Source organism: Epargyreus clarus, unplaced genomic scaffold (assembly GCF_041222505.1).
Source record: "Epargyreus clarus isolate Ecla_fem2 unplaced genomic scaffold, WU_Ecla_fem_2.2 ptg000010l, whole genome shotgun sequence".
NCBI classification, from domain to species: Eukaryota; Metazoa; Arthropoda; class Insecta; order Lepidoptera; family Hesperiidae; genus Epargyreus; species Epargyreus clarus.
The window spans coordinates 11,056,374-11,128,462 of record NW_027332218.1 but is presented as its reverse complement, the minus strand read 5'-3'; the positions used below and the strand labels follow the sequence as shown (position 1 = coordinate 11,128,462).

The 72,089-nt window shown below is 33.3% G+C and overlaps 2 protein-coding genes across 2 annotated transcripts; one reads left to right on the top strand and one right to left on the bottom strand.

Moving 5' to 3' along the window:
• Positions 1–23,439: 23,439 nt before the first annotated feature.
• LOC140745221 (uncharacterized) lies at positions 23,440–25,458 on the bottom strand. The gene is made up of 4 exons (XM_073076957.1): positions 25,220–25,458; positions 24,586–24,778; positions 24,114–24,235; positions 23,440–23,659 (listed from the first exon to the last, which is right to left on the bottom strand). The coding sequence occupies exons 1-4, from the start codon at positions 25,427–25,429 to the stop codon at positions 23,519–23,521; spliced, it is 666 nt and encodes a 221-aa protein (XP_072933058.1). The 5' UTR covers positions 25,430–25,458; the 3' UTR covers positions 23,440–23,518.
• A 36,157-nt stretch (positions 25,459–61,615) lies between these two features.
• On the top strand, positions 61,616–63,427 carry LOC140745220 (uncharacterized). The gene is made up of 4 exons (XM_073076955.1): positions 61,616–62,317; positions 62,529–62,606; positions 62,693–62,840; positions 63,255–63,427. The coding sequence occupies exons 1-4, from the start codon at positions 61,616–61,618 to the stop codon at positions 63,425–63,427; spliced, it is 1,101 nt and encodes a 366-aa protein (XP_072933056.1).
• Positions 63,428–72,089: the final 8,662 nt, after the last annotated feature.

The window sequence follows — 72,089 nt, the reverse complement described above, 5'->3', positions numbered from 1 at the left end:
CGAATGGTATTACGCTGAACCTTTATTCTTTTTACTGACTGACTGTGGAGGGATTATTTTTCGAGCATATGTTTATAGATATGTCTTATTTACAAAACTACAAAAATATGTCACAAAAGTATTTCAACGTAGCCTTAGACTATCAAAGCTATTTAACATAAAAAGCTATTAAATATTTATCGTATTATAAAATTCATAATTAAATTATTTATTCACGAATTCATCTTTTAATCATTATTCAGAATATTCAAATTACGAATGATTAAATTGATCATCATCTTATTAAATTTTCAAATATTAATTTTTTTTTCGTTTTATACAAAATAGGTTCTTTACAGAGCACTTTTTGAATTTCCATACAACTTATGCCAACATAGCGTGTTTTAGTTCTATTAAATAATTCGATTTTGCAGCTATATTTATCGAACAAGTCACATCCAGTACGTATATATCTGTAGCTGCATTCGTAATTGCAGCGATTTGCGTGTGTATCAAAATTAGATTTCACGCGGTTTCGGGTCTTAAATCTTCACGGGAAAGGATTTAATTCTGTCCCGCTATTGGGCACCGGCTAGGTTTAGCTCAGTACAATCGTTATGTCGTTTGTCACTAGTTGGAACAAACAGGGATTTGTAAGGTTTTGCTGGTGGGATTCGATTTCGGAATGTATTGCAGTGAAAAAGTTATATCGTGTTGTGTGGATTTATACTGGGTTACAGGTTTGAGGGGTTTTATAAAAAGCAACTACATGTTTTATATATGTTATGATACGGATCTTAATATTACAATTTGAGGTATTTAATTGAAATAAATTTATTTGTAATAGGAAGTTTATATGTAGTTTATTGATTATGATTTATTACAGAAGTCCATGGGCGGTAGTACCTAGTCATTTACTATAAGGTGGACTGTATGCTCGTATTTTACTTGTATATTGTAAAAAATACAATACAACGAAAGCGTGTTATTTTTTGTCAAATTAAATCCTAAAACATCTGTTTATATCTAGAAATGATATGGTATCGAATAAACCATATCTTAAATCTTCACGGGAAAGGATTTGATTCTGTCCCGCTATTGGGCACAGGCTAGGTTTAGCTCAGTACAATCGTTATGTCGTTTGCCACTAGTTGGAACAAACGGGGATTTGTAAGGTTTTGCTGGTGGGATTCGATTTCGGAATGTATTCGAGTGAAAAAGTTACAGCGTGTTGTGTGGATTTATACTGGGTTAAAGGATTTCAGTGTTTTTTACAAAAGGAATAGGTACATGTTTTATTAATAACAATATGTTTTATTAATTGTAATACTTATATGTTCTCAGAACGTAATATGTATTACATCTCGACGTATTTTATTTGAAATATTATTTTTAAAAGAAAGTTTGATCTTATGTAACTAGAATACTAGAATTTTTATTGCAATAGTATGAAAGCTTGATAATCGCTGTGTTTATATTTAGAAACAAATTTATATTCATATTGAAAGTGACGTGTTAGTATTATTAACGTTTATAAGTCTGCATAAATTCATGATGTAATTTTTGAAACACTTTATAACTATCTTTCTTTCATTAGGTTGAATCAAAACAAAAAAACATAACCTATTTTCTATTTGTTTTTTCAGTAAACCATTTAACTTAACTCTTACGTTCACTCAAAAATATATATGGAAATGTAGATTAAGACATAATTTAATATTAAGCTAATATTGTGCAAAATTCAATAACTAAAATATTATTATGTATCTGATCTCACGATAAACTGAATAAAACTAGAAAATTCACTTTGATGGATCGCGCACACGCGTTAAGACCGATCTCTTCCGATGACGCAAAAGAATGAATGATAACTGAATGAATACAAATATCTCGGCCTTATGTCAAAAGACCTTTTATTGAACCAAAATAGTCTTTATCATAAGAACATAAGGGATTTTACGAGGGTCTTGTTACACTGGTTGATTATTGGGTTATGTTTGATCAATCATTTAGTGAAAGATTCGATTGACTGCACATGATTGTTGAGAGAAATGTTTTTTGAATTTGTTTCTTGTTAGTTACGGAAGTCTGGGATGAAGGATGAGGCATGACATGAAAAGCTACTTTTAGTTTCTGTAGCATTGTTTTGTGTTGATTTTTATTATTTTATTCAACCGCGGAGGGTAATGTTTTCAAGCGTACGAATGTCTCATTCTTTGTGTACATTTGCAGAACAAACGATTTTGCGAATTAGGATTATGAAGGTGGACCCTTTGTGGTTCGACTCCAGCGCACCACCGCCACACCTATTTCTGCCTATTAACCTTCTGCGACTGAGGTGACTTTTTTGGTAATACTTGACTGAGGCGTAGTCTGACAGACGTCAAAATAAAATACGCCTATTTTTTATATACATAACGAAAGCCAAAAAATATATCAAAATAGACATAAACATACTTAGTTAATTTACAATATCAAATATAAAGCTAAATATTTATTTTGTATTTTTTACTTAAAATATGACGTTTTAACAATTTTTTACACTAGGTATATGTAACAACACGTATTTTTTAAATAGTCAAAGTAAATTAACATTTTCGTTTATTATTTTAGTTATGACATTATTTAAGACTTACAAAAGAAAATGAATTGAAATCACACGGTTCATTTAGGCACAATTTATCCTCAAGTTTTACCCTTTTTAAAAAATAAAATTTATAATCTTCGCAAAGTTGCGAGGCACACTCAAGGTAGATTGGCTTTTCAAATGCCAGAAGAAGAATCTTGTTTGTCTTTGAGCCTGCAGTAGTCTACTGGTCCAAATGCTCCATAATTTTCTTCTTGGTGGCATCTCAAGTTAAGACAGACTAGGTGGTAAATCGTTTTCAGATTCCTCTATCACTCCCTGGTTTGGTTTGGTTTTCCCTTTCATCTTGAACTATTTCTCACCTTCCAACTATAGCCATTCTTCAATTTCTTCGTGTCTAAGAACTTTAATATTAAACTTTCCCCTACAGTCTCATTTAGCAAGTCTACAGTGCTCTTTTTGGTTGAACATCTCCAAAACGAAAAAAATAAAATAAATGTTCGATCACTTATACACACCTCCAACTAGCCCAAAACTTAGTACATCCAACACGGATACACATACAATTTTTTTTTAACATAACATACATAAGACTTATAGAATATTAACTTATAAACAAACATTGTAATTTTTTCATGTTTGTTCCTGCCGGGAATCATTCCCGAATCCCTTGAAATGGTAAACAAATGTGATGAAAATGACGTTACGTCTAAGATACTTAGGAAATTTTGTTGATCTACGGTGGACACGTATTATAGACACAAGGGAATAAACATGGTCTTGCTGATGTGGCGTCTATTAGAATCCAGTATTTATTGCTGTACTTACGTCTGTGAGACACTAATACCTCGTAACGAAACAATAGAGATCAAGAAACATCCTAGGAACTTCAACAGAGAAGATGGTTTTAAGTTAGCCCAAACGTGGAATCCAGTGGTTACTTTATGCAAGTCACAGATAGTGCAAAGTACGGTGCGTAAGGATATTGTTAGTGTTGTGTGTCGTGATAGAAAAGAAAAACTAACTAGACGTAGGGTAGATAGATTAATCTACCACTAGTACTTGTCAACGGTTTCTCCCCTCCACCTCAGTTTCACCGTGACCACGATCCATGCAACTGGGTCGAAATATCGGCAATAGCGGCGCATCTGTGTCCGACCTCAGGTAGAAATATCTAATCCTATCTGGGGTTGACTTCAGATGCCCATGGGTGGCAGTAGCCACTTACCATCAGGTGGACTACATGCTCGTCTACTAGGAGTATTATAAAAAAGGTGTCGTTGGCATCTTCTTAATTTTCTAATTGTAGGTGTGGCGGTGTCGCGTCCGTTCCACTAAGGGTTCTACCATCTTCAAAATGTCTTCACAATGTAACCAATTTAATTCTCCTCATCTTCACGTAATAACATACATCACTTCAAACACTTCCAACCCGAACTATAACACCTAGAACCACAAGATTAGCATCCGAGGGCCTGGACCCTCATCAGGCTCTTATCAAAACAATACTGGCTCTATCAAACTGTCAAACGTTTAAAACATCTCAACTGGCAATACATATGTAAATATCCAAGGGTTCAAGGGTTTATTGTTATGGCGTAACGGCTAAGACTTTGAATTTGTAAGACGCTCGTGACATACGGCTGTTACGCTTGTGCAATACAATGAATATAATCGCACTTTACAATATTATACTTGCTTACATGAACATGGAGAACAATGGAAACACTTATTGCTGTTTACGCGAATTTTATAGAGATTTAATAAGAAAATATTATTTATCTAGACAGAATTTCTTTTTGCTCTTTTTATATAAAGTTGCAGACTAATAGTAAGGTCTTATTTATTTATTTATTTATTTATTTTATTTAATCTTTAATCTTTGTCTGTGAATCCACATGAATTTATTTTGAAAAGAATTAAACAACAAGGCGATTTTCACCAGCGGGGGATTTCGTCTTTAACAAGACGAAATCCCCTTAAGATGCTTGACCGGAAATTGAACTTGGACCCTCCATGAGTGATAAATGTAGTAGCTTTATAACGCGGATAACAAACATCATTGCTACTTAAGACATGATTTTTAATATTAATTACAGTATCGCATATAATAAATGTATATAATAATTTCCTTCAAAATCTTCTTGTCTGTATGTAAGTAACGTAGCCAACCGTGTCTAAGTGCTTCTGATCTCGATTTCAAATGTTCGCGAAATTCAAAATAGGCTGTTTGTGCGTCGATGAGCGTCGCTCGATTTATTGAAGTGATTTTAGAGTGAATTCTGCGTTTTATGACCATGTCGGATGGTGTCGTGTTATTACATGCTATATCGTTCCCTTGATGGGAGAGGAAAAACAAATATTCTAAGTGAAATACAAGATTCTTAAACAATTGATAAATAAACGTGGTCGAGTCCTTAGTAGTTCAATAGCAAAACGCCTTCTCACAATGTTAATGTGTTCTGTGTTGTGACAATGGCACAAACATTGGGTTTAAACTTAGTTTTTAGAGGGACATCTGTGGGAGACCTGAGGTAAGAAGAGGCAAAGACATTGCTCATTCGGTAAAAAAAACGGTTTTAAGTAATTGCAGTTACTAAATCACCACACATATTTCGGGCTTTTCGTAGTCTTTGCATTTATTTACTTTGATTTACAATTATAGTCAACTTAAAGATTTGTCTTAAAGATTTTGACGGACAACTCAAGCACACACTAATAAAATAAACTGATATAAAATACTCATATAGTAAGTAACTAAAGGAAACTTTTCAACAGTATCATTTGATCTTGACATGTCCTGCAGTTTGTTGTGGTAGACCACGTAGAAGTAGAATCTAGCAACGACGTCTTGTCCTGAAGGCGAATTTCAATTAACAAGATCAAAACAATACCTTTCCATGGTCACGGAGACGAATATCCTTTAATCAACTAAAATAGCAATGCCATCTCGAGACCTGAGTGCGCGATCAATCCTCCAGCAAAAGCCATTGTGACAAATATCAACGTTAGGGAGTTCCTAAATATAACAGCCAATTATCGTATTTAGGCTATGATATATTATTTTATACTGAGCAGTCATAGCACTACTTTAAGATTATTTATGTTGTGAGTATTATATACTCACAGTAAGAGAAATCACCCAAAGCCATGACAAAACAAGAATACGTCAATAACATGTCTGGTCATAGCTGTCATAGCAACCCTGTGTTTTGTCGACTCGGTACGGTAATGAAATACTCTATGAAATCTTATTATAACAAAGAATATTAAAAATCAAATTAAGGTAATTGTTAATCTCGTACCTATTATTTTAAGACTTTTTCCATATGTCAAAAGTCCAGAAATATTCCCCAGCATTTAGACTTAGTACAGAAATTAGAATTAGGGGATCCGTTCTTTTTTAAGGCAAGAATTTGACATGAGGAACAAATTTTTGAACTAACTGCTAATTACATTATAGTTATATTACTTACATTATCTGTACGTGTTATAATATAACCGGCGATCAAGCGCGGTTAAATATGAAGACTCCCTTTTGTAACAAACTGTCCCATTAGTCAAATTAATTATTTACCATCTCGCAAGCAGAACGTTTGTCCCTTTGACCATATCTTGAGTAGGGTTGAATAATCGCCAATTCGGTAAGAGCCAAGTTGTCGATAGAATGTCGCTATTAATTCTCGCCAAGTTTGGATTGAAGCTTTGTAATAGTTTGAAAGTTTAATGCACGTTTACGGAGTAATTTATGGAATAGAAGTTATGACTATAGTTATGTTAATGTTAATGTTAATGGATGGAATAATAATGGATATTAAAATATCCTACTGAGTAATTTTTTGTCAACGTTGATAAGAGTAAGTTCTCTACGCCTTCACAATTTAAATGGGATTTTTATTAACTTCATTTATAACATAAGTATTAGTAATTTAATACATACAATATTATTTTTATTTAAATATTGTAAAGTATGTAATACATATTGAGGATATTTTTAATCTATTTAGTATTTTACATTGTATTACATGTATTTTACATTACATTTCAGCAATTTTACAGACCTATTATTAATATCGAAATTCAAGGAAAATATTTTATCGATATTTCTTACTCCAACTCTATTCTGAAGCGGTTTGAAATCAAGTGCATTCGTAATTCGTCTGTCCGTCGCAAACAATACACTGAAATACATTAACTTGGAGTCAGCGGCAAAACCGCCGTCTCAGACGTCCCTTCAAGCCTTTGATATCTTGCTTCTACCGAGCTTCGAACTATACTCTATTATATCAAACCTGTATGAAAATTGGAGTCATTTATTATATAGTTAAACGATACGGATATATCTAAACTATATTGCTTGGTAAATTAAACGATTGGTATCTATAAATTTTGGGGTTATTCTTTCAGTAACTAATATAAAACCTTATTTTATTATTATATATTTAAGAAAATCTTATTTTATTTAATTTTATGGCTCAGATGTCGATGGTACTAGAAATTTAATAAAACTTAAAACGTTTTTAAAAGCTTTCGATAACGAAATTACATTCAACTTTTTATTTAAGTAGATGTCACATCCAGTGCTTTAAATCCGTAAAGATCAAGATTATTCTCAAAGCAGTATTGAGTGCGAAGGTTTCAAGTAATTGTTAAGATGTCGCCTCGGTTTGCGGACCTTTGCTCCGTCTCCCCTCGGGTGATACATCAGTGTCGTTTAACATCCTGTTTATTGTAGGGCAGTCTTTGTAGTATTTAGCTAAAGTTTTTACAGATAACGCTTGAGATTCATCTTCTTTTTTGTACTGCTTTTCCTCTAATGTGCTGGTTTCTATGTGTTTGACGCTAGAAGTGATAGCTTTGATTTTTAATTTTTTAATGACTTTAAATTTTTATTTTTTGATCAATTCATTATTAAATAAAATATCTAGTTTTTTCTTACTTAAATATTTTTAAAAACAACGAATAAGACCCGTATATTTAACGAATTGTACTTATTATTGCCAATTTCATCATATAAATTTGTACATCTTATAAACAATCGTCACACATTTCTAAATCTCCAATATAAGTATTACTTGTCGAAAAATAATTCCTTTAACTACATTTTCGTCCCCTATAATGGCCGTTCGACCATCTGTCTCAATTTTGGACATCTTTGAGTACCGCAGATGACACTTTGCTCAGTCTCACACTTCATACATATTTATGATGACGATGTGAAATTCTTGTATTGTAACGGATCGCTTAATATATATAATTTTAGAGAAGATTTGTAGGTAAATAAAGTACCTGTAATGTTTTATACTGCAATTTATATAAAATATCAAAATAAAAATTATGGCTACCCGTGTATGTATGATAGTAATTTTCGGATTCATTGTCAGGTGAGTCAGGTTTCTAAATAATGAATGAGATTTTTCTTCGGAGTACAGGAAAACTTCGTATTTATAAAATATCTAACTAAAATAAACATTTATTTATATCTATGGCATCCTTAAAGCTTAGACATAAACTACTAGCTTACAAATCATTATTTTTATTTGAATTTCATAGTAATAAAAGAAAAATCGCATGCACTCAAAGCAAAAAATGAAATTTCGAAACAATAAATTTTCCCGAGTATTGTGATGGCTTTTAGGCTTTATTTTCTCTATACCTTTATACTTGACATCGAAAGCCAGGATCATAACGGGTCTGAAACAGACTTTTATTCCAGAGACAGTACCGAATGAGCCACTTAAACCAAAACACCGAAGAGGCGTCTGCCTATTTAAAATAAAGTGAAGAGACCTGAAGTCCCTTTGTTTGTTGAAGGGGAAATAATTAGAGCAGATTCGAAAGAACTGGAAGGTAATAGAAAAACAACGATAATTCATCAGGTAAAAGCGGGGATAATCCAGAATTTTTAACAATGGCACGAAAAAAGGGAATTTTACTCGAAATGGGATACGGAAGGGAGGAAGGCAAATTAGCAATTATATTGTAAAATATTCAGACGAGTGCCCTGTTTTCAACCTTGTTGGATGCCGCTTTTATTTTTGCAACCTGATATACGAATTAAATTATTAAAACATCTTTTGTTTAATGGCAATGTTTTGTTTTGTATTTTTTCGTAACAATTAATTAGGCCCATGAGTGTTTTCTACCATATAAAATATTTATATCATATAATAACTATTTTAGGGATACATGTAATTAGGCGCTTACTGTTTGTGTAATCACATACATAAATATTTGACAAAATCTTTTTAGAAATATCACTTGAATAGGAAGCCTAAATCTTAGAGTAAAAACCTTCAAGATTTTTTTATATTGGATTTTTTACAAGTAATGTAAAATTAATTTCAGCAGAACCACAATTATTTTACGCTCAATTATATCAATTATTTTTTCCTCTGTTAATTCGGTAACAACAACACAACAAATATTTTAAATTATTGATAATTAATAGAACATTAAACCAACTGCTATGTGTAGTATAGTGTCTAAAGATTACCCATTATAGAATCCTTACTTTTATTTAATTAACAGTTATCACTATTATTAAAGCAACCAACCATACAACAATTCACTCCGTTTAATTTATCTCCAATCATAACAGGATTCAAATTCCCCGCTTCATTCCTAACAGACTGACACATGTAAATGACCATATTTGCATACACGTGCCCCATGACGTTGCATACGGATTAAATTTATTGAAAATGTACTTTCCTGATTCGATAGCGGCTTAGTACTACGTTGTCAATGATTGCAAGTGAAAGATTATAATTCGTTTCGCGTCTTAAACGCTGTTCAATAACAATTTTATTTTAGTGATTTGATTTCATATATGTATTATATTGTTTACACTAGGGAAAATTACTTTAGGGTCCTAATCTTGTACAGATTATGGGAATATAAGATATAAGTAATATTGACTTAAATTATTATTTAAATAGTTCACCTAATCTTAAATTAATCTGCTAACTACTCGAAATTCTTAGACCAAATGTTACGTTATGGACATCATCGACATTGAAAATTTGATAAAAATAGTGATAAGCATTTTACTGAAAACTTTATATGACCTCAATAAATACACATTTAGCGAGCAGCTATAACATTGATTTTTAAGTTAAAAAATAGAATTAATAAAAAATATTTTAGAATATGTCATTATTTTTACTCGTGATATACTTCAATATATAAACTCATAAAAATATAATTAAACTTCCTGTATTAATAATTATTCTAAATAATTTGTACCTATCCTAATGTAAAGAGCAACATTTTACAATATTTAATTATGAAGAACTTGTCTAATGTCGATGTTTTGTAAGAAAACGGGCGTAAAAGAATCATAAAACGTGTCTTATTTTTCGGCTTGATTTTCCGAAAAAATCGTCTATTACTGTCCATTGTCCGTTTCGAGTGTCCATTCTTCCATAACACAGGGGTCAAGCAAAAAACGCAAGATGTCCGCCGCAGTTTGTCTTCATTGCACGACAGGTTTATAGCGCGCGGTAAATAATAACCGCAGTGCCGTTCATACACATTCATAGGAATTATTTGGTTATACAGGGTGTCTTAATATCGACAAAAATAATATTAAAGAAAAAATGCTTTGAGATTTTATTTATGTAATCATAACAACGAAGTGGTTTTACATAAACGTCGCAAACATTATACTTTGATTAATTATATACTAAACAGGATGTTTTAATAGTTATAAAATGATATTCGTGGATAATTGCATTGACGCACATTTTATTTGCATTGATTTAAAAATTGCGATTTACTTTATAACTTGATATATTTTTCAAAAACTTTAGATAGCAAGCTGCAATGCAAAATTATGCTTATGTTTTTATATGTTATGTAGGTAACATTTTAAACTGACTGTCATCATTGGAGATTTCCACAATTTTTTTTTATTGTTACATTAAGGCAATTTATTAAAATTGCAGAGTCATAACACGAGTACTATGGTGCATAAGAGAATAATAAACGATGCGATCAATCACACATAACGTACATATAGATGGATATTTTACCCAATATTAAATTCAAGAATAAAATAACACAGCATGTATATTCGTGTTATAAGTGGATTTCCCACAAATATCTCTGGGCCGGAATTATCACAGTTACTATTGGGCTCTAACAAGAATTATGAGGGGCAGATATTGAGGAAAAAGGGCATCTGCTTGAGCGATGGCCAGTGGCCACTACGGTATATTGTTTTGACATGGTATATTTCAAATATAAAACATATTTGTAACATGTGACATTTTTATGTTAATGTTTCAAAGTTTGCGACTCACAATAATAATGCGTAGTTCTGGATTCGAACCTCGGACCCCGAGATTAAGCAAAAAATATATGTGGGTTTTAATCAAGTTGGTATAGTATATATTAATATAGGTAGAGTAATAAAATTGGTAATGGTTACCAATTCGCACTTAGCCAGCTCGGTGGACTTTGGCTTAATCCTTCTCATTCTAAGAGGAGACCCGTGCTCAGCATTGAGACAGTATAGCGTTGATGATGATGAATAAAATCGGTAATGGCTGCTTCAGTAGATTAGCGTGCCTGATACGTAGATCTTTAAAATCAGCTTAGTTTCTTAAGAATAATTCATTACTAATCCTTAATAATAATTCATTTGTCGATTTTCCATTTCTAGCTTTATACCTAATTTATTTCTATTATAAACGGTTTCTTAACAATATAATTGATTTCTATATCAAACAACCGATCACCCAAACATATTCCTATAACTAGATATCATGATAATGTAATTTGCGAACAAAATATTATTCACCCCAAAATCGCACACAATCCGTAATTTCCCCTACAATGCGGATAAATGCAACTATTTCTGGTAAATTGAAGTAAAAGAGAGATTTAATCAAATCATGTCAGAGACGGGGGATAATCGAATATCAAAATGCACTTCGTTTTTTGTAGTTTAGCTAGAAGGAAAATGTATTTTAGTGACGTAATAGTTGACCAAATAGAAATTATGTTTATGTGTATGTACGATTGTTTTTAAATACGTAGTGATAACTTAGTGGTGAAAACTTGGCACCTAAATCGGGATGTCTGAACTTCGGATCCTAAGCACGTAACTCTTATTTTCCAAAGTTATGTGAGTGTTACATATTCATTATCAATTCCTATAATTGTTTATATCGTGAAGAACGATGGCTACACGATGAGAGTTCTTTAAAAAGTACTCAAAGGTGTTTAAAGTCTACCTATTCGTCAAAACCTTTCACTCTAAGAAAAGCCTCGTTTTGCTGCGTTACCACAAAACAGTTATACTAATATTAATAATTCTACTTTTAGGGCTAACTACATATGTATACGCACTTGTTACTATAATTCTAAAGGAAAATAAACTAATTACTTAATTTTATTTTATGGTAAATCGATTCTCCAAACTACCACAGACATTGTGCGTACTACTCATAAAATACCTCAACCAATCTAAAACAAAATCGGCTTATCAGCAGATCCGAAAACAGCGAATCAACTGTACCGTAACAATTTTTACCGTAACACAAAATATTCCATTCGGCTCATAAATCATACATTACCTGCTACCGAGCAAGGGTTGCCTCGCGACAGGCAATTTGTCATGTGACCGCTCAAGCGACGACTCGTCTTCAGATTCCGAAATTGTTACGCGGATCTCGAACTTGTTATGTTTACGCGGATCTCAATTTTGTTATTGTTACGCGTGCGGTTTGTTATGCATTTGGGCTTAGCGGTTGGAATTGAAAGAGGTTTTTGATAAAGGTATTTTTATCATTTTATTATGGTTGCGGAAAATGTCGGGTTTTAAATTTGTTTTATAACGCTCTGGTGGTTAGTTTATTCAATGTGATTGATGTAAATGGAAAGTAAATTGTTTTAAATTGGAATGACTCATACATGTGTCATTACCACACACTTAAAACTAAAATACAGTAGAAATGTAGTACCGATGATATGCCATATTCAAACTATGAAGCTTATAAATGTTTTATTTATATCGATATTTTAAAACGTATTTCAAAGCAAACGCCCCTGAAAGAGATATCGCAAATAATATAGACGCATCATAAAAATGAATACCCAATTAAAAAAGCTCTAGCAATATTTCCCTAATTAATAAACTCGATTCTTCTAAACCATTCCAACCCCCAGTCTTACCCTCATGTTGGGATATAAAACACGCAGGGGGTAAAATAGGTCATGCGAATATGTGGTAAATCTTTCATAAGGCTCTCGTTGCACTGTAGACTATGAAATAATATGTAGCTCGTGTGCAACTGGTATAGATCGCAGCGATTAGGGCCTGTTCCCTGCAACGCGGATCGAACCGCGCGCGTGAATTAATTCGATGCATGACAGAAAAAGTTTCTATGAAACAACAGAAAAATATCAAACCTGCGCGGCTGAAAAAAGACAAAAGATTCATTTAAAATGGGCGGTGTTAGTGGTAATGCTAAATTATAAATTCGTTTTCATCATCTGTAGGGCACATTAAACACTCGGTCTAGTTGTTATTTTCATAGCAGTCATTTTACCTCACTTTAGGCTGTATAAGCAATTTGAAAACGTTTTGTAGAAATGTCCACCACGTTTCCATTAATAAAAAAAATGTAACGTATAGTTTTTAAGTTATTTGATCGGTCATCTAATTGAGAAGCTTAATTTCCTTGGTTTGGGTATTTGTGTAGGTCTTCATACTTTTGTAATCAGTGGGAGGGAAGAACGCATTATAGCATCGCTTGTATTAATCTCTTTTGTGGTGAGACAAATTAACGAATCTTTATAATTAACATGGAAAAAGGTTCGATTTTCACCCCATACGCCTAACGGCTAATGATCTGTTAATCCGTGGACGAGAAATATGATCGTCGTCAAATGATTTTTATGACGAAATTTTGAATTTGAATTTATGTTGTTTTGGGATTAATTCGGGATGAAAACGTTTTGTTTTTATTATTCCATTCCGTAATGGTCGAAAATATTGTCTATATGAAGCATAAATAGGTTTTTTATATGGAATTGTTGTAGCAATGAACCATGCCGACTCTCTGATTGTAATTTATCGCTTTTGGTCATAATTTTTTATAATCAAACTCAAATAAGATAATAATGTTATAAGAGGTCTGCCAAATCTGCATTGCCATTTTTGATAGCTAAAAGGGCCTCTTTATACTTTGTGCGTCTTTTATAAATAAATGCCAATGACTTTCTGCACCTTTAAATCCAGAATACAGTAGCACTTCACACTACTACTACTACAGAATTAAGTATGAAAATAGTACATTTGAACTCTACCACTCTTAACCGTTTTAAGACAAAGAGAGTTAGTTAAATTTTGTCATTCTAATTTAAATTGAATTGATACTTTAGGTGCAAAGTATTTCAGGCTCACTCAAATTTGGACTTTATTCCTTCTTACCTTCAAAGTATCCTAAAAGTTTATTATGTTATTAACATTCAATTATGCATTTGATTATTTCATCCAACCCCAGGTGTGTTTCAAACAATAGGGCCATTCGCGAAGGGATTTCCTGTAGAAATGTCCTTAATAATAATGAAATAGACAATTTGGACCCATCTGTTTCAAAGTTTTGAAGCCTGTTTCATTGCCCCGTTAACTTGGCTTCGAATTCCAAGTTTTCATTTAAATTGTCAAAATGTTATATTAATGCATTAATCAATTACCGTGTGTAACAACTACTAAATGCATATTTTGTTCTTTTATTTTATTTAAAATATGTTTACCTATCGTATATACTTTGATAATTTGTCATAAGAATAACATGCAAAAAATGTCTATACGTGTTCCGATATTTTTCGCACCGATAAAACTATACGGTGAAACTTTGCTTTTATATAATTATGTGCCCTGCATACTCATTTGGTACGTCTGCGTTATAAAAGAATGGATACATGAATCAAATTCTTAATCACTATAAGACAAAATTTCAGCAATAAACTTACAGGACGTTTTTTATCAAACATTTTACAATAATATTATCATTTTACCATCCACAAAAGGGTAATTGTTACTTCTAACTTGTTATCTCTTTATTGGCAAATCTTTTTAAAGTTTGTAAGCCCTTAACTCAATCTTTCTTCCGCTTGTCAAGAGTTAACGGAAGCGTTCATGTGTGAACCGCGGTTGAAAATGCGGGTACTTTGAATTACAGAATTGAAGATTTTATTTTTCTATTTATCTAACGATGGTGTGTAATGTTTTTCGAGCGTAGAAATGTGAAATTCACAATTTAGACAAATACAAATACACCTCGTAGTAGGTAACATATTTATTGATTTTAACACAGTCACAGTTACAAGTCGCAACAGCCCAGTTGGTATTTGATTCGAAACCTGTGTTACAGGAACATAATATACACTTAAAAATATTTCCCTCCCGAATCGGGAAAAGAAAATTTTTATCAATCGCTCAAAATGGAACAAAATAGAATTTTACAGTAATATTTCTTGTGACCGATCCGGTAGTAATATAAGAAAAAATATTGTAACTGATAATTTGTAAGTACCTCCGCACGCCTAAAGAAGATAAACATATTTTTTATTTCATTTCACTTGCCTTATAATTGATTATTTTTCTTACCTTATAATTAACCGAATAAAAATAAAACCTTAAAATCTTATACCCAACATAACATATGAAAGTAAACATTTTCAAACTGATTCTGGTAATATTTCACTGCGTCATTACCCAAAGTTCCGAGATGACAACTTCATCAAAAGTGAGACAAGTATCCGTCTTCACCCATCCTCACCCCCACTTCCACGTAATAAAAAACAAATGATTATTGCTTAAGTTTTGTCGTAAGAGAGCGTACACATTGCTTGGTAGAGAAATGTGCTAGGAATATATAATATAATATTGTGTTACAAATAAAACAGAAAAGCATTCCTAACATAAATTCTCTATTAAGTCTAATTAAGGACTTATATATGTCAAGTTCGGATGATCTGGAGTTTAATACTTGATTGGGACACTTTTTATATCTAATGGGTATCTTTTGAATTGAGAAAGACCTAGCGTGTTTCATCTTTCTGTTTCAAGCCGCATTGGTCTTCACCAACTGATCTGTAAGTTCCTTCGAAAGTACAGATCAGCGGCTAACCCATATCGGATATTTTAAATGTGCCTATGTATCCTGCACAAAATTATAACATCTACCATACAATGGAAAAGAAAACAAGATAGGTTGTTTGACATATCTCCAACGCATGAAATTTACTACTAGCGTTTACTCGTCAATTTCATGAACGCCTCCAACGTTCCTGTTTTTGGATTAGGGATCGATTTAATATTTCCAAAAAATTTTCAACAATATTTCTGCTACGCGAAAGTTGTATTTTCTGTGCAATTTATCGTTGTTCAAATTTTTATTGTGCATACGACATATGTAAAAATAGAAAAGTTTATTATTTTAGCACTATATCGCTATAGTTAAACAGCATAGTAATATGCAAACATAAATTAAGCTAAGTATTTTTACCACTATACACAATTTGTTTATTATTTCATTGTATTTTCGGAAGTTAGAGAGTATAAAAGGGGCTTAACATTGTGTTTTTAGTTCATTAAAGGTGCGCGCAAGCGGAAGACGGCGTCGCCGGGTGGCTTTTCTCGGGCGGCTTGTCTTTGGCGGCGAGATCAAGGGCTTGGCGGTAGGGTGACCATGGGTTATGGCACAGGATATGCTGTACTGTGCTGTGGTTTACCATGGTATATAGTGGTAAATGCAATTTAAGGTAAATAATATTTTGTTGCTGTATGTTTATTATGTCGTTTGTAATGTTAATTTTTATTGGGCTGTGTTGTATCGTTAATATAAATATTTGAAGTCAAAAGTACTGAAAAAAATATTATGGAAACTAGATAGAATCATGCACGTATTATATTTTGTAGAAGGAGCTATTAAATTATTTATCGTAAAAATCTTTACAGATTCTTGCAAAGATACAAATTTAGATTCGAATTTAGATACGATTGATACGAAAGAAACAACTTATGTAGTATGACAATTATAGATTTGAGATGAGATGAGATGTCTTACTTCTATATTTGTTTATTTTTTGCAATATGGGTCATTCCCTAATATAAGAACAACATTATCAAATAACTTTTTGGAGTAGTTAAAGATTTTACCAGACAAATCCACACTTTCCCAAACCACTACGCCACTCTACAAGTCAGATACACCGCCGCATAAACAATTACATACGAAATGAAAGCTCTCCTTCCTCGGGGAATATCTTTTGTCAAATGATCAGTCGCTCTGCTGAAAGGTAGTATTAATGGGATGGCGGTGTTATTGTCAGCGCTCATATTTGATGCTTTTGATCATTTTTGTCATGGTCGCTCTAGGTAGAGTAATTAGCGGTGTATACATTTTTACAGCTAAGTTACGACATCTCTTAATTATTCTTTAGAGTTCTAATATCCTTCCTTAGAGTATCTCTACATTAATCTCATAAAAGAAACTAGACAAGAATAATCTTGGTAGTAATATATAATAATAGATCGAGGTTAACTATACACATACATTCTACGAGTGTTACCTATATCCTCATAATCCTTAGAAATACAAATTTATTTCTCCAAAAGATTTCATAGTATATTTTTTAATATTTTCCATAAAAGAGACGATTTTATTTGTTCTTCATGTTTCAGACTTATACATTAGCAACACAACATAATAAAACAAATAAAATTAAACAACAAATCCCGCGAAAACCGTACCTACATATATAGATACATATTCTACATACATTACGGAGTAATTACAGTTATGTAGTATTAAATACGTAGTAAATACTTCCTAGAAAGGTAAAAGGCTAAATAAAGTAACATCATGAGTCAATATGTCCATTAACCCTTGGGTCGCAATTTCCTCACCTCCGCTTATTCAATTTGCTGCTCATTTCTCCGCCGGACACCGAAAACTGATTTCCTCTGTAACACCATGATTGATGTTTGGGAAAGTTTATGATTTTTATGTCATACATATGGTGTTTATTTTTTGCTTAGCTATTTTTAGCTGAGTTGTCTCAGCTTTATAAAGAAAATATTTTTAAGACTTTATCATTATCTACGTTAGTAAAATATTCACGATTTACTTTATACTAAAATAATAAAATCAAAATTATTTATGTTTTTCTGAGGGGCATTATGATTTTTAAATAGTTAATTCAGGTAAAATAATACTTTAAAATTTTAATTTGGTAAATATAAATATATGATGTAATTGAAATATTACACGAGTACACACCCAGTGTATTATAATCACAAGCATAACTTGCATAATTATGTAAATTAAGTATCTACTATAGAATCGTATGGCCATCAAATTTCAGAAGCACATAGTAATTATATTTTTTTAACTGTAAATCATTATTACTGTGCTACGTCTCTTCGCATCTACGAACTACGACATGCTACGTTTGATTGTCTACGTAAAAATATAAGCTACGCCGTAGCAAATATTGAAAAGGTTTTCGTAGATGAAATGTTTATATAAGATGAATGTTCTTTAAAAGATAATGTACGTTTTTTTGTTATTTAACTCTTTATATTATATATACGTTTTATAACGTTTTTCAACTTTTAACTCTATTATCATATTCTTTATTAGAAATTCTTTATTCATTTCTGTATTGCACTTAATTAAAAAATATCTTCTCAAATTCTCAAATTGTTTTTCTTTAGATCATTAACCCGAAGGAGAAAACAGTGGATGAATAAATAACATTTCTACCTGAAATAAAAGGACTATAAACGTGACTGGTCCCCAAAAAGTAGTTAATCGTATTTAGAGACCGACTCCGAGCTGAAATGGCTTCATTTACGATTTTTATTTCCGGATAGGGATGGGAAAGCATTTAAAAAAAAGTAGATTTCTATTATAAACAACATAGTGCGACCATTTAAATGGTCTCTAGCGATCTATAAACTGTGCTAAGGAATTGAACCTAATATGTTTCTTTCGCTTTTATCATTCAACTTAAACTAAAACTATAACGTATATTAGTATCGACACACCCTTTACAATTGTTCATTCTGCCAATTTAAGAGTATTCTAAAGTCCATCGGTATCTAACTGATTATTTCTAATATTTTACATAAGAAATATAAGTAGTTGCGACTAGTTCTATTTCTCGAGATTTGATTCTTCGACAACGTCCGACGAACAACAAATATCGACAAAGTTAGGCAATTTTGAACTCTCATTTTTTTAAATATCGATAGAATATAACGATATTTGGTCACATCACTACGGATAATAAGCGCTATCGGTGTATTGAGATTAACTCGCTTTTATAGCATCAGGTTAGTGTACATTAAATTTAACGATTCCACTTCATTGCACTATTGCTCTAAATTGGTTCGGACAAAGATGCTTAAATGGCTGCCTCTACTGTAGTAGTATGAGTTATCCGAATATACCTTAGTTGAAAAAAGCTACACCAACCTTCACATTAATTTATTTTCATATTTTTCATAATACACAGTTATAATTCTCTGTCAGTTAACCTTCTGTGTTTGGTTGTTTGTTGTATCTGTAATAACTAAAATATATACCTAATCCGTTTTTTTGTTGTTTTATTTTATTACGGGGGTCCGTCAAAAACTGTGCTTGATTTCCTAAGGGTCCGGGGACTGAAAAAGGCTGGAAAACGCTGGATTAGGCCATAGTCCACCGTGCTGGCCAAATGCGTATTGGTACCTATACCTTTGAGATTTTTTTTTATAAATCTCTCAGGTATGCACGATATTTTCCTTTACCGTTTAGCAAGTGATAATTAATTTCTAATACGCACATATATTTGAAAAATCAGTGGTGCGTTCCTGGGATTTGAACCTCGGGCCCCTCGATCGAGAAGCCGAGTTTCTTAACCACTACGCTATCACTGGTGCCAAATATGTTATTACGAAGCTAGGCAAGCTTTCTTTAATCAAACATATGTAAGTAATTATATATCTAGTCCCGTCACAGATATACAACTACGTACACACTTACTTTTAGACGCACAAGCTTTTTTACGCGCAGGACAACCACATCCAGCTAAAAACAATTATCAGAGTAATCAAACGCACCCTACACGCTCACGGCGACTAATTAATCGCATGAGTAGTTCCCAATAATCGCCGGTCGCGTGTGGTCGGGTTGATTAAAAATCGTCCGGAAACTGGGAAGAACCCGGTACTACCACCAAAATCACTAACGATCACAATTTTATTTCTGTTTTAATGTACATTGCCGCTTTATATCGTGAAATTGGTCTCAACGTTTTTGACGAGACAACGTCTTATAATTCGATGAAGCCGGCTGCACGCACCCAAAAACACGACTCAAGCGGCGTTATTTTTTTAAATATAGGAATAGCAATCGAGCATGTATTCCACCTGATTATATCGGCTGCCGCTGCCCATGGAAATCTGTAATAATCAATCCTAGATAAGATAAGAGTCCTACCGGAGATCGGTCACAGATTGCTACTGCCTGAGGACTAAGTTACAACGCCTCGGGAAAGTATCCCTTACCACTCCTTACAAACGGAAGCACAGCAGCGCTTAACATTGCTGTTAGCAGTAGTGTGATAGAAATTAATGAAATGCGTTAGTGTCTGTTGCCTAAACTGGGGAGAAGATACATAGGCAAATGAAGCCAGCAATGTACATCGAATTTGGTAAATTATCGTTTAATGAGTGATACTCGTATGTTAATAGAATAATGGTCATTAATACAGAAAGTGATCGGTTGACCGTATTAATTGCTCTTCACGAGTGAATGCTGACTTTGAATGGAATTCGTCGGTATTGTATGCCGAAGTATTTGGAGGTGAGTTATGTCCATAATACGTGTGTAGGATGTAAAATTGTTGTCATTAGAAAGGAAATATTGAGCTGTTTAACTCTCATTAATTTGAAATATGTAAGCTAGCAATATGGAAAAATAATATAAAATAATCTTTATGACTGATGTGTTCTGGTTTAAGCATGTTTAGACATGCGAGGCATTTCGACTTTATCTTCAGGAGTAGGTATGCACCTATGGGCAAGTTCACTACAATCCTATATAGGATTGGTTACCAATGACATGACATGCATGACATAATTTTAAACCTAAATATATTCAAGACAAATTCTCCCACATTTAAAAATCATAGTTGGGTAAAAGCCTACCGAAGATAGGTGTGACAGGGGTACCGCTTTAAAAATCCCAATAGTACCTGTAAACATCATTTACGACGACATCAGGTGTCTAAAAAATTACCATCCATTGTGTTTCGGTAACGATATAGAAAAACGAATCGTAAAATTAGAAATACCGCCTCAGGGAATAAGGTCCCTGAAGTTTACGATCCTATTATAAAATGGTCTTTATGAGCGATTTTATTGCTAAAAGACTTACGTAATTTCGTCACGGGGTGAAAGCCAAAGATGGGTCGGAGTTAAGGACCTATTAAAAGTTGAAGTTTCTGAATTTCGGTCAGCTTAGAGATTACGCGGTTTAGTTAATTTAAACGTTTTGATTGCTATTTTATAGCGAGCCGCTGAGTCGTTAAAATATTCCAATAATTGTCTTTGGGACAATAAATCCTTACTGAGATATTAATCACTAATATGTAAAAAAAAACCTGTAAGCATACATTTTTGATACAATTTTTTTCCGAATGCAGAATTGTTTCCCGGTAGAAATAGGTGTGGATATGATACCTCCCTGCTTAAACCATACACAAGTTCTACCTATAAAATTTATTACTCTAACGAAAAAAATCATCATGTATATTTTTATTAACTTGCTTAGTTTATCCACAGGTCACTGAAATAGATAACAGCTTATATAAATATCTAATTTAATTTATACAGCTAAATATCTGACGATCCAAGTTTCAATTTCAAGGTTTACCGATTTACATTACTAAACAAGAAACAGATATAGCAACAACAAATTTGTTCTACTTATAGCCATCAATAAACATCGCCTGCAAACAAACGGGTATTCCATCAAAACCCCTGTCGTATAAACAATGGATATAAAATAAGCCAAGTGGAACACCCCTTTCGGGATTCGGCCGAGTCAGCGGTTGACGCGTCTGGGTTATACAGGGTGTCTTATTTATTATAGACATTTTTTATTCCATATATAATTTGTATATTTCCTTATATTGCTAAAACGAAATCTTATTACATTTTTATGGTATTTTTGTTCTATTTGTGTAATATTTGTGTAATAAAGTACCATAAATATGCTTACTTTACGAATTTTATCTCTATGCTTACTTTACTAATTAATCTGGATGTAGTGATTCTTTAAAACCGTTCATAGCTGTAACAAGTTGTTTTGTTAAATTAATTCAATTAAAATTTAGTAATAGATGCTTCATAATTATTCCTCTAAATATTATCAAAAACATTTGCTGTGAAATGTTTTTTGATTATAATCTGAAATAATTATTTTATTATGGTTCTTAAAAAGTAAAACATTCATTTAGGTACATCTTCAAATGCAAAAATAAATTATCTATTTTTTATAATGTAATAACGTTTAAAAAACTTTAATAACTACACTTAAGAAAAAGGTTATTTTCATTGCTTTCACAATTTTACAACATCCTCTATCTTTCGTAATGCACAATAGTGACGTCGTTGAATCGTCCGATACGAAATCAATCACAGCTTCCGACCGACACCTGATGTCTGTCTGTGCTGATATGTATATAAAACTATAATATTTTTGTGGGTTTGTAATTCCTTTATGTGTGTATGATTATACATTTTTCGTATTTGATGCCTTTTATTTATATAATGCGCATTGCATAACTTATTTTAACTAGTCTCTTGAAATTACTAAACGAAAACTATGATGAGTAAAATACATATACTAAAAATATTGTTTTTCAGTTTGGGAATAATATACAGGCATGTATATAAAAGCAAAAACTGAAATACCATAACAATAGCAATCAGCATTAAATAAAATGACTTTAGGTTTGCAATATATTCCAACCTAGCTCTGCATGTTTCTAGCTAGGTATTCAGTGTAAATTATCGAATAATAAAATCGTATCGTAATCGAATTAATAAATAACTAAATAATTAAATAACAGGCTATTTAGTTACTTCGTCCAAGTGGAGGTAAAACTTAAAGGTATAGAAACCATAAATCTTAATTTTTAGTTTTATTATCGCTTCGTAGTGATCGCGTGAGAGATCACAGTTTGTTAGACTTGCTGTGAGCTACCGTAGATCTTAAATTAAGATACAATGAACATTGAAACGATATGAAATTACTTGCACTATGGGAAATAAAGAAACCCATATATATCCTACGTGCTTTTTCCAAAGGAAGAACCGTCAGTAATTGGACTCCGGAGGCACCGCCACACATATTACCGCGTAATAACAGTAGTGTTAAGCGCTGCTGTGTTCTGGCTTGAAGGGTATGGTATGGGAGACATACTTTTCTGAGGCGTTCCAGCTTAGTCCTCAGAAGTAGCGGCGCATCTATGGCCGACCTCAGGTAGGAACCTAATCGTATCTGAGGTTGATTACAGATGTCCAAGGGTGGCAGTAACCACTTACCACTAGGCAGAGTGCATGCTCATTTGAGCTGCTTCAATATTATGGAGATAATTTCTATGTAGGTACATTCTTACACCAGTATAAATAAATAATGCTTATTGTAACCTTCTTTTTGTCCTTAAGAAAGGTTGCATTACCGTTTTCAAAATTTGTCTATGCGTTTATATAAAACATTATTTAAGACATTTTACAATTTACTTATATCAATTTAATTAATAAACATTGTGGAAACGAAAAATAAAAAAGTCGTCGCTATTTTCATTGTGATATAAAATAAACAAAATAATAAATCAATGGTAACATTAACTTCAAATTAAACAAAAATCCAAAAGTTAATCGTAACTCAATTGCTTCAAAGAATGTGGTGTAATAATATCCCTCAAAGACTTCGCGCAGATACGCGGTAATCGTTGTGGCCCTCGAAGCTTGCTCATGAACTCGAAAGCTGGTTTCAACTGGTCTTGAGTCACACCCTGAAAAAATAAGTTAGGTACTTAGTCGTGCTAGAGAAGAAAAAAATAGGTGAAACGATTTTTATAAAACAAACGGTTACACGAAACCATTACGTTAAGATATTATTATTATCATTTTTTTTTTAGATTAACTTTATATGATGATTATGATTATATATGAACCAATCATTTTGTTATAATATTTTGTTTTTTGAGAGTTAACCTCTTAGAATTTGGATGAATTGCTCATTAGGCGTTCTACTGTATGAATCTTACGATAATTGTACATTTTGCTCAAAAGGCAATTCGCTAGTTAGTGTACCGTTCATTTCTTTCTTTCTCTTCTCATAGACATTTTGCGAACTTGGACCTTATGCTACTTAGTCGTATTGATAGTAACGCTTCTTGTACATAATGTACTTATACCTCTTTAATTCCATGTATGTAATTATTATATGTATATAATTATACAAACCTCTTTTCTTCGGTAGATAACAGCAGATACCATCTTTCCCCACAACATTTGAAGCAAGAACGGTCCATTTGATGTTTCTAGCAGATGTAGTTGCATAATCGCATCATTGGTTACAGCTTTGCCTGCGAATTATTAACAATAAATTATCGCAAATACAAAATAAACAAGATTTTTTTATATTATCCTGAGAGCCAAGGTTTGAACATGATTTTTTACATGTAAGGTTGTAATGGTATGCTGCCAACATGATCGTATTTGGTAATGACCAAAGCAGTTTTTTTTATTATATAGGAGTAGCAGATGAGCATGCAGCCCACCTGATGGTAAGTGGCTACTGCCACCCATGGACATCTGAAATCAACCCCAGATAGGATTAGATATTCCTACCTGAGATCGGCCACAGATGCGCCGCTAACCCTGAGGACAATAGTGCCCAACAGTGGGACTAAGGTTGTTGATAATGCTAACTCACTAATTGCACTCTTATCGGTGTCCAGAGCCAATAACTGCTGGAAACAACCCTTTACCCCCACAGTCTTTGACCACACGTCGAATGGTCGCTCGGAGAAGTAGCGCTGACGTATTATGGTCCCTGTTATACGACCGACCATATCTGTTACCGTTTTGGATTCTAGTGTGCTGTTGACTAGCCATCGGAGACCCGCCTGGAAAAATGTTTAGAAGATTAGGTTAAGTAGTAAACAAAAAGTCAATTTCATGATGAGCACAGCCGCTCATGGACTTCAATAATCGACGTCAGGTTAGGTCAATCAAGATCGCCTCATATTGAGTGCCCTGGCTTAGAAAATAGAAGAAAGCAAACTTAATTATCATTAAGATGATGCCCGACCGTAGATCGAACCAGGGACTTTCTGCGTTAGCTAGCGTCTCGCCACGTGGTTCGTCAATATTATTTAATTCACTTGGTATATTTATACCAAAAGTGATTATTGAAGCCACATAATACAATACAGGCAACCCCCATAATACAGTGAAATACAGGTTTATTAGAAGTCTACACAAACATACACAAATATACATATTACAGCTATACACATATATCATGAGAATATCTTAAATACCAAATTTTATAGTAATACAAATACCTCGTCAGTTTCGCTGAATTCCACCCGGTAACACGTAACGTGCTCGGTATTTTCCGGGAATAATTTCTCGGGAATTATTGCCACCACGTACCAAGTTCCCACGACCGACTTCACGTCGAAGTTTGCTTGAAATCCACCGCAACTGGTTTTATTAGCATTTTCCGCTTTTATTCCCAGGAATAAAAATAAGAGCAGGAATATTGGTGGCATGATGCGTGTTCGTGACTTAAGATTAGCGGACTGACTGCGTAAATGAGAAAATTGTACCGTGACTTATTATAGTTGACTACAAAGTTATAGAAAGGGCATAAATGCACAGATTTAAAAGATTTCATTTTTTCTTTCGTATCTCTAGTGCCTGCAAAGAATAAGACAGGAATAATATATTTAATTTTAATTTAATTCTTTTTAAATATATACAGGCTCAGACAGCTTAAAAAAAACTACTTATTATTATTTGTAATTCGCACAAAAATGATATCAAAAGTTAATAATTTTAACTTTATTATCACTTGATGCATTTATTCCACTTTAAAAGGAAAGGTGTTACAAATTATAATTAAACACTCATAGACAGCTTCATTCCTCCATGTTTTAGGTATCATTCAACGTATTTCAAAATATATTATTTCCTTCCTAATATAATTGACTAATTGCTAGCTATCAACAATACTCATGCTGCCAACTCTATTTTTTTCGAGTCTACAGCATCCAAAGTACAAAATTGGGTAGAACAAGTGGTTTCGTGAATGAGATAATCGCAGGTGTCTAATGCGGTGTCGTGACCTATTACCAACAATCAAGGGGTTAAGTGGAACGTACCAATTACGAATACAAAACTAGGTCTTAAACCATCTTTTCTGGAACATTAGTGATGATATTGTGACACACACTTTGTTTATTAAATATAGTAATCATAAATGATAGGTTAAGCCTCTATTTACGTGTTTATTCGTTGTTGAAATAAAAAAATGCACAAAATATTTTTTTTCTAACATTTAAAGGTGGTAAGACCTTCCGTGGCTCGCCTCTGGTGACGCCACTCCCATATTTTGTTCTAAGTAGTTAGAAAAATATGATAATAGAATTTCTTACATTTACATAAGAACTCAAAAATAATTAACAAATGTTTTGCCCCGAAGCAGAAAAGGATCAAGTTTTTCAAATTAAAACGACTGCAAATCGAATGAAATTTCAAATTCGACACTTAAAACATAACTCTTCTTGTTTGCTCACCATCTCATTTTCAAATCAGATTTCTTAAAAATTCGCATTATCCGTCTTCGAGTCCATTCGGATTCAAAAATATCCGTCTTTTAGAAAATACGGTCATTGTTTAAAAAGTCGAAACCTACATACATTTAGTTGAACAAAGGCAGTAAAAACGGTTTATGGACTTGTTATTGCCGTCCCAACGGACATGCTGTGTGGCCCAAGTCAGGAGACATTGGCGATTTTTTCAAAACTGAACAAAATATTATTATAGATTTTTCATGACAGTTTTTTCTAAAAAAAAACTCTTTAAAAATCATCTGTATAATTATGTTTTTTTGAATTCTTATCTAAGATCTAAATACTTACAAATTAATTTAGGTTTAATAAATATTTCATTAAAAATATGAATTTCTTTGGAAACCTGCATGGTTTTTACGATTGTATCGTTTATCTTTTACAAAACTATGATATAATAAACAAAATTAAAAAGTACTTAGCTAATAATAAAAATGTATATTTCTACCGCTTCTTTGTTTGTTCTCCTCATTTTATTGCTGTAAAATGCAATCCAAACAGGAAATGCGAATTGTAACTGCTACTAATATGTGCAATCGTCGCTTACGCTTACATTTAAGCCACACCCAAACAAAGGAGCAGTAGAAACAGATTTTAATGTATCCTATGAAAATCTTCATTCAGAGATCTTTTCCCTTTGAATTTTAATATAAAATCGGGACTTTATTAGCGTTGAATGAAATGGCAATAAATTCGGAAAATACGCTTTTCATTAAAATATTCTCGAAGGAAATGTGTTGAATGGGAGTCTTAAAAGGAATATAATGTTGCAAGGCGAGAATATTTTATGAGATACGTGAGGGACTGTTAAGTTGCTTACTTTGTGTTAAGTATATTTAAACGTTATGTCCAACTTTCCATATTTTGTACTTTTGTATTGTTTACCTTAGTTTTACAACATACAATATGGAATTTTATCTTACTAATAACCACACCCAGCTACACTAAGGCGTAATCTTTCTTCCATCTAAGAGCTTTCACACAAAAAATCCATGGCATTTTTTGTAACTTCGCCTAATGAAGCAGCAATATTCATAAATGCATATATTTGGAACTGTAGCCTATTTGTAACAATAGAATAATTAATAATAATATTTTATAAATAATGTAATGTAGATATATTTAAAGTTTGTTGCAATAGAGATATACAGACATGTACAATAGAATGGTTAAAAATGCATAATTTATATAATTTCATTAATGTAATATACTTAAGGTTGGTTACATTTATCATTCACTAGAAGTAATTTCATTACTGGAGTTACATTAATTACGTAAATCAATAACAAAGGATTTTGAAAATTACTCCCAGAGGCTAAATAGGATGAAAAATTCTTTAAATTTAAGTTGAAATGTAAATTATGGCATTATTATAATATCATTATTGGAATTAAAATTGTAAGTTATTGCGAAAACTTCAACGTTTTTCAAAAATACCAGTAATTAATCTTACCCTTTCACGAGCCGTTAGTGCTATAATCCACTGGCAGTCTTTCAGCCTCATTAACTGCGATTATTCATAAAATTTCATGAAAGAGCCCATCAGTAACCCTTTTGGTTTTTCAAAATGTCGCCGAATTTTATATTTTAAAGGTTTCGCCTAATTAACCAGGGAATCTCATAAGAAATTATTTTCCCATTGACTTTTCAAAATGTTATCTTATTTTTACCTAAAATATTTTTAGCCACGAAATTATACATTTTTTGACATTTATTTTACTAAACCTTACTTTTTTATAAATAGTAGTCGAATTTATGGTAAGTAGCTACTGCCGCCCATGGTCATCTGTGCTCAACACCAAATAGGATTAGATTCCAACCTGAGGTCGGCCACAGATGTGCCGCTACCTCTAAGGACTAACCGGGAACGCCTCTGAAAAGTATGTCTGCTTTACTGCACCCTTCATACCAGAACACAACAGCGCTTAACACTGTTGTGGTGTCGCCGGATTCGAACCACAAAGGGTTTTACCACCTTCAAGTTATATTAATTGACTTATTTTAAGTAAATATTTTTTTAGCTAATTAGCTACGCAGATGTCACTGCTAGCATGGTAATAGTACAATGATTAACATTTAAAAAAATAAATGCATGCAAACGTAGATGCTTGTAAGTCCTCTGCAATGATCAGAGTCTTAAGTATTGACTGACATCAGTTATTGTCAGTATCATGTCTCCCCATATGAATGTAAGGTCTATAGAGGAGTGTGTAGAGATGTGAGTGATATTTGTGTCAGGACACAAGGAACAATCAGGGATCGGATGGCGTTTATTGAAATCTCAGCCCTTCGATCATAGAGTAGCTGAAAACAGACTAATACTTAATTTATCAAAGTGACTCGGTATTAGTAGCACATTTATTTGGGAAAAGGCGTTATTAAACTAATCTTAAGATTACGATACATATTTGTGGTTTAAAGAAACGACGCTTAAGAACATTTTCAAAACTCTATGATTTGATTTGCTTTTCGTTAACCCATTACTGTCACACTTTCCTTAAGATGTAAAGATTTCCTCGCAATGTTTTCCTTTACCATTACAGGAGGTGTCAATATTTTTGTAATACATATGTAAGCCGATAACCACACTCTCAAATGTGTCGCCCGCCACCCATATCGACTTTTGAATTTCATATATCACTTTCAGATTTTAGGATAGCAAATCAATATTTATTGTGTAATATTAATTCATATTGGATTTGATAACTACTATATAAATTAAGTTTAAGCAGTCTCTACTTCAACACTACACTGTGCAGTAAGATGATTGTCACAGATAGGTGAAGAGGGCGGTGGTTCGTAAAGTTTTACGACTGGCTTCCGACACGATCAGCCTCTTTACATCGCCCCTAACAATATTACGTTTGTGGCCGATATAAAACTATCGGGCCTTGATTGAATCGTTTCATAGCAAAAGAGTATGTAGATGTAACTGTTTTCAATCTAATATGGTATGTGGTATGATACATAGGTATGTATTATCTATCTCTCAAGAATGGGATAACGTTGTAAATCTATTTGATAATGTCTTAGAAATTTTTTCTTGTATTTTGCGTCGATTTGGACGAGTCGTGGTCACCATAACGATATGGAGAGGATTTCGAGTTAGATTCGTGCCCAGATATACTTAACTAAAAATTTTAGTTAGATATGTCTAAGTATCGACGTTTATTCATGTGCCATTTTCACCCTATATAAGGTATCATTTTTTATCCTATGTCACCTTCAATTAATATTGATTGACCCTTTGCAAAAATAGCCTATACAGTCAAACAGATATAAAACCGGGTTATTCATATCACCAGGTTATATAATTTGAAAGTTATAGTAAAAATTCAATTATATTTGTGACTATTATTTAATAAATTTTCTAAGCGTAAACTTTCCACAATACAGTTTACTCAAAAACAAAATTCCTTGTCTCTCGTAGCAAATATATGAAAATCTCCCAGATTATCGTTTAAACTTGATCCTCGAGAGACGAACAACCATCAGTCATTCGCTCGCTTAATTGGAAACGAGCTAAACGGATTTAAATTTTGTCACACCAATCAAGTTTTGTTCTATTTGAATCATTCTGTTACTGTTGCGGCAAAAAAGATTTTCTTTCACGAAGTACTTATACTTATTTTGCATTCTGCCCGATTTCTACCTATTTCTACAACGCCATCTTTCTTTATTGTCTTTACTGTCCTACTACTGGGAACAGGTCTCCTCTCAGAATGGAAAGGATTAGATCATAGTCCATTGTGTTTGTCAAGTGCATATTGGTAGAGTTCACAAACTATTGAGAAGATCTCTCAGTTATGCAGGATTTCTTGCAATGTTTTCTTCCACTGTTAAAGTGTTAATTTCTAATACACATTTTTCTTTCAGGTATTTTGCGAGTACATTCAAAATTTGTTTTCTTTTTCACTTATGGTTTGATAAAAACCCACGCGCTTGGAAAGATTTGAAGACATTAGGAAATAATTCATCATATGAATTATTTCCTAATGTCTTCAAATCTTTCTAAACTTCTTATTAATTCTTTAAACGTCTTCTTATCTCATGTTACTATATTTTGTATTCCTTGGAATACATCTTAGTACAGCGACGTCGTTACGCAAATATCCCAGATCTCCAGAGGGAACAGTCATCTGTCATCCGCGACGTGAACTTAATTGGATACATCCTGTTCCCGATTTCGAATTTAAAATCTAGTTTCTGTACCTTTTGGGAGTTCATTTCTGTGTAGTTGTAGACTATCATTATTCAGAGACTTATGTGAAAGATATATGACGTTATGATTTGCTTAATTAAAATTTTAATGTAAAATAAGTGGCAGAATGTTTTTGTCCTTAGAAAAGTATATTAATATCGATAATAATAATAATAATAATAATAATATTCTTTATTGTACCCAAAAAAGAACACAAAACAAAACATACAATTTTGGACGATACAAAAGGCGGTCTTATCGCTAAAACAGCGATCTCTTCCAGACAACCTTAGGATGAGGAGTTAAAGAAGAGATGACTTAAAATAATAGGGAGGGTGCAATTAAATGATAGATGCAGGACTAATATATAAAATTAAGTGTAAATATAGAGATAGCATACTATGGAACAAATAATAAATAAAGGGGAAAGAAGCTAAAACAAAAATAAAATTACAAAAAGAAAGTTAACACAGTTTTATAGGTGAATAGCAAGAGCACAGATTTTGGGAGGAAAAATAGTTAGAGGTGAAGGTAGTGAGATTTTACGAGATTTTTGAAGGAGTATAAGGATTGGGAGTAACGAATAGATACAGGGAGGGAGTTCCAAAGACGGATAGCGGATACAGTGTAGGATTTTTTGTAAAAAGAAGTTGAGTGAGAGGGAGTACAGAGAGCAAGATTTTCTGAGGAACGAAGGGTTCGGTCATGGGACAAGTGGAGGACAAGTGGAGGAGTATCGATATATAGTAGTTTCGACGTATAGTAATATCGACAAGAAAACAAATTATTTACTCTATTGGTTTTTTAATTTAATCAAAAATATATACATTTAATAGACATAGCCTATCATCGTGAAAGAAAATAAGATTAATGAATAATTAGGCTTTCAAAGGGAACACTTTTTGAAGGTGGTGGAACCCTTTGTGGTTCGACTCCGGCGGCACCACCGCCACACCTATTTCTACCTAATAACAGCAGTGTTAGGCGCTGCTGTGTTCCGGTTTGAAGGGCCACACCCTTTAAGGGAGACAGACTTTTCCGAGGCGTTCCAGCTTAGTCCTCAGGGGTAGCGGCGCATCTGTGGCCGACCTCAGGTAGGAATATCTAATCCTATCTGGAGTTGATTACAGATGTCCATGGGCGGCAGTAGCCACTTACCATCAGGTGGACTGCATGCTCGTCTGCTACTCTTATATTATATATATATATATATATATAAAAAAAAAGTGTGTGTGTGTCAGCTACGACGCACGATTGGAGTTTACTCCTTACGAACGATAATTATGATATATATCGAATAGAAAATACCAATTAACCGCATCCATGTGTTTTTTGGATTCTTCTTCATTATCATCTTAATCAATTTCTTGCATATTTTCAAATATTTTTTCAACTTTAATCACTTGATGATTTGTTTATTAGTACATAAAAATACACGTATCAATGATAGAAGTACAAGAAAACTTTAAAATCAAAACATTAAAACTTGATGGTTAGGTTGCTGTTTATGTACGTTGTATATAGATGTATATATGGGCGCATGGGTATAATAGCGCCATCTAGTGGCAAGTTTTATAAATTGTAAGTTTGCAAGTTTATCAATCTATGTATTTTGGTTCCAAATATTATAATGGTAACTTAATAAAATTGTGTATATTAAAGTAAATTTTAATATTATATAATTATTTATATTTAAAACAATGTTAAACGTTGTATAACTTAAAACTTAATAATTATAATTTCTTTGCCATCTATAAAATATCCTTGTTGCAATTTACGGATGCAATTTATATGAGACTCAATAAACATGTTATTATATGTAATTTGGATTGTTTCTGAATGTTTTATAATTCTAGAATTCATTTAAAACGTATTGCTAATTTTATATAACTTATTTTGAACATAATTCATTAGCTTCTTTAATAAATATTAAATAATACTGTTTTGATTTTGCCCGTTTATCGTTGATAGATGGTGCTGATCAATAATGCATCCATTTTTATAAGTTAAATTAATATATCAGTAACTTACAAAAGCCTCTTTATGTTAAAAACTTATTTTGCTAATATTATATCTTATTCAATTGCTTACTGATTTTATATGTTACTCATCTTTAAAAACGTTCTTAAAAGATTGTTAATCATATTATGGCCCCAATGTTCATATTTTTCACAGTGTTTATAAATGATCAAACCTATAACTTAATTTATGCAAAAATGTAAACAAATTAGTTAATGACGTTTTAATGTTTTATGTATTGCTAATTATTTTTATTGTAATAATTACTTTCATATGGGATTTGAACTTACTGTATTTTAAATTAATAAAAGCACTCTTGATTCATATTTTGGTTAAAAACGCTACGTCCTTTTTGAGAGGATATGATGATTGTAATAAAAGGAGGGATTGTAATGTATCATTAATATATTCGTATTTGGCTTATTTTAAATTATCTATGTTTTATTTGTGGCTAAAAATACTTTTAATATGTAGTCTGTGAACCTATTTTACCGATACAACGCATTCCTTCACGTCACTAGTACAAAAAAATAAAATTATGACATTTCTATTCAGTGACTTCACTGGTGTTGCGCGTATGGTGTGTGTTCAATATTCAAATTTGTGTTCAATATTCAAATAATTTGTATATGATAGTTCCGTAATATTAAACTAGATGGCGCTGCTAAAACAGCCGTTGAATCACGCTGTTAAGAACCTTTCGTAGATACTATAAGAGGCCCCTTGTAAATTTATTAATATATATTCAGTGGAACATATAAGTGTGTTTTTTTTTATTCAAGTTTGGTTAGTAACAACCCCTCAGCCCCCACACCTCTCTCCGAATTCGAACAGTGTGGATATATATTTTTCTACGTTACGCCTCAACTTTTCGTGTTAACACTTGATTTTACTCCTTATAAAATTTCCGTACCGGGCCTTATAACTCAAATCGTTTCTTAAGGAGTAAACTCCAAAAAAAAAATACACTCAACCATCAACTATATGTTAAAGCAAAAATTACTCGTCAAGATCATTACCGCTTAATTAACGGAGCCCTTCTACTTAACCAGTAAAATGAAGTAGAAAATCAGCAAGTTCTTCTGAAGATCCCTTGAAAAGAGTAGCTGTTCCTTTCGCATTAAGCACTTTAACCTTACCTTCAAAGGTAACACTAATTCGCGTCTCGAATGCAGAAAGGGCCAGATTAATTCAATAATTAAGCCCGACAAATGCAGACACTTCTCTAATTTCACACCTGACTTCGCCCTTTTAAGCAAAGGGTGAGCCACTTTAGACATGCATTTTTAATCAACTCTTTCCTCTTACGTAATTGTTTTGTAAGTTTCGAAGACAGATTTAATTTCTTTGCCCTTAGGCTATTAACGCCCTTTGTAGGCAGTCTTTATAGCCACTTTTTCATGGAAATTTTGAGGTTGACTCAAATTGGTAGTTAATTCGGATAAATTGACGATCCACGTGGCAGAGTGGTCGCGACACCGATCTCGTACCTAGAGGGTTCTGAGTTATATAGCAGGCCAGGCTATCTAAATAGTAAATCTAAATAAATAAATGGTGTTTGTGTAATTATATGCACGTATGTTTGTGTTCTTGTAACATATTTGGACACAAATTTAATATAAATCAGATTTAAGACTGTTTCTTTCTTCTGAGCGCTTTCGACTTTATAACATATCTTCATGGTTTGACAGTGATCACTAACCATCTTTTATAAAGACTCACAACACACTTAACAAGTGAAAATATTTCGCATATTTTGCTGTGGGGTTTTCCTTTACACTAATAAAAGATTTTACATGTCAGGTGATGAGAAAATTGAACGTTGTTAACATTACCATGCCGACAATATTTGCAGTTACAACTAAGTTTAATATCGGGCGTGTTAATGCACCTATCAGTCCAACGCCATTCGACGCCATTTGCAATATTCTCGTTTATGCTTCGTAAGAGGGAAGTGTTCCTGTGGAAGCTATGATTTATAATTTTAGCTGGGAAACGTATAAATATCTCTGTAATATGTAATCTATACTAATATTATAAAGAGGAAAACTTTGTTTGTTTGTTTGATTGTAATGAATAGGCTCAAAAACTACTGGACCGATTTTAAAATTCTTTCACCATTCGGAAGCTACATTATTCACGAGTAACATAGGCTATATTTTATATGAAATATATTTGATAAATAAATTTTCAGGCAGTACAAAGTTTGCCGGGTCAGCTAGTATGTAATATATGTAGAATATAGAATAATTTGTCATCGTCAACCTGTTACTGCTGTTATTCGAACCTACTATTATTCCATTGCTAGGCACAGGTCTCCTCTAATAATGAAAGGGGTTCAGGCCATAGTCCGTAGCGCTAACCAAGTGCGAATTGCTAGAATTCACACACCCTAGATTAATGTGAACATAACTTTAACAATTAATTGTGCGTAAAAAACAATTATAAAATGTCTTTAATTTTCAATGAAGGCAAGTTTGCCGTTAATATCTCTTAATATAGCTTATCATAAAGTGTGACATAGGGCTAACAGCTATTGCATTCATCATGCGGATGTTATGAGTTACGTGTAAAGTCACCATAAATATGGTAGAATTCAGGACTTTTGTCATTATCGAATTTTATGACGTAAAAATAACCTAACATATTTAATGGACAAAATCTTTCAGTGCTTCATAAATATTGCACAACAAAATATTATAATGCGTTCTATTACTTTTTATAACTTAGTTTTTAAACACCGTAGGTAATATACAATTTAATAATACATAAACAGTGTATTTGAATTGAGTGTGTGATAAAGGCAATAAAGACGATCTGAAAATATAACTTATTTATTTTAATAGACCTCGAAAAGTATAAACAATATGGGATGACCATCTTAATCTTCAAAATTAGCAACCCATCTGTAGATCTTCAGTGACCATGATCAGCAGTGACCACTTACCATCAGATGGTCTGCATCACCATTTGCTGAATAAATCACAAAAAGACAAATATTGAATCGCATAACATGGTCACCCTACACAGCGGATATAGAACGACTGATGCTCTGTTTATTATAAGTGACGTTGCACACTGTAGGAATTTAAAGGCGATTTATACAAACTAGGTGCGCCGTACCGCACCTTATCGTTCCAACTTAGTGCACTTTGATTTATGGTAAACTTAGTGCATATGTGCATGTGTTACTTATTATATACTGCCACTTTCGGACTTCTAGGGTCTTTCTTCACTATTTATTATTATAATGAAAAAATTCAAAGGGGAGTTATGTGTAAATGCTCTTTATGTTTCGAAGTTATGATATTTTCTGTAATAATTGCCACGTATCGGCGCAGTTAAGTGCTATTGTGTTCTGATTCTAAGGATGTGATAAATCACAAATTTAACACTTAGTGTTCCAACTGAGCACCAACACAGCAAAAAGTATGTGTATCTTAGATATAACACAAATAATATTTGGAGTTGATTATAAATGATCACATATCAGTAGAGAATGTAAAGACATTTCCTAAATTATGTAATTTTGACGATTCCTGTAAGATTATATTTGACTTTGACATGTAGAGTACTTAATTAACGATAAATCATTGAATAGATATATACATTTTGGACGCCCAATGTGGTAGAACATAAGGTACTCATTATAAATTTAAGATACTTGTAAAAGTTAGTACTTTTACAAGTATATTTATTTGCTAGAACATAGTTGTTCTAGCAAATAAATAATTTGATTTGATTTAATGGTACCTAGGCTCGTTTACACAAGAAATTATTATACCTCATGAATTTCTTCCAGGAGTCCAACATAAGAGGACCGTAGGAGGAGTAGTACTTGAAACCGTACACAGAGTCTTTGATACGCGTAAGAATACCTCTGAGCTACTAATATCATAGACTAACTAATAAATACTGCTTTACATACTTAGGCACCCCTCCATAGAGTTCTACTTTATATTAAAGTAAATTTAACTAAAATTATGTAATAGTTGTTATAAGGAAAGCAGTTTAACTGGAGTATTCATAAAAATCCTGCTCGGGAGTGGCGCTGGGATATAAAACACGCTAGCAGAATTGTTAATTTCGCGAAACTCACTATTTTTGATTATGTTTAGTGTTTTAGGTCTTTGGCGTACTAAGATCTAAAAACTGTATGTAAATGCAACGTTTCATTATCATGTCACTGTAATATTACAACGACATGATAATGAAACGTTGCATTTAGATACAGTATTAGTTATATTTATATGTATAAATATAACTAATATAATTCAGATATTAGTTATATTTATATGTATAAATATAACTAATATCTGAATGTACTGGATTGTTGTTTGAACCATGAGAACTCTGTGACGATACGCCTACATAACTAAATAAATAAATAAATAACATGGAACTTTTAAAAGATAGCTGCAACTCAAGGTACTCAGGTACTTTTCTTTAATCACTCACAGCTCCACGCTAGAATTCCCTGTATCGTAGGTGCCATGATTCACACACACACAGACATTCAGACAGAACACACATTCAGACACACAAACACGAGTTCACTAAACCCAGGCTCAAAAGAGACCTAAATTTACAATTTAGTTATCTGTCTGGCCGGAGATTGAACCCGGTACCCTTTGAAAGTTCCGCCACACGGCCAGTTTTTTTCAATGTTTTTGAATGAAATCTGATAGAAACTATTACCCAGTGTGTTTCAAACCTAAACCCACTCCTTTAAAAGCGGCCCGTATCAACCGTAAAGCAAGCGGAGATACGGCGAGTATAAAATATTTTAATTATATTTTATCACCACTAAAACCGTGTAAATGAAAAACTGGTTTCTGTGCTTCAAAATGGAGTGTTTCACTGTTACGGAGCAAGCTACAAGCGGTAAAATAACGGATTAATACAAATACGAGTATTATGTTGCTAAGGAAACCTTGAAAATAAAAAAAAACCTGTTGTTAATAATCAGTTCATCAAATGATTAGAAAAATATTATTCAAAAAATATATTGCAAATAGGATAACCAAAAATTTTCAGTCCAGAGTATGGCTAAAAATTTTTTGTAATATTTCACTATTTATTAGTTTGTTTTAGTTATAGTTTGATTAATTTGCCATCTATTTTTGACATATTTAATCTACATATATATAACTCAAAGGTGGCTGACTGACATAGTACTCCATCAACGCACAGCCCAAACCACTGGACGGATCGGGCTGAAATTTGGCATGCAGGTAGATGTTATGACGTAGGCCTCCGCTAAAAAAGGATTTTAATTCTACCCTCAAGGGGATAAAATAGGGGATGAAAGTTTTTATAAATCTTCTTAGTTAATAATATTACTTCGTAACGCGAGCGAAGCCGCGGGCATCTGTGAACATCGACCTAAACTGGGATCCTCTACTAATATGTCATATTGTTGTTATTTATTCCGAGCGTTGGAGTATTTGTGCCTAACTTCACTTTAATACCAGCGGTTCAAATTGCTATAAGGAATACATACATCTGTGGCGTTACAACTTACTCATCAGGGGTAGCAACGTACATGTGGTCAACATTAGGCAGGACTTCAATCTTATCTGGGGGTGATTATAGATGTCCAAGAGCGTCAACAGTTACCAATAAGTGGACTGCGTGCTCGTTTGCTCTCCAAGCATCTGCCACCAATTTTTTTATTGTTATTTTATTAATATACATCGTATGAGACGCGTTCCTTATAAAATCGTAAAAAAACTTGTCTCCTAAGTTTTAATGCGCTTGCATTGTTCAGATTTCATTAGACGATTCTTTTATGAGTGTTCTTATTTGAAACTCATGATGGCTGGTATTGTTTACTGTGCTTCTTTTATTAGCTTTCTTTATTTTTATTAGGTTTTGTATAATAGATATAAGGTTGAAGGTTTCAGGTTCGATGCCTGGTCATGCAGATTGGATAACGTGTTTAAATGACTGATATAATAATGTTATTTATAATATGTGAGTAGCAGATGAGCATGCAGTCCGCCTGATGGTAAGTGGCTACTGCCCCCCAAGGACATCTGTAATCAAACCCAGATAGGATTAGATATTCCTATGTGAAGTCGGCTACAGATGCGCCGCTATCCCTTAGGTCTAACCTGGAACGCCTCTTAATAGTATGTTTTCTTTACAACACTCTTTAAATCAGAACACAACAGGGCTTAACACTGTTGTTATGACGCAGAAATACAATACACATTTAATTCATTTATTAGTTCCCTAATTATATAGAATATTATAGGTATTTTTTCGTTAATTAGGAGTGTGCAGTGGGCAAAGTTGTTTTTAGAACACAAATTTTATTCGTATTAAAGGCGCTACCGCCTTTTACAGTTCTACAAGCTTTTGTGGTTTGACTCCGGCGGCACCACCGTCTCACCTATTTCTGCCAGATAACAAGAGTGTTAGGCACTGCTGTGTTCTGGTTTAGAGAGTAAGGGACACATACTTTTTTGAGGAGTTCCAACTCAGCCCTTAGTAGCATTGGACACATCTGTGACAGACCTTAGTTAGGAAACTAATGTTAATAATGTTAATTATACGCTTCATGTTTATCTACTGCATATTATGAAAACAAAAATATAGAATATAAGTGAATACAGACATTTTAAAATATATGGTATTAGTCAAATTAATTTTATATTTATAAGAATGGTTCCACCCTATTCTCGAAGGTGACTAATTTTCGTTTTATGTTTGGTTTGTAAAAAGCAAGAAACGGTTCTCTAGGGTCGTAGCTGACGTGAAAGTAATTATTTACAACTCCCATAGCTATTCCAAGACTGCTAACTTAATTAGTATTAAATTAAGTCACAAATGGATTTCTTTATATATATTATTTTTTAATTAACTAATTTTATTATTACGCTGTGACATCAATGGGACATTTGTGTATTTTACGATATGTTTTGTATTGAAGGATGATGAAGTACACTTGAAGTGACCACCCGAGCCCAGCAGTGGGACATAAAATGGTTTATTTTTAGTTCATTTATAGTTCAACTATAGTACTATTACACTTTTTATGAATTAATTAGCTAACTATTAATTCTTGGTAACATAGTATAAGCAAGTTAGTAACTTTTATAATCTTTTTTCTTTAAGTAACTTAAGCAACTAAGTACCCTGTGGTAAATTAAAAAATCTCTATTTTTATCTGACTGCGGAGGGTAATGTATTTCGATTGCATGTACTTATGTCTCATTCTTTGGCACAGCATAAACGGCACGAAAGTTTTAAAACTAAGTATGAGGTGTCGTTGGAGTCGTATAAATCATGCCAGTGACGTAAATTTGTAAGCAATTCGATTTTTGTTTCTATGACAGTAGTGATAGACTATTATTTTACTAAGTAATTTCATATTAAAGTTACCTTAATATTGTAAGAGTACGTTTAATCTTTTATATACGTACTACCTAATACCTATGTAAATCGATAATGACGGCTACATTCAATATAGTTTTTTCTACTAATAAATAAAACAAAACAAGACAACGAGGGCAAGGAGTAATGACCCAGAACCTTCGGCATGAATGTTTTACTTTAGGATCTATATAGAGTTGTGTATTTTTTCAGTCAGCCATTACTTTTACAAGTTTTTCTATTTTACAAGTAATTTTACTGACAATGTACTTACAATACTTAATTTCCATTTGAACTGGCTTGAACAATACGTGGTAATTGCTTTTATTTATGAATAAAACATATATCTGTCAATAGACAACTGTGTTCAATATAAAGAAATACTGAAGGTCCTAGATTGATGATCGAAATCTGCCAATTTAAGTGGCCTTTTTATCTCACCTATACAGTTCTATGTTAACAATTTTGACAAAAGGATAAAGGTGGTTATAACAACTCTATACCGTTACACCCTAATCTGTCTTCACCGATACTCCTAGATGAGTCCAGATAAGGTCCAGACGTTTCTTTTCTTATTTATTGGACCGACAGACAGACAAATGTCGGCAAGTATATAAATGGGACGGTTTTTTCAGTGATCTTATTAGACTTGATTGGGGAGTGAATTGGGTCATTTTGTTTTTAGATTGCTACTTAGTTACTTTGTGTGTTAATAAGACCATTAGTTAAATAAATCTAATGTGTAAGGGTATATTTTCATTACAATACTTTTTTTTAAATGTTAATAAGAGTCTATTTAATTGCTGGTGAGTAGCAATCTAGCGGGAAACTATGTAAAAAGAAAGAGGGATATTATATTGTTTACTTTGTCAGAATTTGTCAGAGAAAATAAAGAATGCAGCTGTTATTGAATCTTCTATTATATAAAATACTCTTTCAGGAATAATCAGCTTACAAATGTTAAGCCCAATTGTGGTATAATAATGAGCAGATTTATATATAGGACAATAGCAATTATAGCCAAATAGCCATAGCCATAGCCAAGCTTGGATATCGGGTTTTTAAACTGGGTATCAGGTGTTCGAATCCCATGAACCTCAATAGTTTGGAAATCGTCTTTTAAAATAAATTGTGGGAAAGATCTCAGTGCGTAGTGGCGCATCTGTGACCGACATCTGGATGGATTCTCTGGGGTTCCATCTTAGGTTGATTACAGATGTCTATGAGCGGAAGTAGCCACTTACCATCAGGTGGACTATATTCTCGTTTGCTACTCCTATATTTTAAAAAAACCTAATGTCGACGTTTTCATTAACATGAAAAAAGCCATAAATAGAAACTCTACCTACTTTTCCAAAGCTTCTGGCTTCTCGCTTCATACATCACTTACAAATGCAGGTCGTTACGGTCAATATACCATATTGTTGCCACACATTTCATTTAGGTACTTGTCATAATAGCAGCGATGTTGCGGTGCGATCAGATCTTGCCAAAAAAATAGTACATGTACTTATTTAATTGAAATAAGAAGTACCTAATGGTAGGATAATATGTGATGTAATGTGTTGATGTAAAACTGAACAGGTGGTGGATTTATTTCACACGTATACAGTATGAAGCTAAGAGGTTATTGTCGCTGGAATCTTTAATTCATCCTAGATAGATCACAGATACATTGCTACCTGTGAGAATTAAGTTTATTTAGAGATATCAGTCTTTTCCTTTAAACCAAAACACAGCTCTTGATACTGCTGTTAGAAGTCAGAAATAACTTTGGCAGTAACGTAATTGTAATCAAAAGATCTTAAAATATAGAACATTTTTTTTTCGTTACTCGCCAAACCTAGGACGGCTCCCTTACAAGAAAAAGGACTTGTTAAAGGTCCAGTGAAGCGGTCACTTAAATGGCCCTTAAGCCAGCGCAACCCTTTGTAGGTAGTATTTATGGGAAACTAGGGAGAACTGGTGGATTAACCACAAAATAGTTTTATGGCTTTTTTATGTACTGGCAGTTGCAAACGAGCATGGCCTGATGGTAAGTGGTCGCTGTTACCTGGTTACTAAAGTAACCAATCGTAATAGAAAATAGACAATCGGAGGTAAATTTTATATGCTTTAGTATTCTTTTCAATCGATCGAATTAGATATAGTTCTATTACCACTATTACCAAAGTTATAAAAATAATACCGATGTTATAGAACACTCATATCGATATACGGTCATAAAAAAGTATTTCCAAACGTGTTATCTTGAAATGCATATAAAATTTTACAATATTTATACATTTCTGCCACCTCATCGTTTACACACCGAACTGGTGACAAAGTACTATGACTCAAAGTCATGAATCACTTGAAACATTAAACTACTGTTTTAGATCGTTAGAAATTTGAAACCTCCCATGTGACATTTTGGAAAGTAGGTAGTTAACATTTGCTATTAATCAAGAAATCCATTTCATTTAAATTAAGATTCATAACAGTGTTTCTTAATATTCATAGTAATAGTAATTCCTTGATTTACCAAAATATAAAATAGGTGATAAATTTTGTTCAAGATAACTTTTCAGTATTATAACCTTCGATCACTAATTAGTGATCGAAGATTATAACGGTTTTTATACGTATACAATACGTGGTTACATTTTTTTACTTTATAACTACGATTAATGATCGTAAACAATTAGTATCAATGAATCAAGATAAATAATCAAAAATCGAGATTTGACAATTGTAAGTGGCTGGCAACTGGCAAATTTAATTGATTAATTATTTATTTATTAATAATAGGCGTTATCTGCCTTTGGTCGTAGTGGGCTACGATCTAAACCTCTCTGAGAGGTGATCCCAGCAGTGGCGAATTAAACTTAAAGCAAACAATTGATCAGTGAACAATATTTGAAACAATTGCTGCAACAATATCCCACAGTACTATACTTACATACACATTTACATCATCCCACTCAACAGAAGTGGGAGGGACGTGCCACAATGATTTACAGTCTCTTGTTCGATGCTAATCGTGTGCTAAGTAGCGTCTTGATTTATGGCGTTGGATTAAAGTATAATTATTTGCCATCTTCCTACAATCTTGGTGATTTTCGAAAGCAATTTGTCTACGCTAATTGCTGGGATTTGTTTTCGGTTTGTGTTGTATTTGTCGGGTACAATGGAAGAAAATGTGTGCTTTCATAATATTGAATGTTCCGTTTGTTAAGTTATTATTTTGAAAGATGAACGAGTAAAATTTTGACCGCGGAGGTACCATCAGCACACCTTTTTCGTGTAGATAACGACTGACCGACCCGAAACGACCCGACCGACATATTTCTCCTCAGGAGCGCCATCGCATTTGTGATCGGCTACATATACAAGCCCCTTTCTATATGAAATTGGTTATGAAATTATTTTAATCTGGGCACATGTCTTTTAGGTGGAGATGGCATACTTCATCACGATGGTCAAGAGCGGATTAGTAAATTTTATAAACTCTTGACAATGGTGTTTTACACAACTCTCTTGCAATTAGGTTTCCACGTGACGTTTACTTACTCATTCACGATAGAAACAAATAAATAATTAGGTTGTAATACCCGAACAAGTCCAAATATGTTAAAATACGCAATAACCTAAAACGTGATATTTACTTGAAAAAATCTCGTTTATGTTCGAAAGAAAAATCATCACACCAAGAAATCACCGCTAAGTACAAAACAAGAAGTTAATTCCGCCAACAAACACAAACGTTGCTTCAGTAAACTACTTTATTCGACGCTTCCACGCCATTTCTCGTGCGCTTTACGAGCTTCGCGAATCTGATACGGACACCGTCCACCTTTCGCACTCCCGGTAATGACGCCGAAATCGATTCTGATATCTGCGCCAAAACTTTAATGCGATCTTCCGATGTAGATGCGGAAATTTAAACTGGAATGTTTCCTTTTCACTAGTTTATACCGCTTAAACTAGCAATATGATCGATTGAAATAAAAAACAGCAAAAATCGTTTTTAATTTACTGATATCATTCTTCCACGCTGCGCTATTAAGTTAGAAAATCTCTAGAAAATGTAGATGCACATGATTGTATATGAATATAATTTTGGATTGAATATATTTCACAATGTCTTTCAATATGTAATGCATAATGTGTAACTTTTGCGAGATAGTTAAAAATATCTAAATACATAAATATTACAATAGCTTTCAATAAAACACTTTTTACACTCATAGCCTTACACTAACACGTGGAGATAACATATATCGTAAGTACCGTATCAAATACAGACATAGACGAATTTTCAAAATAAAAAAAACACAAATATCTAGACCTAAAACAGATATATAAACTCATCATTTACCCACGTATGTATCTGGCCAGGAAACGATATGGGGCTCCGCCACGTGGGTCGTCTAATTACATACCAATAACTTAGGTTATAATATAATTGTAAAAAAATAGAAATAAAATTGATGGGTTCAATCGTGTAACATTCAAGAGAATGCGCATTAGTTGTCTTTGCCCGACGATTTAAGAAGACAAAGGACAGTAAAATGGTTGATTGCTTGCAACACTGCCGCAAACACCGCTATAGATCTGTTAACTGGAAGACAAGGTAACTAAGCTAGAAGAAATAATGTTTAATGAATAAGAATAATGTTTTCGATATTTCGAAAATAAAGGTCTTCGTAGTTTGCGAGTGACGCACCAAAGACTGATTTTTTTGATCGAAGTAGAAAACAAGCATGCATGGATGTAGACCACAAGATGGTATGTGGATACCGCCCATAGACATCAGTGATCAAGTCCATATGGAGCAGAGGTTCTACCTGAAGCTGATTACAGATGTATTGCCCTTCCCATGACTAAGATGGTCGCCTTATATGCATCTACAATTCTACACCCTTCCAACGAAACGCTTCATGCTAAAAATACGCCTCTTATATTCCAATACTCTATGAATTATGATAAGAGTGGTTTTGGTGTGTGTGTTAATTAAGTGACTTAGTGTAAAGTGACGCACAAACTTAAATGAAGCTTTCGATATACGCCCAGGTTGATGTTATATTAATTATAATGATTACTTGCGTTAATTGTGAAATGTGAGGAATTTTACAGATTGAGAGTTATCTATTTAATTCTCAAAAACATGTAAAGTCGGCAATTATATTTGAATTCGAAGTAAGACGATAAAAATAATTAAGTCCTATGTTACGAGAATCAAAATATTTTTAACATATTTTTATTACAGAAAATTTTCCGCATCTATTGGTTAGCATGTAAGTACGTATGAGTCATTGTATGGAGAAAAAATTGTTTTTCATACCTACAGGCACCCTACGTCGAAACTATCAGGCCTCCATTCAATCTCTATCAGTACACAATGAAATTAGTTTGCGCTGCGCCTATCGGGAGACAATTATTTTCAACTCGACCGTGTGTGGGGGCCTTACGTCGGCTTGCATCATTGTTGCATGGGGACGGCGTTATGCAATATTGAGATATTGTTTTATATTGTTCTGTATAAGATAATATAATAATTATTATAAAATATTCTGTTATACTAAACTATAGTTAAGTGTTATTTTATTTAACTTTGAAAATAAAAGTTTCAGAAAAACGTTTCAATAATATAGAAAATATGACATGATATCTCAGCGCAATGACTACAAAGTCTTAAAGTATTCTAACTTAATACACAGGAGTAATCTATGGCTGACCCACGTAAAAAACTATTCCATTTTTGAGCTGGTTACTAATGTCCTTCAACAGAAGGGATATCTTACCACAACGTCGACTGCATATTTTACTTCAATTTTATAAAACAAAGTGAATACCTATTTGCCAATAATAATAAAACATAACCAACTAAACTAAAATTTAACTAAAGTTTTATACCGACTTAAATTCAAAATCATGATAAAAGTACACTTACAAAATAATAAGGTTGTCATTTAAAACTTCTTCATGTGGCAGAATGCAGATTTACCTCGTTGTATAGCAAAGCTAATTTATTGGGAAAAATAACTACCAATGGCTAGCTTATTGATGTCTTTTGAGTGCAAAATCGTGTATTTCTTTAAGCAATAATGCATTACATATTGCATAGCGCCATCCAGCCGAGCTAAATGCAAATCGCTGATAATCCATTAGTGCTCAGCATTGTACGCTGTGCGCTACAATGTACGCCAACTAATGACCTTTTGATTAATTAAACTATTTATTATGGAAATATCTCGGCTTTGTCTTAATACTACGAGTATGTGTTTTTATCTTTATATCTAGTCATGTATATCTTTTCTAATAAAAGGTTGTTTACAATTGAAGGGTAAAGTGGCAATACATATAAGTGACAAAAATGACTAGGTAGGTACGTACTTACTAGCTTATAGAGGAGTTAAAACTCTAAGTGAAATAAAATTAAAACATATGAAAATCTAGAATTATACAGTAACGCACTTCGTGCTTCTTTATATAATATAACTTTTAATTACATAACAAATGAATATACATATATCACGAATGATGTAGAAACTTAATATTCAATTGAATAAGAAAAAAATAAAAGTCATGATTACTTTTTTAATTATTATTATTTTCAATTTTATTGCCAGTAAGACTTGCTATTAACTTGACATGGCGGGTACTAAATTTTCATCTTTAAAATACATTCGAACAATAAAACAATTGACATTCTATTTTAAATTCACTTCAAACCAAATTAAACCCGAAACAATATATTTAAGCGCGCACAAAATAATTAATGCATTGAAAATTTTAATCAGACAATTTAATGGTGTGACTGACATTGCATTTTGCTAAATAGAAAATTCAATTTCAAAATTCGCGATGAGCGCGCGATTGATCCAAACTATTCGACTTAATTAAAAGCGTTTTCAGCGAATATGCGTTTAACGGTACTAATTAGATTGGCGCGGTAAGCGCTGCGCTGCGTGAAAAATCTTATTATTTTCATAATGTAATAGTGGGATAGTTAAACCCGGGGGATTATGGAACGTATTTGAGCTCGTATGACAGTTTCATCGCATTATATGGATGAGCGTACCTAGTCAGGTCTGTACGTACTTAGCTCTATAATTAAGGCCCCTTATAACGATGCGTTTAATTAAAACGTGATTGAGGTAAGATTTTAACATAAGCGGTGTTGTCAGATTCGTTCAAATTTTCGGAGTAATATTTTTAGGCAGGTACGTTTTTGTTTTCATAATAACGCCGTAATAATTACTAGTGATTGATTTTTTATCTACGAAATCTAAGACTGACGGACGGACAACGTCATAGAGAAACAATTAAAAAAAAATGTATAAGTAGACAAGAAATAAAATTTGTATTTATACAAAAGTGTAATTACTTATTAATTAGGAATGTATCTACTATCCCTTTACTGTTTTTCATAGTTATTGATAGTAACCAATTGCAAATTATAAATAGCAAGAACATTCAGATTTCTACTATTCTTAATACATATATTTAAGTTAGGCTGTCTGATCCTATTATAGTGTGATAAACGGAAGTAGAGTTTACTTTGTTTATAGTATAATTGTGTATTTCTTTCTCAATCTATTTCGGTAATTACATTAAAACTACTTTTTTCACTTCGGGTATTTGATTTTTGATTTTTTTACTTTATTAGACTCCACTAACATTATAGCTAATATAACTACATTTGTCAATCTAAGCAAAAGGATATTGATTCTTACCCAGCAAACCGCCAAATTGCCAGTCACTGATTGAAAGGTCTCAGACAAAACCATCGCCTATCATCAAGCTAATCCAATCGTTAGCACTACTCCGGTTTGGGGGAAGTTGATCTAGTTAGACATCAATGATTGCGCTGATGATTCCACTTCGTACGTAATCACTTTACCGTCTGGAGCGAGGAAAACAGCGTGCTATACTAGTTTTTAGGTATAGGTTTGCCTCATTCGATTATAAGGCAATGTATGGAGAATTCGCCTGCTCTTGTACTAAAATACTCGAACACGAACGAAAGTTTGAAAAGTTTTTCTCGTTCGACTCTGATGTCACTATCACGTTTTCTTGCGTAGGTATGAATATTTTATGATGTACAATTAGCAAACAAACATGCAGTCGATGATAAGTGACTGCTGCGGTCCATAGACATGTGTAATAAACTCCAGATAAGATTAAAGTCCAACCTAAGGTCGCTCACAGTTGCGTCGTTATTCTAAGGATTAAGTTAAGTTGCCTCGGATAAGTATGGATTCCTTACCACATCCTGCAAACCTGAACACAGCAGCGCTTAACACTGATATTATTCAAAGAAATAGGGAAGGCATTGTTGCGTGCAGAGTAACACCACAATGGGCCTCAACCACCATTAAAATGTTTCGATCTGAGCGGTACGGAGAGGGAGGCAATACTTAATCCTCGGGGTATGAAACGCATCTATAGTCGACCTCAGAACTTTTAGTTTCCAATGTAAATTCAACATTATAGAATCTGAGATCCCAAATATTTCAAGTTGATAGACCACGGCACTAATTTAAAACACCTCATGTGTCGTACTTACTTCACAATATTGCCAATTAATACTAACGATAAAATAATTCTAGAGTATCCATTGACTATAAATTATTTAAATCACACCTATTATTTTCGACAATCACCAAAATGATTAAAATGCTTCCATAATATTAACCCTTATTCCATTGTTACTAGGGCTATGTTTCCTTACCTTCGAAGTCATTTAAGGGTTACTAAGTGTGATGACTCTATTTCGTGTTCAAACTGTAGTTAAGGATTGAATTTGTTATGAAGTCGTTAGTATCGATGTCTTAATTTAAAAGCGATCTGTTGTCATTACCATAAAAGTAATAATAGGTTTAGTTAACTTTTATAGTCACTTTGATTGTTATATCGATTAGTGGTTCGAGTGTAGTGTTACCACCGTATCTATTTCTGGCTTATAACAGTAATGTTTCAGTTTGCAAGCAATGATAGCTAAGTGGTAGGGTACGAAGTTCGGATCCCAAGCTAGAGTCTCTAATTTTCAACATGATTTGGTTTTAAAAAAATATTTTCACTTGTTTAAAGGTGAACGACAGATCGCGAGTAAATCTATCGCATCGTTAAAAAAATTGGTTGTTGATTGTAAAGGCGCGTAACATGTATAAATTTGTACATGGCCAGCGTGATACACTATAACCTGAGCCCCTCTCAGTTTAACAGAAGGTTCCTGCCCACAGTGGGACAATAATTACTTGAAGACAACAGTAATATTAATTTTGTGAGTGTATATAGATTGAATGAATACTTTTGTGCCGATAGATGGATCTACTGTTGAGACCTATTTATTTTTTATGGAAGGACAACGTCTAGTCACTACTAACCTGATTGTTCTACTATATGTTACATCACATTTTTGTGATATAAATAAAGAAAGTCAAATAATAAAGCATACAAAGACAGGCCTAACCTTTGTGTTGAGTGGCAACGAATCCCCAGGCAGTAAATTGCGCTGCCCGATAAGTGGTCGGGACAACCGGGGCATTATTGAAGCAAATTGCGCCCGCAAGCCTCGCTAATACGAAAAATGTAGCGCAGATTATCATTGTACTGGAAATGGCTTAATGAAATGAACTGTGAAATATATGATAAAATTTATTTTTCATAGTTAAAAAGTAAGTGTAGTGTTTTAATGCTTAATTAGTGCTTTTTACACTCATACATGTGTATGTATGTATATCTCATTCTTTGGCATACCCTGCAGCCCAACGGCTTGACAGATTTTAACATATGAGGTGATTGGATTCGTTTAAACTTTGGGACGGACAGAGGCTATATTTTATAATTTTACATTATATACAATTATACAAGAACAGAAATAAATCTATAAAATAATATTACATTATCAAAGTATCCCGATTTTTACAACCATATCCTACAAATCATATTAGAATAAACTATCAAAGTTGATATAGTCTCTTCAAAGAAACCTTGGTTGTACAAAGTCATAGACAACAAAATTAAAACGGAATGCTCAAAATATTTTTAATAATTATCATCTTATAAATATTTTAAATTTTATGATTCCAATAATGATCTTCCAATATGATTTTCATCATCAACCCATTACTGTCCCACTGCTGGGTACGGATCTCCTTTCAGAATGAGAACAGTTAGGTCATAGTCCACCGCGCTGGCCACGTGCGAATCGATAGACTTCACATACCTTTGAAAACGTATTTTTTTAATTTTTTCAATATTTTTATTTAATTTTTATGCAGGTTTTCTCACAATGTTTCCCTTAACCGTTTAAGCAATTAATTAATACATAATACACAATTTTAATATACAGTGTTATATTATTTTCTAAGCACAGATGAATATTTCTTATCTTCAGTTATATGCATCATCATTTCTTACAGTCACTTCCAGTAACACCCTAAGTGTTAGCACCCAGTAAACGGAGTCTTAAAGGCAACATCGCTATAATCTGTGGAATGCAACCCCCGTCGTGTAATATAGTTGCCACCCTTGAGATTTGGGGATCAAGTAGACGGATGTAAGGAGATTCTAAAGTAAAAACCTTATAACGTTTTATTTGTAATATTTTATTTATGACTTGACACATTTAAGAAATTGACGTTCTACCACATATTTTTTACGTTTTTCTATTTGACGACATGCTTAATATTTTGATATTTTACATGTTCGATACAAATATATTAACAAAAATAGTTTTAATTTAGTCCTCAGAAATAGCAACTTATCTCTTCCTACTTCATGTATAACTTAAGTAACATAATCTGGGATTGATTTTCAGATATCCATATACGATGCGGCTTAGCATCAAATAAACATGCTTACTATCTATTATTTTCCACGTCAATATCATGCAAACAATTAAATTAATTTGCTTATAAAACTCACTTACAGCCTTCTACGCCACAAGCGTATAAGCTACGAAGATGCTACGAATAAGCTACGGAATTCATTAGGTCGTTTCCCACTTGACGTCACTCGGACTTTTGATTGGGGAAATAAAAAGCTTCAAGACGCTCGTTGGAGAGGCTGCGACCGAATTGGCTCTTGTCAAGGCTTCAGAATGTTACGTGCTTCAATTGTAAGGTAAACAAAAGAGATAATGGTTTCGCTTTTCTTTGAAGAATTATTTCTTAATTAGACACATTTATACTGGCCGTATAGCAGTGATAGCCTAGTGGTTAAGAAACTTGGCCTCTTGGTCGAAGGGTACGAGGTTCAAATCCCAGGCACCTCTGATTTTTCCATGTTATGTGTATTTTAGAAAGTAATTATCACTTACTTAAACTGTGAAGCAAAAAAATGTCTAACAATACGCACTTGCCAGCGCGGTGGACTATGACCTAATCCTTCTGATTCTGAGAGGAGACCAGTGCCCAGCAGAGGGACAGTAATGGGTTGATGATAATGATACTGACCGTGATGTAACAGTAAGACCGTGATGAAAGAGCTAGTCTGTTTTATGGTTGTTATAATGTCAAAGAAGTTGTAACCATGGTGACGCTGTTGAACCATAAAGCACTCTACCATTAAATTTATAACACTATACTTTACTTTTATCCACATACATTACGGAATCATTTTCCAATTTCCACACCACTATACCATTCTCTTATCTTCAGCGGAAGTACAATCATAAAACGGTCGTAATATGAATCACCTGCTTTGAATAAACGATCGATTTTACGTATGGAGCTCGTAAACTACTCTGGGAAGCTTGAAAGGAAATCGAAGATCCTATAATACATACATCGAAGTTTTTCTTTATGTGTATATGTAACTTTCGGTATTAAACAAGCAATGTATATAATAATTAAAAATTGATTAATGTAAATATTTTGATGTTATTAAAGCAGTTCTTTTGATACCAATGGCCCGCCGGGCTAGGTGATCATAACCGGGAAGCGACCATGCTCCGTTAATCACAGGTCGGAACTTTTATAAGTACAAGATGTTTAGAAAACTTCGACAGCGTGATTCAGAATACTCATGGCGCCATCTCTTGTAGAGTAGCGGGAAGTCACCACATATACTTGCGAGGTAGCTATTCTGTTTTTTTTATACCAGAATCAGGGTGGGTATTGACACCGTATTATTTTACGTAGATAAGCGTATCGAAAAAAATCCATGTTTATGGATTTAAACAAGCAAATGTTTTATTACAAGCTGGATCAAGCATGCATAAAGCAAAGACGTGAGGCAATAGCAGTAAAGATTTTATTGGGAGAGCGTGTCGCTCGGATGTTGAATACTCAAGAAATTGATGGATTGCGAAGATATGCAATATGCATATTGATAAAGATGTTTAATACATGTTTATGTAGGATACTAAAACTAGGTGATATCACCGACCACTTATATACTACCAGGTATTATTCCACCCATACGGTATTTTATGAATTTGAAGAAGCATATGGACATTCAGTATACCTGATAGTTATAATTAGGTTACTACTGCTACTTGGATATTTCTTATTAACTTAAATAGATAATTCACGACAGTCATTGAATTCCGTTGAAAAATTTTCTACAATTAATGTAAAGAAAATTCCTTAGTAACAAAATTTATAACCATCTATTTTTCATAGAAGTAGCAAACGAGTTTTTATCGTCTGATCGTAAATATTGAGTGCCTCCCATGGACATCTGTAACCATCTCCATATAGAATTGGGTTTCTCCTTGAAATCGACACTATATTCATTGCCACTCTATTACAAGACTTAAGTCTAAGACGATTGCCTCATTTGTAAGTCAGCCAGCAACCACATCCTTCCACCAAGACGCAAGAAATACTTCATGTTAGAAACCTATAATCTGATCCATAATTAGGTGTCCAATATGTTAACAAAGAAATGTCACTGTCAAAATACGATTACAGGTTTTGTAAACCTTAACAGATTAACAAGAAAGAAGAACTTTTAAAAATTCAACAAAAAACAGGAAGTTTAACAACTACACACAATTTAACAAACACTCTATGACAACGAGAAATCATTCATTTTTTTATTATATAGGAGTAGCAAACGAGCATGCAGTCCACCTCATGAGAAGTGGCTACTGCCACTCATGGACATCTGTTATCAGATAGGATTAGATATTCCTACCTGAGGTCGGCCACAGATGCGCCGCTACCCCTGAGGATTAAGCTGGAACGCCTCGGAAAAGTCTGTCTCCCTTACCACACCCTTCAAAATGGAACACAGCTGCGCCTAACACTGCTATTATTAGGTAGAAATAGGTGTGGCGGTGGTTCTACCACCTTCAAATACCACCTTCAATTAGTTTAATATCGTCAAAAATAAGAAACTACCAATTGAAACGTGTTTTCTTAATAGGTCAACCTTTGTTTACATTTTGGACTATACCTCTTAGATTGATTCTTCTGCCTCTATAATCTTAGTAAAACTCACACAGACTGTTTGCTGACAATAACTAATTACACTGTTTACTAAAGATTGTAGTTAAAAAGGGTGTCGGCCCGACTAAGATGGATTCAAATCGGAAGAGGAAATGGCGCCGGATCGGACGCTCTAAGGGATTCATTTTTCACCCGCAGCTCGGCTGAACACGTCCTAATGATGGGCGTTATCTGTGAAATGAAGGGAGAGCATACTTAAATAGAGATTAGGGTTCTTAGGAAAATAAGTAAACAGCGATTCTTAAGGTAATGTATCAAAAGTGGATCAAGTTACGTTATATTTTAAAGGTGGAACACTCCTATTGTTCGACTGTTTGACTGCCACAGCCATTCCAGCCTTAAAACAGCAGTGTTAAGTACTAATGTATTCTGTTTCGAGGGGGGGTGGGGGTAAGGTTCTTGTATGAGGTTGATCTTATGGTCATATCCATGGGCATCAGTAGCCACTTTCCATCACCCATTTCTATTATATAATACTTCTATATTATTTTTCTATATAAAGGAAATTATAAATTCAATCTCTCATTAAAACACTTCTTTCTTTTGATGTTTGACTCTTTTATTTCAACGTTAAAATTTCCTGTTATAAACATTAAAAAATACTTAATAAAAATTTTAAAATATATATAATATATTCATTAAGATCCACTTATTAGACCTTCAGTACAATTTTAATTACAATATTATATATCAATACATCAAAAGTATGTTTAGAATTTAATTATACTTATGAAAAAGAGAACGATGGTACGGTACATGGGTACGGAACCCTAAAAACGAATATGAGGGATCTTTATGCCATAAAAATGTACGCTCTTACCGGTCGGTATCAATGGCGAATTAGTAAGGTAACCATGGTTGCTCAATTTGGGATGAACGGACAATAGGTGGACGTAATGACCATCTGTATAGTGGCAGTATTGTATCGAGTGAAATCCCTATTGAAAGCCACTTGAGGGAACTTTCTGACGTATCTATTATTATCCTCTTGAAGAGTCAATTGTGTGGACCCATGGACCGGCTTTGAATGTTGATATATAAGTGTAGTATACTGTAGTAATGGTACATGATACAAACTCTCTGATTTTGGACAATTATGTCTCAGAATAAATCACAGAATATTTGTCACATGCTTTAATTGTGAACGAAAACATTGTGAAAAACCTGAGGGTTTCTAAAAAGCTTATAGATGTTGTTGAAGAGATATCATCTTTGAAATCTACATCAATTGAAATTTTCATAATGTAATAATAACACTAAAAACTATACTTTACTGAGATAACACATAAATATTTACATTTTGTAAAACTTGTATACATAAACAACATTCTAAATTATATATATTATACACATAAATAAAAAACTTTATAAAAATAATAACTATAATTAAATATAATAGGCTTCACCCCGATTGTTGTCCTTCGGAAGAGTACCCAAAACACTGGCGACATTACCCCGCTGAATAGCTAAGCTAATTCTCTGTCCGAGGTAAGCCCTTTGGTCATTGCGCACTCGATCAATAATGTCAACGCATACTTACATTGATCTTAGACGCGTTGCTATTCAAAATTTACAAATTTAGAATACATTATTAGTATGCCTACTTTATTATAAGCTTGAGACCAAAATACAGAAACAATGCTGCAGAAAAGAGATCTAACGGTGGCAGATTATTTCAAGCCTGACAAAATGATTTTCTCTAACTTTCATTTGATAAAATTATTGTAATTTAATGTAATCTTAATGAAATTGAAAATGTTAACTAAAATTATATCAATTTCAATAAGCTTAAGATTAATAACATAAAGTTACGGACAGTTTTGTTTGCGCATTTCACAAGCATTTAATTTTCGGCAAAAGTTAAACTTTACCGCCATACCTTTTTTCGGCAACGCCCTTTCATAACGCAGAAGTAGCCTGGTACTCGTACCTGTGCTGAAATGATAAAGACAAACACGCTATCAAAGGGATTACACAAGGGTATTAGCGATTTCTTTTATTTTTTGTTTATAATCGAGCGCTTTGTGCAAAACTTTGTAGAGTCCTTACTTTCACGGCGCAGTCAACGACCGGTGAGGCGTCGCTGTAAAAACAGGATGTGGGTAGAAATGGACGCGGTATTTGAAATAATTTAATATCTGGCTGTCCCATTGCTAGGCTCCAAGTGTTCTTTAATATAAATTAAGGTCAGAGTGTAAAGATTGGTAAGAGTTTGGCCTATAAGTACTTAGTCGATAATATTGTCAATGTTACGAGTAGTAATGGTCTAGTGCTTAAAACTCGGTCTCTCAATCGGGGGATCGAGGTTTAAAACACACGCACACATATCTGATCTTTAAAGTTATGTGAACATTAATTATCATTTGCATAAATGGTAAGACCGAAGACATCGTGAGATATCCAATAGACCTGAGAGTTTTAAAAATAATTCTACTACTAATCTACTAATCCTACTCCTAATTTTAAAATCTCTCTTACTCGTAACATATCACTCTAGGAGATGACTTGCCCAACAGTGCAACAGTAAAAGGTTAACGACTTAATTTCCAAAATACCGCATCCAACATTACAACACCATTGTCGTCGAAGCCACTTCTATGAAGTAGAAAATTGTTCCGACCAACTTCTTTGTCCGCTGACCAATGGTGGAATTTTTTACTATTAAATTCAACGACTCATACCCTTTGTGGGAACGTAATACGATGCAATTTGTGCTCCTCATGGGTGGTTGAACAAAAACCTGAATTTAGACGATTCAAATGGAGATTGTCTCGAGTAGTCACAAAGGTTTTACTGGATCGTACTACCGCGAACTGGTTACGACTGGTTCTAGCTAAAAAATAATTAAATTGCCCGCCATTATGGCGTAAATGTCTGCCAGTTCTTACTTTTTATCTATTTTTTGGAATAGTTTTCTTAAATGGATGACCATTACAAGTCGTTCGTCATCGAGATATCTAACCCTTGAATGCTCATTGCTGGGCACATGAATCTTCAGAATGAAGAATTTAATGAATCACGTTGGGTAAGTTTGGGTCCAAACACATCAAAAGGTGTATTTTTGAATAAATATAGTCCAAGCTTACAATTTGAGCCTGAACGCAGTTTTCACCTTCTCGTAAAGATCGTAGAAGATTATTAGGGAGGATTAAATCTAGGACATGGTAGTGTCCTGCTGCAACCCTATTCATGTATTACGTTTACCAACCAAGTGCAGTGACTGTGGCAAAATAAATGATCTTTCTAGATAAGGCTTCTCGACTAAAAAAGGATTTTTAGAACTGATTAAAGAAACTGCGACATGCGAGTAGTTTAATTGAACAAACATTTCAAGCTGAGAGACGTTAAATACATCATATTATTTATCCAAATTACCTCTTTACTCGTCCCTTGTCAATAATACGACCAGTCCTCTATGAAACTACCAAAGCATTAGTACTATCGTATCGTAGACTCTTTGTTCGTTAGTTTACTTTTATTTTAGAGCTTTCGTGACTTCTTACTATACATTTAAATGGACTACTCTGGAACTTACAGCCGTTAAGCGAATTGTGCTAAAAAGAACGAGGTATTGAGTTAAGAATAAAACGTAGTTAAAGTGTTGTTTCGCACAAATTCATGTTATTGAACAATAAATTCTTAAAATGAAAAAAATGCATAAACTGAAGGATAAAAAGGAAAGGGAATTTCATAATAATTTATACATATATATAGAAATAAAACAGAACTGATCGTGTTTTTAAAATGAGTGCAATTTATAAGTTAAAAAAGGCGACATTCCATTAGTATGAATTTCAACACATTTTTTTGGGTATCTTGTGATTACTTAAGATCGATTTTTGATAACATGTGCGGATGCGGAAGTATACAATTCACTAAACTTGTAAATTCTAATAAAATACTTATCCATTTATCGTTTGATATTTTGACAGTTTATATTTATGTTTAAAAAATAACAACCCGTATTGAATTCCATACAACCTCCCTCGCCTGTTTTACATAAACGAAAGAGATTCACTATAGAAAAAATAAGATTAAGTAAGATACCTCTAAACATAATTACTCTACTGATATAGCAACTCTATTTATATTCCCAGCGCTCTACAAAACGATTGTTCAGTTCCCTACACTTAATAATTATGGCACCATTAATACGTACCGTGATTATGTATTTCCCTGTACATAAGTATAATGTCGTTTTCCTGCAAATAAGAGAAAATACGGCATTATTATTTACAGCGTTGCTGCTCTACCCGCGCGCTCCATTGAGCATTGTAACCTGCGATTTTCCTTTATACAGGATGTTGTATTAAAATATTTAAATTATTTTATCAAATTAAATTATTGTGTCTTTATACTACTCGTACGAGTATAATACTTATTATTTTCAGTCATTTGACCTGTTGAAAAGCTTTGAGACAAACATTAATTTAGTACTCTTACTACTCCAAAGTTGTTGACTTTTTAGGGTAAAATCGAGTAATAATTGAATAAAAGTAATTCAAATTCCTTGACTTTAGATTGAAGAAATAACCATGCTACAATTTGCAAATAATAATTTCACAAATGCATAGATTAAAATATATTACAATTACAGCGTAATAGATGAATATTCATTTGTTAAAAATAACTTTCCTTAAAATTATTCGTATGTGACGTAATAAAAAAAACAAATATAAGGACAAAAACGAAACACCCTGTATTTGGGACAAATTGAAAGCAATGAAGTCGAAAGCGTAAGTTCTCAATCATTCAACTTAACGACGATCGTGAAGAGGGGCTCGGGGTTTTGCTGTAAGAAAATCCTAATGGATATGGTATAGGCATTCATTTGGTTAGCTTTTAAATATTTTACTTCAATTAATCAGCTTCGAAATATTAATTATATTCTTTTGGAGACATACTTTTCCGAGACCTTCCAGCTAGATAAGGCTAGTAAAGTACATAAGGTTTCACGCCAAACAAATAAAGTGTAGCAAAGAAATTGACATTTACATTTATTATAATATCGGTCAGAAAAAAAATAAATGAATGGAAAAATAATAATAACATAATTTAAAAGACCTTTAAAAAGTTAATGCTGTAGACTTTATAGATTTTACTTAAAGGTGTTTCATGGCTTTAAACATTAAGTAATTGATTTATTGGAGTAGTCTAATGGCGTCTTCCCTTTATTTGATTGTAACTATTATTCAGAAGGGATATAAATGGTTTACAGCTAAATTACCGAGCGCTTACTAATCGTTCAACCATTAGTGGGATAATAATGATTGGATGCCACTACTAGGTATGATTAGCACTACAATAAAAAGGCAAAAGGTGAGCTCAGTTAAATATTTTAAATATATTGAACTGAAAGGTGGCAGAACTCTTTGTGGTTCACTTTGTGGGCACCTATTTCTGACTTATGGCGCTCAATGTCCCTCACTAAGATTCCGTGTGTCGTGGGTCACACGTGGGTGGGTAGGTCATGGACACAAAGACGAAAACACAAACAGATAGAACAGATATCCAAAATTATCATTTAGATATCTGTCTGGCCGGGGATCAAACCCGGAAGCCTTTGCGCGTCAGACCAGTATGGTGACGGCTTCGCCACATTGGTTGCTATAGTAACAGAGTCAAGCGCTATTCTATTCTATTTGGAAAGAAGATACTAACTTGAGGCTTTCTAAATTACACTTAAGCTGGTGCATAATTTTCAAAAAATGCCGCATCCATTCTAAACAAACCGATCGGATGTTATTCACGCAATAACAACTTAATAGTGTAAGAGCATGTGATCCAGTAATGGCGGACCTTAAACAATTTACGACTTTTATTGCGACTTCGAGGAACGTAAGAATTAACATGAATAGAAAATCGTTCTTGCAATTAGTAATTGCTGTTGAATAAAGGGCAGAAAACGTATATTGACTAGTATGCTAATTTGAAAAGTCCTAGGACCAGTGTGATTCGAAAGGGAAGATACTGGTAAATCTTTTTCTGGTAGCTTAGAGGGCCTCTCAATTCAGGGGTCCGAGGAACAAATCCTTGACACGAACCTCTGATTTTTCAAAATGATTTACGAATTAGAAACATAAGTGAGGAAACATAGGAATGAAAAAAAACTTTGAACTTTGAAAGGCGTGTGAGTTCTACCAATTATGAGTGATTAGTATGAGTTTTACCAATATGTCCTAAACCTTTGAAGGTGGTAGAACCCTTTGTGGTTCGACTCCGGCGGCACCACCGCCACACCTATTTCAACCTAATAACAGCAGTGTTAAGCGCTGCTGTGTTCCGGTTTGAAGGGTGTGGTAAGGGAGACATACTTTTCCGAGGCGTTCCAGCTTAGTCCTCAGGGGTAGCGGCGCATCTGTGGCCGACCTCAGGTAGGAATATCTAATCCTATCTGGGGTTGATTACAGATGTCCATGGGCGGCAGTAGCCACTTACCATCAGGTGGACTGCATGCTCGTCTGCTACTCTTATATTATAAAAAAAAAAAAAAAAAAAAAAAAAACCTAATGAGAGGTCACTCCCAATCACTAAGAAGAATCCCGTGCCCAGCAGTGGGACATTATTGGCGACAATGATGACAATTAGTATATTGATTTATAATGCGTTACAACACTCACAACTAACTACACATTTCCAAAATTGTATTATGACACAAAATTATCGTAGATAGGTAAGTAGATAATCCTTCACAATTCCCGACCTTTTGATTAATACATAATCAGGTATTTTTGTTCCGATTATCGATATTTCAGTGTCGTTTGTCGATTCAAATGAACTGAAAGGCCTTTGTGAGCATGGCGGTCAGTTCACGTCAATAGAGCGTGAAATTCTATAAGCTTTGCTTTTCCCTTGGTGTATTACCGTTACTGTAAGTAAATTCAATCCTGGGCACAATTTTAAGTATATTTTATACGAATATTGTTCTAATGACAACCCATGTGGCGGGGCGATCATCATACCAATCTGATACGCATTGGGATCTGGATTTGATTCCCGGCCAGACAGATGCATTTTGAACACTTAGTCTGGGTATTCGTGTTTGTGTATTCGTCCTTGTGTTTGTTCATTCATCACGACACAGGATCCTAGTGAGAAGCTAATATGTACGTTAATGTTTCAAATCGTAAGTTTTATTTAAAATTAATTTAGCCTTTGGAAATTAATTTTCAACAAGTATCTCTTTCCCATCTTTATAATATTTGAACTTATATTTACTTTTTGTTACAAAAATGTATGCTCCGTACAGCGCATACCTACCGGATTACTCTGTGTCTTTTGTCAGTCTGTCAAAATTAAAGTTTATAATAAGTGAATCTTAGCATAGCATAATACTATATTAATAGAAAATGTTTCTGATATTCGGTAATTATGCAGTTTGGTTACTTTTCCGAAAATCAATGCAATAAATTTTTTTTTAGCATGAGTGGCTTCAATTAGTCACTATTGATGATATTCCGTCGGGGGAGGCTAACATTTCCTATTCCTAACCTAACCAATTCATGGTTAGGTTAGGTTGGAACATATAAGACAATATAAAACTAAGCGAGCACGGCGCGGGAGCGCCCTGCGAGCGGGTGGGTTCAATCCAGACCTTACCTTTATAAATGATCAAGTTTATACAATTTTATATTATATTAGTAACTTTAGTATGCCATCACTAAAAAGGGTAAAAAAAAAGGTAATTATGCAATGTTAGCCTCCCCCGACGGAATATCATCAATGGAGACTAATTGAAGCTACCCATGCTAAAAAAAAATATATTGCATTGATTTTCGGAAAAGTAGCCAAACTGCATAATTACCTGATATTCTTCTAAGGAGATAAAGATAAAATATCTTAAAGTATTGACCGAAATTATATGGCATTGAATACTCTGGCATTACAGGAAAGTCCTTCCACCAGCGTTTGAGCGTTTGATCCTGATTGTTGTTGACAATCCACCCGCAAACCGTGTTGACGTCACTTACATATATTTACCGTTCAAATATTGTTAACATACGATTAATTATTAACCACTTTATTTGCTACTTTAATAAGTTTTCCATAATTTGAATCATGCGATCGAAAAACGTCATTCAACCACAATTTAGTCAAAATATACTCCGTTTATACAAACCAGTGTTGATTCTGTTACTAATATTTGGCTTCAACTTTAAAGTATTCAAGTTTAAGCCAATATTTATCAATATCACTAAGCTATACTGCTTCTTTTTAGTACTTATCACTTCCTACTCCACGCTAACTTGTTGTTTCGACCAAGAAATTCTTCAAGTTTGGCCGTTCATCGAATACTCTTCCTCTGTTATTATCTTAATATTCTATGACAGCAAAGTGACCAAGTTCTTTGAAAACCTCAGCATCATTGACACGTACTTGAGAATCAATAAACGGCATTACCAGAGCAATAAAAACAAGACCTTTTTGTACACTACACTGCTTTGGTTGGAGAGATGTTTGTACACTGGACTTTATTGTATATCCTATTCTTGCTATGGGGAATTGTTTTACTACCTCATAAGTCAACTTTCATTACTGGCTTTGGATGTGAATCGTGTATGGAGATTTATTCTTCTGGATACTGTAAGATATCGTCTCAAGTTACTAAGACTAAGATTAGGGGAAATGAAGAGGTGTGATTTTTATTTATACGTTAAAGATAGAAAAACGATTAAAGAAGACAAAATGAGGTTTTGCTTGTATTTATACAAGAGTATCGCCGATGTTTTGGATTTGATAACACCGGAGTTAAATGCATCGGTAAGTTTTAATAAAACTATTTGTAGATGTTTAAAAACTTAAGGTAATAAGGCTAGCAAGCTCTTTATGGTAATCAGGTTCAAAATAATGACTATTAATAATATTAAAATTTACTAATTATTTAGCAGTAAAGTTTTCTAAATATATAAATGAATTTTAATTTTCTTTATTTATTTATTTGTATTTTGGGAAGTAAATTAACTGTTTTCAGATATTTGTGAGCATTATATGCGGCGTACCAAAACTTATTATAAATATCTACCATATCTTGCTGATTATTGAAGATCATGTAAGTTGAATACGAATTTTACATAATTTACAAATTTAAAACAGTGATTCATAAAATTTTAGTAACATAATGATTTTTGATATCAGGAACCGGTCGAAACTGTGGGCTTCGTTATCATGCAAATAGTTCAAGTGTCTTTCTTTTTGTTCTCGCCGAGTATTGTAGTTGAACTTTATTCGTCGGAAGTAGAGAAAATCAGATTGATTTTAATGCATGAACTTATTGATGTCAAAGGTTAGTATATATAGTACTAATTATAGTGTCTTCATCATGGGATATAAATAACTTCAAAAGGTATATTTTTATTATAAACTTTCTGTTGTTCTGTTCATTTGAGAATCATATGAGTATCAGTGTGTTTTATTCTCAACTTAAGTTCTACAATGAGTATGAGTCATACATCCAGAGAGCTTGATGACTTGCAATAGGCTAAGCTTTTAATTGAATGTTTAAGTAGGCTAGTTGACTTTTCGATTTTAAACCTTAAAAGTATACATATTTGCAACACTTTCAATTTTGTAAGTAATACGAAATTTAAAGCATTGCGTTTTCAGAAAAAGATTTTCTTTTCTTTTTTATAAGCTATATGAACGAGAGCTCTATATCTATTTATTTCGTTTCATTCACTCATAATATCTTTCATTACAGATGCCAGCGCTAAAGAAGATATCCAATTATTTCTCCAATACACACACATAAGGGCGTTTCAATACAGAATCTGGCGTTGCATCCCCATCAACATCGGCTTACCGATCGAGATCATTAACCTCTGCACGTCATATGTCATCGTTATCATTAACTTTACGCACTTATATGGATAATGGATTAAAATTAAATGGGTACCTGTATGTTATTAGATTATTTTCTACAGTATGTTTAACAACTTTCACTGGATACTGTTTTTGTGCTTGTAAGAGTCCACCTAAAGAATTTATCCCGGGTATTTTTCTAATTCTGAAAGATTGTAATGTACACAAATCATAATTTACTTCCAGGAATATCAACATTTATTAATAATTAAATCAAAATGACTATAAAGGAAAATCGTGGTGGATAAAATAAATTAAACCTTCTTCAAAATTTTACAAAGACTACTTCTTTTTAACCCCATAAATCCCGGGATTTTCTTAAAGTTACTCCCAAACTGGAATACGACTCGAGATCGGTACATACATAGTTACACTATTAGTTTTAACGTAAAAATTTAAGTGACTTTACCGCCATAATGAAACAATGAAGATATAATTCTACAACTTTATATAACTATAAGGACAAAAACTGTGAAATACAAATAGTAAACCTTTCTTAAGCTCCCAATAAATATTATAAGCCATAAACCGCAAACGACAACTCGTCTCCCTTTGTCACACAATAATTGACATCTCTACCAATACTTGACGATTCGGATGCACATCGGCTTAACGATCACGTCGCTTATCCGAGAAAGTGAAAATCGTTTTCTAAGTTAAAAATAACTTTAGTAGAATAAAGGGGAGAATTGTACATTTTAAGGCCGGAAATAAATAAACGAAAAAATAATCGCCGAATTCTTTTTTTAATCTTACACAGAGAACACACGGTCAACTTGTGAAACGCTTCAAATTAAATCACTAGAAAGAAACCAGGAATTCCTACCACATAAAATAAGATTAACTTCGAAATACAGTTTATAGTGTCAAAATTCCTAGAAACAAAATCGACATACCCATTACACACCTGTAGGACTACCATGAGTTTACAAAAGTATTACTCGCTAGCGACTGCGTAAAATAAATGTATGAAAAATTGTACAGCGCCTCTGGTGGTTACTCGTAGAACTAAAATCCATAGTGACGTAACTCGATACGTAAAAAACCTATCGAAATCAAATCGCTAGCGAATGTCATTATGATCTATTGCCATACGAATTCGGTCCCATGAGTCATTAATTTGACAGACGTTGTCAAGAAATACCGTAACGATAGTAGTTATGTTATTCACTAGCAAAATGACAATAGTTTTCTATAGTTAGTCTATTTACCATTTCTATAGTGGCGTTTCTATGCCAACTCATGGTAATGCTACGGACATTTGTTACTTTCATGTAGTGAGCTAAATAAATGTAAGTATTCTTTTGAGACACCTTTTTTTTTTTGCTTACGACAGAGAAACCTTCAAAAGGTACCCGGTGTCGTAGGAACGACGCAGGCTTATGTAGGATTCTTACCGCACTAAAACCCCCCGGTGGCCGTCCTCGGCGCTGCGTAGAGGGCTCCGGGATCACCAAAGGAACGCAACCGGAGCTCTCTTAGCGCGTTGCCCCGTCGGGCTCCGCCCAGGTGAGCTTGACGCTCGCCACTCCATCTGATGCGTACGACGGTATGCGACCACACATACCGCCGTCCATCCCGGGGCCGTTGGCCGGGCAGTTCGAGCTCCCATTCTTTTTGCTTTTGAGCTTTTGAGACACCTTAAAGTTATGATTACTTTAGGTTCTGTTTTGAAATAGTTGAGAGTATAGAAAAATTCTACTTAGGTGTGGGACACCAGTGCCAGTAATAAGCAATTTTAACCAATGACTACCTACTACAATGCAAATTTTGAGAATAATTGTCTATAAAAAATTGGTTTGTTTTATTATCACTAACGAGGGTAACGTACATAGACTCTATTTGGAGTTGATAACATATGTATATGATAAATTAGAGACCCTACAAACCTGTTAAATAATTATTTTACCTAAAAAAACTTTTTGCTTTTCTAATTCAAATCAAATAATACTATTTTGTATTCTACTGTATTTCAAATACAAGAGCATCGAACCCGAAACCAATTCATCATGTAGATACAAAATGTTTTCCAACACACCAACGCTAATGTTTAAAACATTTTGGCGGTGTTGCCATCCATTTTTATACCGATATTGCAGTGTTGCCACACAATAAAATACGGTGAGCGCTTTTTTGACGGATGACTGAGTGGGGTGATCGATGTGTGGGCGACCTTTGTAATATATTGCAAGTCGTAAATAAATTCATGTTTTGTTTTCTTGTATTTGCCTTGCAATAGAATAGTGTGATATAGACGCGATAGGTGAGTCAGCAATAAGAATTGACATTTCTTGTGATATCATATCTTTATCCCTTACTTACTTTAGTAACAATACTGTTTCCATAGTAGTGATAGCCTAGTAAAGGTAAAGAAACTCGGCCTCTCAATCGAGGGGTCCGAGGTTCAAATCCCAGGCACGCACCTCTGATTTATCAAAAGTTATGTGCGTATTATAAATTAATTATCACTTGCTAAACGGTGAAAGAAAACATCGTCCGGAAACCCGCATACTTGAGAGATTTATACAAAAGAAATCTCAAAGGTATGTTAAGTCTGCCAATGGCCAAATTGGCCAGCGCGGTGGACTATGGCCTAATCCTTCTTACTATGAGAGGAGACCCGTTCCCAACAGTGGGACAGTAATGGGTTGATGATGACTGTTTCCATAACTATAGTATCTAACTATTATACTTAGGTGCTATAATATTCGCCGTAGAATCATTATTATCCCACTTCTGACGGAACTCCTCTTAGCGTGAGAGAGATTTAGAATAGTCCACATGTTAGAGACTTCTCTTTCAGAGGGTTTCAGTGTTCTCTGAAATCATCTCTGATCTCCGATTTTTCAAAGTTACATAACATTTTAATATTATCACTTACTTAACGGAGAAAGAAACATGATGAAACCTACATACACGAGAGGACTCAAAAGTTCTCAAAAGTATGTGACCATCTCAAAAGTGTGTCTACCAAGTCGTATTTGGCGAACGGTGGACTATGGCCTATAGCACTCTTACTCTGGGAAGACACACGTGACCAACAAAGGAACACTAAGGAGTAAATAATGATTATTGCGTACACGTAATAAACAAAATACAGAAAATATATTGTTTTCCAAACAGACAGACATCAATTATGTAACGTTACGATATTCATGCTTACAGGACAGTACGGTATCAAATGTCAATAATGTATGCGAATCATGTCTTAATTACTTAATCCACCCTAAATTATGCAAACGCGCCCACTAATTGATTCTGCTGATATACGATTATGTACTGAACGATTGATAGCAAATTACTACATTCAGATGCACTGACAACATCATAAACCTGTTTGTCCACTGTTGGGGACGGAAGTCCTGTAGAATGGTTAAGATACTTGTATATATTATTGAAGTAACAGACGAGCATGCAGTCCACCTGATGGTAAGTGACTACTATTGCCACCCATTTACAATCAACATGGGGAGATTTAGATTCAACCTCAGATAGAATTATAATTATATAGATATTCCAACCTGAGGTCGGGCACAGATGCGCCGCTACCCCTGAGGGTTAAGCTGAAACGCCACGGAAAACTATGTCTCCCTTGCCACACTCTTCAAAACAGAACACAGCAGCACTTAACACTGCTGTTATTAAGCAGAAATAGATGCGGCGGTGGTGCCGGCGGACCCGAACCACAAAGTGTTCCACCAACTATTTATTTATCTTGTATATATTTATAATGTATTCGTTTACTGTTTGCATTACTTAAAAAAATTGTACCAACAAAACTTATTGTTACAATCAATATTGGAAATAGCTACATATACCGCATCGTATATCAATATCTGATAATACCAATAATACCTTAATGACATAATTGTGTATACTTGCACTAATAGATTCCTTGATCTGATTTACATCATTACCGTCAGTAATTAGTAGGTTAATTAGTTGTCTGTATTCTCAATAGGCTTGGATTATTATAATACTCTTATCTAAACATTGGTGGTTACAACATACATATACATATTAATATATATATTATACATATATTATATTATATTATTAGGTTCAATACTAAATTCGTGAAAATGTATAGATAAAACTTATGTATGTATGTCAATATATGCGATTGCCAACAAAGAATACAATCATGACAAATTACCGTGGTTTTTGTTTATACCTACTCATGAAATTCTCCTGATGGTAAGTGGCTACTGCGGCCCCCTTACTTTTGTAATCAAACCCTGATAAGATTATAATCCTATACTATGATATCTAAGGTCGACCTGAAGACCAAGTTGGAACGCCTCGGAATATTATGTCTTCCTAACCACACTCCTCAAATCGAGACACAGCAGCGGTTAACATTTTTGTTATTAGGTAAAATGGTGTGACGGTGGTGCCGTTTGCCTTAAAGCACAAAGAAACCTGCCAGTTTCTTCGTCTTTTAGTGTCAAAAAATATAATACTCACTTCTAAATTCATCATTAAAAGATTGGCCAAGAATCGAACACAATACCCGAGTAAAATCACCACTACGTCAAAACATTAAATTATTTTCAAAACATACTCAAAGTAGTAAAACAAGACTGTAATCGTCGTTGTATTCATTTTTCCTTATTTCTAATCTCCTGAATAGCGATTACTCTCTTAAATTAAAATCAGTGTAGTGATTATGCTAAGTGCAATACAAAAACAGTGATTAATAGCACAGAAGCTATCAGTCTAGACCGCTTGCTAATGCATGCTGGATGCTCTGATTCAGCAGTTTAATGCTAAATTGATGATAGGAATCGATTGCTGTAACGAGAATCTGGTTCCTATCAGATTAGAAGTTGTTATAGGTATTTTGTAAGGTTTTAAGGTAAGTTTGTGGTGATTTTTGCCTTTTATGTTAAAAAGAAAATGATGCCTGTGGCCATGGAAACTTGTACGTAGAAAGACTGACTAACTTTAATTAAAATAATATCGACAAAAATATACTAAAATTGCATGTGAGTACTATGCAATATTATCTAAAATGTATCAGATAATACTACTGTTTATTTTTACATACAAGGTTTTAATTTTTATTTATGTAATAGTGTAATTTCGGTAAAATAAGCATATTATTTCCATTTTCTCATTACATTCCATTTCTAAGAAAACTGACTAAATACTTTAATTCAATTTAACCCTATACATATTATATATTTATATATGATTTTATTACGTGCATAAAATGCAGTTCGAATGTCAGCCAGACTAAATAATTTATACATTTGTAGACACAAAGTTCATTACTACTTCAACGTACATAAAAACAGAGAAAATAGAAAATTAATATAGAAATCCACGTAGTTGCATTTCAGAATGCGACTAATGAAATTGAAAATCAGGATACTACGAAACAATTGTACGTTGCAAACGATTTTATCCAGAGTAAAGGAAGTGAGGGAAAAGTTTGCTGAATACAGATGAATCTATTTGGAAACACACGGATGGGAAATGCGTCGAACATTTTTTTTGATGATTGAGTTAAACTTTTTATAGTAACACCGCTGTGATTTTCAGCTACACACAAATTAGATTGTTGTTTCTGGGTTTAAGAAACATGTGCGATGTCGAAGCTAAACTACGAAGCCAAGGTTATCTAAGAAAGAAAAATGTAATATGAAAGATGATAACAGCTAAAGATCGCGATCGGTGTAACTTTGTTAATAATAACTCGCATCCATAGCTTCAATCGTTAACTTGTATCCATCGGTATAAAAACTTAATTACCAAAGCATAGCTAAATAGGTAAGTTTAAAAATACAAGCGTAGCACGTAGCACGCCTCTGTTCCTACCAAAAAGTAAAGCTAAACGTATAGCTTCAGGTACAACTCATGTTCTATATTTCAACAGATTTTCCACAGATCATATTGGCAAAATTAACCACTTTTTAAGTTGTACATGCTAATTTTAACTTCAATTTCCAAAATAAATGTTGTACAAAATATAGTCCCGTATGAATCCACCTGTCCTCTGCCAAAAGCAAACAGACAGACTGACTGTAGTCGCATCGTTTACATATTGTTTACAGAAATACAAGCAAAAATGCTCAATACCCAATCGAATCGTACTGCGGAGTGGATTAACGTGACTTTGTTTTTTACAACTGCGGATTCTGTATAGGATATACATACTATTCTAAAATTGTAACAAGAGTGCATGTACATAGAAAAAAAATGAAAATCATTTTCCGCCTATATTGTGGTTTTTAAATACAACATTTTTTTCTGACTTTTATCTATTATGTAAAATGTGTATAAACCATAGATAAGTATAGATATCTCACCGCCTTGTACTTGAATGAAGCCATTAAATGACTTTAGCAGCGGTCAATTATGTCAGCCGTTTAATGGCTGTCATGGTGTAATTCGCAGAATAATCCCGACATGCGCAGTTAAGATACGAAATCGAAGAAAAAGTGCGAAGAAATATCGTTACATTCGTAAATGATCTAAAAACTACATTTTTTTTAATATTTTTCAAACACGAAAATAATTGATAGTGACAATTGTCAAAACGTTACATTTTCTTGTAAGGAGCGAATAATCTTTACTAATCTATGGTATAAACACAAAATATTTATTTAAGGGGTCGGTAATTTATTTCCTCGATATCATACAAACAAAAAAAAAATGGAATAAATTTAAAATGTGTTTTATACTTAATAGTAGTTAGCTTAACTTTTGTCATAAGTTTCAGCATGATAATTTCAGTAGAACATAAGCAGTTCCAAATAATAAATGCCTTTAAGCCTTGAGCCTTTTATCGATTTTTCTGTTTATTTCTACATGGTTAATCTTAAAGTATACTAGCGTATTAGTGTAGCAATTAAAGTAAACTGCGGTATACAATATTTTTCAAAATTAAAAGAACCTGCAACGCTAAGTATACACGTAAAAATATCACGAAAAGGCCAATCTGAAGACAATGAGCCATTATCTCAACTTCTTTTATCCTGGCACAATATTCCTTATATTATTCCGGTGTTCGTCCGTAATATCCGGATTTTTATGTTTTGTGTTCGTAATAATAAAACTGTATGTATGTTTGTATGGCTGAAATATTTTATATAAAGATCAATAGTTACTAGTTTCAGCTGATTTATTATAAGGCCTTAATCCTTATTACCTTAATCCTTCGGGGTTGCAACTCATTTACGATCGGCAGGTAGGAACTGTTTTATATGGGATGAGTCACAGATGTCCATGGGTTGTACTAGCTTACCTTGCCTTACCTTACCATTTCATTACTTACCTTCAGGTAGAGCAAGCAGACGACTACTACCTCCATTATTAAATAATCCATAAATGGGAAATTTTACTATAAGAACTTGATAAAAAAAATACGATAAAATTGTTTTCTTCACACAAACAACTTCACTAATAATTCAAACTTACTAATAAAACGCCGATTCAAACTGGTTTGTCTATTCAGTAACTATCATACCACAGATACACCAAAGCTAAAAAAACTCTAGTTAAAAAGTTAAAGAACGTAAGCGAAGTCATGGTATAAGCTAGTCGTTTTATAGTCATAGTGTAGGTGGTACTTCCTTATCGCGCTACTTTATTTTCATTGGCTGCAATACAGTTTTTGCAGAGGATATTGCTTTTTTAAGAGTGTCTGTTTGTACAATTTCTGAAGGTCTTTCTAAAATCCTTGGTCTGTTTGTTTTATAGTAGAATAAGTAAGGAAATATCTTGAATAATTTTTACTGAACATAAATGTTTCTGAAAATACAAAATCGTTAATTTGTTCATTATCAACCCGTTAGGGCTGAATATAAGACGCCGTGACCACGATCCATGTAACTGGGTCGAAATATCGGCAATAAAGAAATAAAAAAATGCATATCGTCAGTGCCCGTTACATAATAAAATGTCTCAATTCCGCGATATTTTTTAGTCTAAAATCATATAAACCGCGCTTCATCTGTAGCACTACCATGAGTTGGCATAGAAACGCCACTATAGAAATTGTAAATAGAAAACTATTGTCATTTTGCTAGTGAATAACATAACTACTATCATTACGGTATTTCTTGACAACGTCTGTCAAATTAATGACTCATGGGACCGAATTTGTATGGCAATAGATCATAATGACATTCGCTAGCGATTTGATTTCGATAGGTTTTATACGTTACGAGTGGCTCACACTACGGAATTTAGTTCTACGAGTAACCACCAGAGGCGCTGTACAATTTTTCATACATTTATTTTACGCAGTCGCTAGCGAGTAATACTTTTGTAAACTCATGGTAGTGCTACTGATAGAAGACTCATGCCCAACAATCGACCAATAGTAAGTTAACGACGAATCACTAAGAAAAAAAAAGAGATTTAATCGCTCAGGGCAGGCTAAATAAGGGATTAACGATTTTTTAATAAAAAAAGACATTCAAATAATAAAACCGTTAAAAAGATTTTCACTATACAGTATACACCAATCAACGATATTATTTAAGCAATGATATCCTATAAGCCACACAACGGATCTGTTCTTTGCAATTAACAATAAATATGTAAATTTCATTAATTAGAATTTCCATTCCATCAACAACAGGTAACTTTAGCCCGTAATTCCATAAACAAAGATAAGGGAAAGGCTTGTACCATCCCGACTTGAGGCAATCCAATCCATTTG

Bases quoted from the DNA above. Each gene is read 5' to 3' on its own strand.
- LOC140745221 (XM_073076957.1), bottom strand. From the start codon at position 25,429: ATGCCACCAATATTCCTGCTCTTATTTTTATTCCTGGGAATAAAAGCG. The intron at 24,236-24,585 runs GTGAGTTAGCAT...AATAATTCGCAG, and splicing joins CACCGATAAGAGTGCAATTA to GCAAAGCTGTAACCAATGAT. The intron at 23,660-24,113 runs GTTTGTATAATT...TTATTTTTTCAG, and splicing joins TTATCTACCGAAGAAAAGAG to GGTGTGACTCAAGACCAGTT.
- LOC140745220 (XM_073076955.1), top strand. From the start codon at position 61,616: ATGCGATCGAAAAACGTCATTCAACCACAATTTAGTCAAAATATACTC. The intron at 62,607-62,692 runs GTAAGTTGAATA...TTTTGATATCAG, and splicing joins TGCTGATTATTGAAGATCAT to GAACCGGTCGAAACTGTGGG. The intron at 62,841-63,254 runs GTTAGTATATAT...CTTTCATTACAG, and splicing joins TGAACTTATTGATGTCAAAG to ATGCCAGCGCTAAAGAAGAT.